Source organism: Lathyrus oleraceus, chromosome 3 (genome assembly GCF_024323335.1).
Source record: "Lathyrus oleraceus cultivar Zhongwan6 chromosome 3, CAAS_Psat_ZW6_1.0, whole genome shotgun sequence".
Classification (NCBI taxonomy): Eukaryota; Viridiplantae; Streptophyta; class Magnoliopsida; order Fabales; family Fabaceae; genus Lathyrus; species Lathyrus oleraceus.
In genome coordinates, this window is record NC_066581.1 from 150,072,054 (window position 1) to 150,144,142 (window position 72,089).

Consider the following 72,089-nt stretch of genomic DNA (forward strand, 5'->3'; position numbering starts at 1 on the left):
AACTCCTTCCCACTTCTCGTTGTGATCACCTTACAATGCTCCTTAGGATTTGTTTGCGTGTTTGCCGAAAAGGAAGGACCGGTTTGTTGTTCCGCGAGTTGCTTCGCAAGTTGCCCAACTTGAGTCTCGAGATTTTTTATAGCCGCGTCATTGCTTTTTTGATTTGCCATTGACATTTGCATGAATTGCGTCAATGTCTCTTCCAACTTAAAAGTTACGACCGACGGTTGTTGAGATTGATAAGGATTTTGGGGAGGGTTTTGACGGCTAGAAGAACCACCTCCATAACCTTGGTTATGGTAATAGTTACTCCTAGGTTGGAACCCTTGGTTCCCTTGGAAATGTGGTTGTTGATTTTGAGGGTTTGGTTGATAAGGTTGTTGTTGTTGTTGTCTCGGTTGGTAGTCCCTTTGGTTTGCCATGTAGTTTACATCTTCGAACCCCGGAGGCGGACAGAATCCGGTGTCATGCTCACCTTTGCAAAGCTCACAACAAGCTATTTGTTTAGCTTTAGAAGGTTCTCTCAACTCTTTTATTTGTTGCGTTAAGAGTTCCACTTGTTGTGAGATGAGCTTGTTTTGGGCAAGGATGGCATCGTTCGTCCCTAGTTCAAGCACTCCCGGCTTTTTCAAAGAGTTGCCTCGACTTTGACTCTGAAGATCATTTAGAGCCATTTGATTTATGATATTTGTAGCTTCTTCGGCACTTTTAGACAATAAAGAGCCACCCGAGGTAGCATCCAACAACGTCTTGCAATTTGGTTGAAGTCCATTTTTGAAAATATGGATTTGAGTCATCTCATCAAATCCATGCCCTTTACATTTCCGAAGCATGGATTTGAATCTTTCCCACGCTTCATTTAAGGATTCATTGATTCCTTGTGCAAACACAGAGATGGCCGTCTTGGATTCCATGAACCGATTATGGGAGAAGAATCTTTCGATGAACTTCTCTTCTAACACGTTCCAGTCTGTCATGACGGCTGGTGTTTGATCTAGGTACCAATCTTTTGCTTTGCCGAGCAAAGCGTGGGGAAATAATCTTCTGAATAACGGTAGCTCCTGAGCTTGATCCACTCCGGCCGCCAATGCTATCTCATAAAATTTTGTGAGGAAAACAAAGGGATCTTCATGGTCCATTCCAGTGAATGGACTTCCATATAATAAATTGAGAGTTCCCGTTTTCATCTCAGCTTGCCTTCCCGTGTGGTTGGCAAACTGAGCAGTGTTTCTTGGACTGTTTATGCATGGAGTAGAAATAGGCGGTGGTGGTGGCTCCATGTTACGTATGAATGGTGGTGGATTTGTGGTAGAAGAACTTTCTCCTTGCTCTTGACGTTGTCTAGCCTGTTGCCTCCTACGTCTCGTTTTGCTATTGAGCCTCCTTGCGGTTCTCTCGATCTCAGGATCAAAAAGAAGTTCGTCCACAGGGATTTGCCCTCGCATAAAACGTAAGCTGCACACTAAACCAAACAAATTACAAGCACAAGTCAAAAATCCGAAAGCTAAAATTTAAACAACTATTGCAATGCTCGCAATATCAATTCACAATCCCCGGCAACGACGCCATTTTGTTGAATGTAATTTTAAGTGTCGGGTTTTTGTTATCGTATCCACAGGGATTGTGAGATATCACCGCCTTTCGACAGTTGTATTAATTCTTAGCTTAAGGTAACAATGGGGTTTTGGTATTTGTCCCGGTATCTTGCATAAAAGTATAATAAAATGCGGTAAAAGTTTTGGTTTGAATATTTGAGAAATATTGCCAAAGTTAGGGTTCGACGATCACTTTGCATGTATATGTCCGATCAACAAAACTTATAAACTCCTTTAGATGATAAACTATTTCACAAAGTCCTCCCAATGTGTTTATCTCTAACACACATTGTGAGTTTTCCCATTTTGATCCATTGTTTATCTCTAACACAATCTATCGAAATGATAACTTTTTGGTTCAACCTTATGGTGAACAAAATCATTCATTACTATCTCTAGCTAACAAACAAGATTGGATGAAAACCTAGGTTAAGAGTTGGTAAACATCTCTCGATCATAAACCAACACAAAGAGTTTTTAATAAGAACAAAGTTTTCACCATATATTCACTATTAAAGAGTTTACAAATGAAGATCCTTACATTTACACACAAAGCTAATGATCATCTACATCTAACCTTGACAAAATGAAGGACTTAGCTACTCATTTTCATGGTAGCTTGGTCAACAAGTTTCGGAAGAAGGTTGATCAACATCCGGGTCGAATAATCGAGATTGGATGGGAATCCACATTCTTTTTGTGAAAGATGGTTAAGAGATGAAGAGAAAATGGTTTTTTAGGTCACAAAAGATCCTTGGAACAATGCTGTAAAATATCTAGAAAAAGTAGAAAAGTATGGAAAAATAAGGTATGGCTCCAAAAAGTGGCACTTGCTACTTATAGAGCTGTTACTGGGCTGTCATGCTCGCTAGGCGAGCGGAATGGCTCGCCTAGCGAGCCCCTAAATGAGGCACCTACGCCCAGAGAAACAGCCTTTCCCAGACTGTCATGTTCGCTTAGCGAACAAAACCTTCGCCTAGCGAAGGACACGCTTCAACCTTCGCTCCAGCGAGGTTGAGAGGTTTTGCTACTGGAATGCTCGCTGGGAGCTCGTTAATGGCTCGCCTAGCGAGTGAGTGCTGGCTGCGCTTTTCACCAAGTCTGGACGTGTTCGCCACACTCCTCGCTGGAAGCTCGCCTAGCGAGTGTGGTGATGTTTGCCTCTGTTAAATACTGGAGCTTTTCGCTGGACGCTCGCCTAGCGAGTCCTTCGCCACAGCCCTCGCCTAGCGAGGAAGCTGATGAATGCTTGTTTTATTTGATTCCTTTGCCACATTTCTTGTGTCTTCATTTTCTATTATTTCATGCCTACTTCCTGCATAATAACACACAAATCAAAGGTACCAAGATAGATTATCATTGTATTGCATTTCATCTGAAACAAAGGTGGTTTCGACATTTTAGCAAGGAAATGGAGTGAAAGATGCCCACATATGATAGCTCAAATAAGCACTTTTGGGCATCTAACAATATGTGATGCGGCCCCTCTAAGTTGGGCAACAACTTTCCCTACTATATAGGTAGGAACACTTTCCTTAAGACCAGGTATCCCTCTTCCATATCCCTTGGCATAATTTTGGTGTTGTATCTTCTTGAGGCTGAATGCTTGGCGGCAAATCCTCGAATGTGGGTGACTTCTCTTAATTCATCGACCAGGTCTACAACACATTCCAAATCTACTTCTTTTACCTCCTGGTTGAATTGGGAGTGTCTCCATGAGGGTGAGTTAATCTCTACAGGAAGCATAGTGTATGTCATGTATACCATGGTGAATAGAGTTTACTTGGTAGTGGAATGAGGATGGTATAATATGGCCATAATATCTCATGGAGAATCTCCATCCACAAAACTTTAGGGTCGTCGAGCTTATTCTTCAACCCCTTCAGGATCACCTTGTTCGCCGACTCCGCTTGGACATTGTCCTGTAGGTGGGTAATATATAGGAAATTTGTTTGAACTTCTAATTCCTGACAAAAGTTGGTGAGTGCTGGAGAACTCAGTTTCATCGACATAGATGATGAATATGGGTAGCCTGAACCTACACATAATCTCGACTAGTAGAAATGGCATACCCTTTCAGCTATGATTTTGGAGACAGTTTCCTCCTCAATCCACTTTGTGAAGTAATCTACTCTCACAATCAAGAATTTTAGTTGACCCGATACCAAGGGGAACAGACATAAGATGTCCACCCATGTACTGGTAGAAAGGCCATGTCGGCGTCATGGAATAAATAAGTTATGGTGAGGCGTGATTGAGGTCATTGTGTCTCTAACACTGGCCACACTTCTTTACAAAGGCGATGATATCCTTCAGCAAGGTAAACCAATATTATCCCGCCCTAAGTAGTTTGTAGGCGAGAGACCTACCCCCAATATGACTACCGCATGCCTCTTTATGGACTTCTACGAGGACCATTGCAGTTTCATGTTGCCATACACGATTTTCCCCCTAAATCAATAATTTGATACATTCGTCATGACATTTGCATCATTTTCATATCATAACATGCATTTCTTTCCGCATAATGCTTAAATCCACTAGAATAAAATTTTGGTTATAGACAGATCAGTTGAATTGTTTCTCAATTGCGTGTAAGAGTAGCGGCAAAAACAATTCGAGATCAGACTTGCAACTATCAATTTTATTGACCTACAATTCACGTAGTTCAATCAGGCATGTTCGTTAAATTTTTTCGATCCCGTTTGCAATCGTATTTTGATCAACCCGGGCCTTTTCAATCGGGTATTTTTATTACAAAATTTGATCCAAATCTATCTGTTTTACGGAAATATATTTCACGTGGATCATTTTAGCGCGTTCATTTTATTTTTTCGTGCATTTTGGTGCTTGATTTTTGTTCATTTTATTTTTGTTTTTTAGTTAAAATATCAAGAAAAATAAATAGAGGCAAATAATTAATCAATTTGATTTTTTTTTAATAAAAAAATTGATTTTAATTTTGATTTTATCTTCATTCCCACTAAATATCTAGAGGGTATTTTGGGAATTTTGTTAAAATTGCAATCCTAACTTTCACTATGTAATAGTCATTGGCCAATGGGAATGAGAAGAAACCAACACCATTCAAAAAGCGGTGCACTCCCTATCCAAAACACCTCCTATTTATCCCGTTTTCAGTTCGGAAAAAAGGAAGAAATGGATTAGAGAATAGGGAAAAGCACTGATAACCCCTCATTATCTTCCATAACTTGTAACAAAGCTTCCTCACCCATACTCACCATTGTCGCATCCGTGAAAAACAACCGGCGGGCTAAAACAAAACAAACAGAGCCGCCACCGTGCGTTATTTATCCCAAAGAGGGAAAGGAAACGCTCGAAGTAAACCTGGAAAAGACATGGTCTCGCGACCAAAGAGAGATGGGATCGGGAGTAGGTTATGCGAAGGGAAGGTATTAGCACCCCTACGCATCCGTCGTACTCAATGGGATCCACGCTCAGAAAGATAGAAGAAAGGTTGCTAAACACTGCTCAAAAGAATGCACACACACACTGGAAAGAAACACAGATGGAATAAGAGGGGAAAGGGCTCGCTAGGATATCGCATCCTATGCCTATGTATCTCATCTGGAATGAGAATCAGAGCTACCGTAGTTCGGCTAACGCACGCCGAAACAAAAACACACAGGAAACCGACTGCCAATCGCTGGACTTACGTCAGACTCCACACAAACAGGCAAACATGGAAACCGAATGCCAATCGCTGGACTTACATCAGACTCCGAACCAACAAACACACACTGGAAACCAACTGCCAATCGCTGGACTTACGTCAAACTCCACACCAACAAACACCAATAGGATACAGACTGCCAATCGCTGGTCTTACATCCATATCCTAACACACAAGAGGGTTAACAAACAAACAAGTTACTAAGGAGTCAGGCACTCGAGCCTAGTAATTGTCAAGCAAACACACACAAAAAGAAAAAAAGGGTGCCCGGAGAGATCTCGTACGACCTCCTGCCTACGTACCTCATCTGGTATGAGGATCAGGGCAACGTAGTTCCCCTTAATAGGGGAAAAACTTTCTCCTAACCAGAGACTGGGAAATGACAAACTAAAAGGGAGACTGACTCGAGCCTAATAGTTATCATGCAATCCACAATGGTCCTAGGTTGAGGTTTCTATCTAACTTGCACAGGCAGCAAGCTATCCTAAACAGCACAAGCAAAGCAAACATACACACAATTAGCACACACTATATACAAACAAAGTGGGCTCACACAAGGTTAGGCTGCAAAAGCAAGCCAACTGGAATCGGGTGTAGTTAGCTCTTAACCCTAACATTGAGAGTTAGGGTGAAGCAGATGAAATGGGAAGTGAGGGTAAGACCTCACAGCTCTTATCCCTGGCCTGGGAGAGCTTCAGACAAATGAAAGTGGGAGTTCATAAAGTGGGAACTCTTTTATCCACATGTGACTGACTTAACAAAGATCTTGGGTTAATATCCACAATGTATCAACACAAGGTGTGAGCAAAGTGGATGACACACTGACTAGCAGGAGATGGACTACACATCTCTTTTATCTACCAATTGCCTTATCAAAGGACTTTTCCTGCTTGGCACAAAAATAAACAAACACAAGCATTGCCTCTTAAGGAGGACTTCAAACAGGTGCCTGCCCAAGTAACAGGACAGGTCTTCCAGACAACATGAAGTCAGAGAAATTATACCTCAATGCTTAAGCAACCAAGCAAAGCAAAAGCAAGTTCAAAAGAACTTAAGCAACTAATGTACCTGAAAAAATCCAACTCAATCAGTATACAACTCAAATAAACCAAACAGACAACCAATAGTCAACAGTCAACTGTACACAGTCAAACAAGCAATGCAACAAGATGCAAGGCACAAGCTCAACTCAAATGAGCTAAAATCCACCTACAAAACAACTCAATGTTAGTCAACATTAACCAATTAGTCAACTCAAGCAAGTGAATCAATCCCATTATGGCCATGTGCTTCTTAACCTGAAAACAAAGCTCAAACATGAGAGGCAAACCACTAGGGCAAGGCCTAGGGTCAAAGAGGGAGAAAAAAATTCAAAACAGAACATGAAATTCAACATGAATCAACCTCAATCAATCAATAACATAATCCAAAAGATCCCACATCAATATCATTCACCAATTTCATTTCATAAACCAATCATGGCAAGGTATGCAAATTGAAAGCACATTGTGATAACAGAATGAACAAATTCACAATAAATCAAAAATGATTAAATTAATTCCAACAAAGTTCATGGTTAAACAGAACACACAACATGATCATCACACAAAAAATTAGAGCATTTGGACATGATTAGGCATGCCAATCAAATTCATCAAGTCAAGGCAACCAAAACAAGCTCAAATGGGACACAATTTGATACATCAACTTAGCACAAGCCTAAAATAGAATTGGCAAATGATAAATACCTAAAACCAAAGCCACAACAGTCTCTAACATGTCTAGAAAGAGTGTGCAAAATTTCACATCCATATGATAAAGCACAAGCATTTCACAAATGATTGAAATTCAAGACTATCCAAAAGTGCACAAATGACCATCCAGAATGAAAAATCTCAATCAAATCATAAATCAATCCAAAAATTCCACAAAAAATCATGAGCATTAACAACATTCATATCAAGCACCATACAAAAAATCAGAGCAATTGGAATTCATTTGATAAGGAAAATTGATCAATCAAGTTGGACATCTCAAGGTGTGACACAAATTGTCACACCTAACTTAGAAAAATCATAACTCAGCAATGGAAATTGATAAAAATGCAAACTCAACACCAAAATGTCCAGCAAGATGTCTAGTTTCTACATGTAAAATTTCATGAGTATTGGATAGAAATTGAGCATTTCACAAATGAAGAACCAAGGCAAGGTCAAGAAAGGTCATGTATACACAAACCCTAGCACAAAATATTATACAGCCACGCACAATTTCTGGAAAAATAATAAAAAAAAACTAGACAAAAAATGTGACATAAGAAAAAAACCACATATTTTTTGGATCAATTTTCTATTTATTATGAATTTATGAAGGTGAAGAAAAAAATAAAAATGCATGAGGAAGCATGTGTATGATCATGGTATGGAATAAAGGAAAATCAAAGAAGCATTTGGAAAATCACATAGCCAAGGTTCGAACTCGGTGCACTTTTGAACTGGATTTGGCGCACCAGGCCTGGCCAATCAGGACACATGCATGAGCGTCCCATGCAGACGTTAGCGCTCTAAACCTAACAGACCTAAGGCAACGCTTTGAAACATAAAAAACCGTTGCCAAAAGCTTGTGTTCTTCTTCTTCATGCGCGCAGGTTTTTGAACAGTAACCACACCAAGCATTCAAGAACAAATTTCTCATATCTTAAAATTGAACACAATAATGGATAGATCTTGCATTGTACATCACAAATCCACTAATAACTAAGCTCAAAACATCCTAAATCATGAGAATCGATCAACTTAAGTTTTGCACATGAAACTTTAAATCAACATAACTTGTTCAATAATGCATGGAATTCAGTGGTTCAAAGCTCAGAATCACAAGCATTGCAAGATCTACAAGATTCACATAACAATTTCAAGAAATAAGAGACACGAATTTTTGACCTCTTGAAGTGCAGCTTTGTAATTCATGTTTTCTTGGCCTTGCAATGCTTCAATCTTCCTCTAGCAAGCTTGTCAAGTGTTTGGATGAATGCTTGATGTTTAATTGAGCACGATTCCACAGAATTTGGATTTCACCATTGTTGAGCTTCAAGCTTTGAGATGCTTCAAGGTGCACGAATTCACTTGGATCTTGGTTCAATCTTGCTCCCTAATGATACTAGATGATGAATTGATCAAGAAAAATGCATGAGATGTGAAGAAATTTGGAGAAAAAATGAGAGAGAATTTTGAGAGACTATGAGAATTTCTAGATCTAGAATTGGAAAATGTGAAAATTCTGTTATGATTTGTGTTATATATGCTTCACTAATCATGATTAATTAAGTTCTAATCAAATGCTAATGAAAGTTAATTAATTTTGGAGGTGTTTTGGCAAAATTGGGATTTCACCCTTATGCATGGGATGCATGTAAATAGTGCACGAATTTGCAATGTATTTTCACTCAAAATGATATTTTAAGGCCAATGGAAGCAATGCCATGTTCAAAAAATGCACACATTTCAAATTCTATTTTTCCCTCCAAAAATGCATTGAATTTTCAAATATTTATGTGAATGGAATGCATGTCATGTAATGCCAATTTTGGAAACTAGAGGTCATAACAAGAATTTAGCAAAAAGAGCCACTTGATTTGGAATTATTGTTTGAAAGTTATGCTCCTTTGAAGTTCAATGTTCATTTGACCAAGATTGATCCATATCTCTTCAACCATACATGAGAAATTCATGATCTTGGACTTTTTGGAAATGGGAGAACAAGATCTACAACTTTCATGTTCAACAAAATTTCATTTGAAGCTTTCTTGATGATGTAATCTTGAGGAGAAAACCTTTCCATTTTTGGCAATTTCAAATTACAAGTCACTTTCTATTTTTGGAAAGTTTTGTCCTGACTTTATTTTCTTCAATGTTGATGTTTGAAATGTCAAATGAGACTTGTTTGAACATGAATGAAGTATTTCTAATCACTTCCCATCTCCAAATCCAACAGTTGACCATGCAGTTGACTTTTGCAGACTGATAGATGACTTGGTCATGCACAAATGAATTTGAGCCTCAATCTCTTGATGAAATGGCTCCAAAATGAACCCCTAGCTTATACAAGCTCAATAAAACCATGTGGTGATCCCCATCTCAATAAAGACCTCATCTCCTTGAAAAACCCTGATTAGCATAATACAACTGATTAGGGTTAACCAGAGGTCAAAACCCTAATCCTAAAGAAACTTGTCAGGAATAATGAACTTCTTGGTGATGATAAGACCATGATGATGGTGATGCACCACCTCAACCAAGATAATGATCAATCTCCTTGAGGAACCAAGAAACCCTAATTGAAGCACAAAACCCTCAGATGGCTAGTGATCAATTCATGAGACCCTCAGGCTTGAATCTTTTAACCCCTCTATCTTCTGAGAAGGACCTAGGAGGATGACTTGCTTATTATTTCCATATGATATGAAAAGATGTAATGCCTAATGTCCTACAAAATGAGACGCAATATGCTAAGCTAGTTCCCAAGAGAGGAGGGCAAATTTTGAGGTGTTACAACCATCACACCAAATACAAACTCATCTCCCTTCTATAAAACTACAAGAAAAACAATGACTTATCTTTATACTCCCCCATTGTCACTGTTCATATGCCTCTTATATGATCTTCTCCATCCTTTCTAACCATCCTCTTTTCTTTCAACTTACAATACTTCATAAAGCAACATACAACATCTTTTCTTCATTCCCAACACACCCACGTAACTCACATCATATTCACAAACCTGCAAAAAAAAGTCCACAACCTTCACACTTTTTTTCAAAACCATCTTCATATCACATACTCCCTCTCAACATCATCTTCACTCAACTAACATGCTCTCCTCACACAAGCCAAAGACAAACCATACAAACCTTGCTCCCCAGTTTGTTTTCTTCTCTCAACATATCCATACACACTAATAACATCACAAAACCATGTTTCTATTCTTCCATACACACCAACTCAGTAGCACAACAAAACCACATAACTTTCACCTCATATTCTTCATACTTCCATCATAACACAACAATTCCTTCTTCCACCTTGTTTCACGTTACACACAACTTTCGACATGACCAAACACAAACATCTTTTCTTCTTTTATGAATAAGAAGCCACCGTGGAAAGAGAGGTTGATAATGGAATCGATACTATCTCGTTGAACTTACAAACTGAACAACCATTATAAAAAATAGGTTCCAACCATCGAGCAAGAGCCACCGTGACAACATCACCTTGCCGCTCCTTCAACGCCTCCATCCAAAACTCGCATTAATGTTGCTGTATGTTATCGTTTCTATTTGCGAAGTGGGAAGGAGATGCGATGTTGAGAAGAAAAAAAGGAAAACATGTTTTTCATGTGTACGATACCATTTCTTTTACGTTTATCAGTTGCTCTTTATTTTTTATTTTTAACTTGTTTCCTTTTTCATTTTAATATTTGAAATGTTAGGTGTCTTATGTTAATTGGTTACTATTTTCATTTGAATTTTTCTTATTTTGAAAAGTTAAGTTTTATTAATCATACAAAAATGGGGCGGTACTCCCCGAAAATGTTGATTGCTTGCTTTTTTTTTATAAATTTATTTCAGTATCATTTATTTTATTCTTGTAAAAAATGAATATATATTTAGTTATAGGGTTTTAGTTGGATTAGGCCCAATTGGATTTTGATGTTTGCACCCCATTTACTCCATGCACCCCCTCCCATTGTGTTATTTATTATTATTTATTATTATTTTCTTGATTATTTAATTTAGTATTTAGTTAATTGATTAAATTTTTATTTAATTAGTTAATTAGATCTTAATTAATTAATTAATTATTTTAATTATTAAGTTGATTATTTGATTTTTTTTAATTCGATTAATTAGGTAATTCATGTCTATATCTTCGCACATGTAAATAATCATACTAATAATTCCTTCACCATCGCTTCAAAACAATCATTTTCAAATCATTAATTCATTTCAAATCATTCCACAATGTCAATCAAATCTCGACCAACATCGAGTGTATTTTACCAAATAAAAACCAAAAACACTTAGTCATTATCAAACATCTTTTCGCAATTAAGGATGAAAAAGGAACATGGTATAGGTCACAAGGTCATAAGGGTTAGGATACGAGATGGATATCTCGACCATCGGAAAACTCGTCATCCCTCTTAAAAAAACTCCCAACGCAATTGATGCAAATCATTTACTCAATAAAATTGAACGAAAAATGAACGTGGTGTATACCACGAGCTCCCGAGGGTTAGTATACAAGATGGATATCTCGACCATCCGAGTGTTTGTAATCCAACCAAATTACCTACAAATATCAAACTCTTTTGCAAATAAGATGAAAAAGGAATGTGGTGTAGGTCACGAGCTCCCGAGGGTTAGGATACGAGATGATATCTCGACAATCTGAATGCTCGTCATCACCCAAAAATGTATCCAACATATTCAAACTATTTTTCTTTTTGGCTTTCACCTTTAAACTCTTTTTTAAACTAAAGACGTTTCGTCTCAAGACGATGCAAAACAACGCCTCGTCGATATAAGTGTGAGTGAGATGACTGACGTTTCCCCATAAATGTTTGTTAGAACAAGGTTTTGGTTCTTCTATTTATCTCTAAGTTTTGATGATAACAAAGAGTGAAACAATTTGGTATCCTAATAAACTTTCTAAGTGTGCAGGACTCTAACAAAAAATGAATCTGATAAAACAACATCTGACATCACACAAAGTTCAGAACAACTAACTCAGAGTTAAAGAAATCCTATCTGACGCTGAACACAAGCATATCCAAGAAAATCACATACAAAATATAAGTACTATGAAGAAACTAAAGACCCTGATGAATGTACATCTGTAGACTCTGAAGATGCTCTATCTAAAGATCAGTAAAAAAACTATCTGAAGAAAACACAACAAAGAACTATCTAAAGAAAACACAACAAAGAACTATCTGAAGAAAACACAACAAAGAACTATTTAAAGAATACAAGATCTGAGAAAAGACTATGATCTCCGCTCACTCTGATTCGCGCTCAACAGATCATCTAACCAATCAAGATCAGTTACTTAATAAAGAAGTATTCCAAGTATGGTATGAATCTTTATATGGATAATATTGAATACACTATAAGACTGCTATGGAAAGGACAAGAAAATTAATGTCATGAAGTACCATTATTGGCAAGATATCACCATCAATATTCTTTCCAATGGTATCATCTCCAAGCACTATAAAAAGGCCCAACTATCATCATACCAAGACACGAAGCTATCACACAAGAATTTTGCATATCCAATTTAAACCATATACTAAATTCTTGTTACTTTATATCTCAGTTATCACACACGAGTTTTTGCTCTAAGTGTGATCATTGATCATTCGTTTTTAATTGTGTTCATATTGCTTATCTAGAGGCACCAAACACATTCTTGAAATTTTCAATAGTTGTTGTAAATCTGTAAGACCCCAATTTTGACCCTAAGATCCCTCATGCATTTCCATCATAAGCATTAGCATGGGTATCATATCTTGGTACCTTCCTTACCCCTCCTTCATTGGGTTTATTTTTGGAGAGATCACCAAGCACTTTGTGATTATATCATACTTGTATTTTTATCATTTCACTAACTAAAATATCAAAAATATGTCTTTTGCATTTGCCTAACTCTTTTGTAGGTAGGGCATGATCTCATTGATTCATTGATCACATCTAGGGTTTGAGACCCTCATGAACAAAGAGCACAACCAAGAATTGATTCAAGGGTTTCCAACAAAAACAACAAAAGCAAACAGCTCATATGGATTCTCCCTTTCAAACCCTAGCTCTTGCTTCCAATTTTCTTGTTTCTTTAAACTCTTTGTTTTCATGTACTGACCAAAGGTTCTCCACTAAACCTAAGTTTATCTAATTTCTTAATATACAATATTCTCTTTATCTTTTCACAATTATAATTTTTCCCCAACTAACTTTCAGCTTTTCTCCTCTTACCACACACTTCCCTCAAATTACATAATTGGTTAAACTCCTCATATATTACCAATTTAATATTTTATTTCTAATATTAATTAAAAATACTAATTATTCTAATTTCTAGCTATGGTTAATTATTCTATCAAACATTTGTGCTCTCACCACGCCCTACCAATACCATTACACACCATCAACACATATGATCACATAATTTCTTTAAAGGCACATCAAACACCCAATAATTAAATAAAACAATTTAAATAATTCAAATAAATCAACTAATCAAATTTGGGGTATTACACTCACCTTCATGGTTTACCACATCATCTTATGTTATCACACATTTCTGCAACCTTGCAGACCTGTTTATTGTCCTTTAAGATCTGGTTGTGCCTGCTTAAACTCCACCATCCTCTAGTCGAATTCCACCATCAACTTCACTAGTTGGTCCATCACATAAAATTCTCATTGAATCCTTTTTGACATTGTCATTCCAATGTCACTCCTTTAGCTCATCTATGATCACATCTCTGCTGATTACAACTTGTTTGTTCATGGGATCAAACAATTTGTATCCACCAGTCTAGTGATATCTTATTAGGATCATTTGGCTCGACTTGTCATCAACTTTCATTCTCAACTGATCAAACACATATTTATGTGTTATGGATCTAAAGACTTTTAGATGACATAACAATAACGTAGTTCCCCCTTTGAAACTACCACCACAATAAACAACGATTATGTACTCTCCACATAATTAATCATCAATCATCATAACAATTCATTTTGAATCAGTCACACATTCACAATATTTCACCTAAAGAAAACATTATGTTCATATCATTAATTCATATTCAGCTCCCTAAAATAATACTAGGAAAAAAGTGTTACACGTTAGCTTTCCAACGCTTTAAACAGTGTCTCAAACCTCAAGTTATGATCAAAATAATATTTGACTAATATTACACAGGTGCAATCAATTGAAAGGGACCATCAATCGATTGTTGTCACTCTCAAGCCTATTTTTCACGTTTTTTAACAACATCAAGCCATTGACATCACCCATCAATCGGTTGTTCTCACTTTTCTATACATTTTATTTCTTTTATTTTTCACATATTGGCTTGATACAATCGATTGATTATCACAATTAATCGATTAATTGCTTTCAGTTTTTCAAAAATTTAGAAGGATCAATCGATTGACACCATGGTGCAGTCGATTGACATAAGCTATTTCCCCAAAAATACCAGCTTTACAACACGTTCAGCAAAACTAATTATTCTCTAAACACACCCTAACATGCTATAACAACTTATTTTGAAAATCTAACATCTTATATCAATTATCTACTGTTATTATATCATAAATCTACTAATTAACATCTAATTTCACCAATTTAACATCACCAACAATGCATGATGAAAATCACCTTTATGTTCATCATCACCAACACAACACATCAACACTAACAAAGCCAAAATCCGATTTCACATACTAATTTCTGCAATCATTATATCACGAGTACATAGTCACACATCAAGAATCATCATCATCATCAATTTCTCATAATCATACGTCAAGCTTTTCAAAAATACAATAATGGAGAAAACCTAGAGGAGGGTGAAAATCTCTCTCTACCCTTCATAAATTTTAGCAATATACGATGTAGCACCCCCACCCTCCTTCCACCTGAATTTCCATCAAAAGTTTTTCAACAATGGTGGTTTTCTTCTTCCTCCTCAAAGTCCTAGCCTCTCTCAAGCCTTTGCCTCTTTTTCCCCAAAACACAATTTCACGATTAGTGAAAACTCAACTTCCCACCCTTCTCCCTTTTTAATAGAAAACATATTTTTCTCATTTAGGTTGTTCTTATCATATTCTCACTTATCTCTCCAAGCCCTACTTTACCCTTACTACCTTAATTTTCTATTATTTTGTATAATTAAATCTAATTTTCACCAAAATAATATTAATCAATTATTATTTCTAATTTTTTGAATACTTATATTATTTCAATTATTCTCCTAATTTTATAAAATTAATTAAAATTCTAATTAATTCTACCACTCTCACCAACTTAACCACGTGCTACATACTACACACATATTCACCAAAAATCAACCAAAAACATATAATTCACTTAATAATTTAAATAAAATGCAACTAAATTCAATTAAATAAATTAATTGAATATGAGGTGTTACATCCTAAACCAATGATTTATCATATAGATATATACATTAAGCCCTAAAAGACCACAACAAGCACAAAATTTCCCGTTAACGCACGTCGAATTGAGAGCCTACATGAGGTATGTCATTTAGACAATCCCCATGGTTCAAAATTTAAATAAAACTACTCACACGTATTAAACATAAACACATACATATTTTAAAACATATACACAAGCTTAAGATAAGTGCAAGTGAATGATATAGCAATAAGAAAATATAACCTGAATTAAGGAATTGGTTTACAAAAGTGTATGTGCTCTAATGAAGACTTTTTGCAGGAATGTAAACTTGCAAGAATTTGTAAAGATTATGTAGAGAGAGAGAGAGAGAGAGAGAGAGAGAGAGAGAGAGAGAGAGAGAGTTTTAAGGTTTACACATGATTATATATCTCTAGACCCATAAACATGGCAATGATACATACTAAGAGTGACTTTAATTCAGACTGTACAAACTTGAAAGTACAGAAGCAAGAATGAAATAGAAAAACACATAAAATATGATTGTTAGGGCTATTACGCATGTAATGGACATTACGACCAGACCATAGTGCCCTTATCCTCATGTTGTGAAAATGCAAAAAATCCAATTTGTTTATGGGGATATTACGACCCTAATGGCCATTACAGTTAGGCTGTAATTCCCCATGGTTTGTGCTATTGACTCTCCTTTCTTGTATTTTTCCTAGTTCAGCTTTTATCCATTTGATCATGCCTTTGCACCATCAAAAATCCTGAAACATAGAGAAAATAGGAAAATGAGAGTAAAATAGAATGAAAACAGAACAAAAGTATTATAATAAACAATAAAATCAAACCCTTAAAAATGATAAAAAAAAATGCAACTTACTAGAAGTCTTCACAAAGAAGATTAGGGACACAATCAAAATCTACATGGATTACATGGTGATAAAAACTCAAGGTACCAAATCCCATTATGAAGACCTGAAAATAATAATTGAACATGTCAAGAGGTATCACATGACATTGAATCCAAAAAAATTACTTTTAAAGTCCAATGGGCAAAGTTTCTTGGACTAATGATCAAACCTAAAAAATGCAAGGTAGTGAGGTTCCAAAGTCCAACATCCATAAAATAAGTGTAACAACTAGATGGACGAATACCATATTTGCTGGTATTTATAATCGTTTTATCAAGTCCTCTAGAAATTATATATTCCTTAGAACCTTCAATGTGAGTATTCAACAAATTGAAGAATTTTTTTCATCCCCTTTGGTCTTGATCATGCACATTCCACATGCTAATTAACTATCTACTTAACATCCACTGGAGATACCATCAGTTTGGCGTTAGTTGAAGAATGAGAATAAGTCTAGTACCTAGTGTACTTCGTTAGTAAAGTGAGACAAAAATCATGGGTGCGGAGTCTAAAACTATAAGAATTAGTGTTTAACTTAGTGATATCATCTTGAAGGCTTAAGCACTATTTTAATCCGCATTCTATAGTCGTCAAACATACTTTCTTATCAATAAGATTATACTAAAACCCTAGTTGTCAGAAAAGATGGTGGTGTGATCAATAAAATTCTTTGTAATTACAATTAATAAAATAAACCCAGTCACCCTCATTTCACAAGAAGACATATAAGTCATAAAGGAAAATAACAAAAGACTTAATTGTACCCTTGTATAAGCTCACATCATAAGCCTCTATGATCCTCTATTGTACTCGTCAATATCTTACCAAATTTATTTCATAAAGTTTCTTATTAGCTTTATACACAAGCACATAACACCTAATTCTGACATAAAATTCTTTCACACGAGAGGAAGAGGAAACCTTTGTCCAATCATCTACAAACATAGCTACGATCAAAGCATCAGAAGAAATAAGAGTTCCTTCATAATCATCCATTGAAACTAGAGAAGGAAAAAAATGTAAGAGGATGTATTATGTAATAAAGATAAATCTTAAAGAAGGTCAAAGTTGAGAATAAAATCATACTCTTTTCGTCTCATAATAAATGTCTTATTTGAGCTCGGTAAGATACTTAAGAAAATGATTAGATATATTGATTTTAATTAGAAAATTAGTATCATTTAATAAAATACCCTTATTTATTATAGTTATTGGAGTTGTTGAAAATAGTAAAAGTTAATAAATAGAAACATAATAGTAGAAAAATAATAAAAAATATTGTATTGATATTTTAAAATGATATTTATTTTGAGACATAAAAAATATGCAAATAAAACACTTTTTATGAGACCGAGGGAGTAACAAACATGAACATTCACAAGAGAAAAACAAAGACATAAATGATAAGGAAACATGTAAAGGTGTATAATTAAAATGTGGAAATATATATCAAAAGTTGCAAAAAGTAAAAACATATCATTACCACATCTAAAGGAAACAAAAATGAACTTCTCAATGCACAATGCACAATGCAAAAATCACGAGGACATGGACGATGTGACAATCATCTCTTAGACCACCTCCAGTGGTGGTTCCTTCAATGGGTTTGCCAGCATGGCACCCATCTTTTCACTTTTTCTAGTTTCAAACATATGCCAACGTGGAGAACAGTGTAATGTGAAGCAACGGTTCCTTGAATGGATTTTAATTAATATAAAATTTAATTAATATAAATACTAAAATTAAAGTTGTGAGATTATTATTTTAATTAATATAAAATTTAATATGAATAAAATATTAATATATAAAATAAAGTTGTGAGATCCAATCTGAGTTCTTCAGAGTTGCACCATTGGAGTGAAAAAGTAGTTGGGTTGCTTCAAGCTGACGTGACTTTATAGGTCCCACAAAGAACCCAAAAATGGGTTCACGGTTGGAGAGCATCTCCAACCGTGAACCCATTTTTGGGTTCTTTGTGGGACCTATAAAGCCACGTCAGCTTGAAGCAACCCAACTACTTTTTCACTCCAATGGTGCAACTCTGAAGAACTCAGATTGGATCTCACAACTTTATTTTATATATTAATATTTTATTCATATTAAATTTTATATTAATTAAAAGAATAATTTTAGTGTTTTAAATTAAATTTGATATAAAAAAAATAAAATAAAATTAAACTTATAATTTAAAATGATAATTAAAATTAATCTCAAATACATGATATATAATTAAAAACAATAAAAATAAATAACATCACATAATTAATCAAACTTAAATTTTATCATCTTCATGTCCAAAACGTTCCAAAATATATTCGACTAGATCTCCTTGAAGTTTACGATGAACTTGTTTTTCTTGAATACTTGCTCTTCTTTGTAGTCTTGTTTCAAGATTCGGATGAGGACCGCTAAATGTTTCAGTTGTTGAGTTATTGATATCCACATTATCATAAGAGTAATCAAAATTACCTCCATATGTATGTCGTTCGTCTTCCACAATCATGTTGTGCAATATGATGCAGCCATATATGGTATGCTTGAGAGTGTCCATGTGCCAGGCACGCGTTGGGCCACATATATTGCAAATCGAGATTGAAGCACTCCAAATACCCGCTCCACATCTTTTCTAGCCGATTCTTGATGTTGAGCAAATAATTTTTTCTTTTCTCCCTGTGGCATTGAAATAGTCTTGACAAATGTAGCCCACTCGGGATATATACCATTTGCTAAATAATACCCCATATTATATGGTGTCCCATTGATTGTATATTGCACATTGGGAGCACGTCCTTCCAAAATATCGTTAAACACGTTGGATTGGTTTAGCACATTAATGTCATTGTTTGAACCTGCAATACCAAAAAAAGCATGCCAAATCCATAAGTCTTGTGATGCCACTGCTTCAAGCATGATTGTGGGCTTACCATGATCACCTCGACAAAATTGTCCTTTCCATGCAACAGGACAACTTTTCCATACCCAATGCATACAATCGATGGAACCCAACATACCTGGAAAGCCACGTGACTCTCCCATTTGTAAAAGATGTTCAACATCAGTGTTGTTAGGCTTTCTCAAATACTCAGCGCCAAATACAACATTGACACCCTTAACAAATCTTTCTAAGCACTCAATTGAAGTGCTTTCACCGATTCGAACATATTCGTCTACAAGGTCAGCAGGAGACTCATACGCCAGCATACGAATAACAGGTGTACATTTCTGCAATGGTGAAAGACCCATTTACCAGTTGCATCGACCCTCATTTGGAAATATTCATCATGATTTCCAAGGGCATCTACAATTCGAAGAAATACATGCCTATGCATTCTGAACCTTCTTCGGAATTGAACATCTGTGTATACTGGGTTTTCCGAGAAGTAGTCATTGAATAATCGATTGTGCCCTTCTTCACGACCTCGATCTACCGTTGTTCTTCTCTTTGGCCTAGAGGAACTTCCAGATCGATGTTCATTTTGAAGTTGTTGTTCTTCATCATTGTCGTCCATAAATTCTTCTTCAACCAACTCCCAAAATTCTTGATCGTAATTATCTGAATTGTCTGAATCCATTTAGTGAGTAAAGAATGAGAGAAAAATGAGAAGAATAAGATGAGAATGAGAGAACAATGACATAAGTGGTAGTATATATAATGGTTTGAATAACGGCTAGTTTAAATTAAAGTGGTAGTTTGAATAACGGCTAGTTTAAATTAAAGTGGTACGAATGACCATTTTACATAGGTGTTGATAAATTAAAGTGGTACTAATGACCATTTTACATAAGTGATACTAACTACATTCCATATTTTTTTTCATCTTATTATAATATTTTTCATGAATATCTCGTTGACTATCGTTCATAGTAGAAGTGTCTTTCATCATCATTTGTACTATCCTTAATTCTAGCTCGTCCTCCTTAGCTTGCGCAAGTCTGTCCATTGTTATTGCTCTTTTATTCTTTGCATCTTGCGTTGCATTTGGAATTTCTGATGCCTTACCCTTCCTTTTTGTTGCTTTTGTCCCATTGGACGCTCCATTGGTGATGATGAGTTAAACTCATAACTTGAAGTTGTATCTGGGTTCTCCGATGATGCCCCACTAGCATAAGTCTTTGTTATTTTTGCAGAACTTCCAATCGATTCTTCGACGATGCGCCATTTAACTTTATCTTTTAACAATCGCCATGCATACTCAAGATTGAATGTTGTACCTTGATCCTGAGCAAAAATAGCATGTGCATCTGCCATGACATCGGTCTCGGATGTCCCACTTTTCTTTCCTTTGAGCAATTTTGTAACACCCAACAAATTTTTGAACCATGCCATTTATTCTATGCCATCGACATTTTAACTGTCCCCCTAACTTTTCCCGCAATTGCTCACGATATTGGTTATAACTAGCAACAATTCTTAACCAAAAACTCTCAGCCTTTTGATCAACTCCCACAATTGGATCCTTTGAAACATTGAGCCATGACTGGATAAGTAGTATATCCTCTTCCCTTGTAAATTGCTCTCGAGATCTTTTTTTAACGACAACCCTTTCTTCTTTTTCAGTACCAACTTGAGTAGAAAATGGCGGGACTTGAGTAGAAAATGGTGGAACTTGAGTAGAGAATTCCATATTATTAGAATTCATTTGAGGTATAGGATACATATTTGGATTGTTTGGTGACAAAAGAAATATGGCGGGGTTTGTTGGCACCGGTGGAATTTGAGAATTTTGAGGATTAGGATTTTGATAATTTTGCATGTAATTGAAAAAAGCTTGTTGATAATGAAAATGATTAGAATCCATTTGACCTAAACAATTGTAATTTGAAGTAAAAAGATGAAATTTTGAGTTAAATATTTTGTAAAAAAAATGCTAATGAGAAAAAATTGTTGAAAAAAAATTAAAAGTATAGGAATAAAATGATGAAATTGTGAGAGAGAAATTTCAAATTGAAGAGAAAATAAAAGTGAGAGAAATTTGTGTTGGTAAATTTTTGGAAACCAAAATTATATTTATAATAAAAAATAAGTTAAAAAAAAAAAGTAGCCGTTGAACGACTAATTTCTAAATTATAAAATAGAAAAAAAGAAAGGTTACCGTTACTTCACGTTACGCTGCTCCCCACGCTGATATAGGCTTGAAACGAGAAAAAGTGAAAAGATAGGTGCCATGCTGGCAAACCCATTGAAGGAACCACCAATGGAGGTGGTCTTAGAGATACTACATCTAAGTAACACCTCACCTTAGAATTATTTCCATATTATTATTTAAATTTCTTCAAACTTGAAGACTTTTATATGAGTCATGTTTAATGGTATAGACCTAAAAGGATCAATCCAAATACATATAATACATGACCAGCCAAAAAAATTCATGTTTTAAGGAAAATAAAACGCCCAACTATGAGATCTAAATACATAAAATATTTGAGGTGCTCCCTCCGGTATGAGAGTGACTTCAACTCATGTATATTCTGTCAATCATCATCTTGTTTATTCATTATCCTTATAGAGATGGCAAGTATTGACATTTATTTCATCCTCACAACACACATGATTACAAACATCCTTATCCTTATAGAGCTAGCAATTTTATTGTAAATAAACACGCACCTTACAACAAACATACAACTTACATCATTACATGATATTACACATAACCACGAGTTGAGATGATCAAGTAGTGAACCAAACATCAAGTGTGCTCCATCAAGCTTTTGAGATTGAGTTGATCAAATTGTTGCTGAAATCCCAAAGCTTCTTTGCTAGTCGTTTATTTCTAGCAAATGCACTTGGCTTGAATTCATTGCAATCCACAAAGTACTTCCCAATCACATCTTTCACATTTGGGTGAAGTGCATCATAGCATGTTGTAACTGCTCCCTACCAAATAAACAAAAATAATAATTGATTAATTACATATTTATATAGGCTTTTGAAGTTATTAAATGTGGACATTTTTAATAAGTATTGAAAATACTAAAAGGATTAAATTTAATTAAATGCCTATGAGACGTTCTTCCATATGTAGAAGCTGAAGATCTTCAAGAAAACTGCATAAACAATGGAGTATACCAATTAATTTGGTCAATATAAATTAAAAAGGTAGAACAAACACTAAAAACATGTAAGATTATTTAATTATTTTTTAACATACTCATAAGGTAAGAAGAATATCTCATACGAGGAGTCATTATTATTTCTGGATGAACATAGTTGGCTGTAATGTTCACACCCTCTTGCTGTTCACAAATTTGAGACACCAAATTAAAACATGCTCTATGAACTAATCAAAAAATAAAATTAATTATGGGCCTGTTTGTTTTAATATTTTTTCAAAATTATTTTTATAGTGTTATATATTTTTTGTGTAAATGTTTTTATAAAAAAATTAGAATAATTATTCTTAAAATTTTATTTAGATATTTTATTATTTTATTAAAAAATATATGGATATCAAAATTTCAAAAAAAAAAAATTAATTTTAAAACTATTTCAAATAATTTTTTTATAAAATTCATTTTTGAGATACAATTGTTTTAAAAAATTGCGTTTTTGCTATATTTTGATCTTCAATAATATATATTTATATGATAGAATATCAAAATTAATTTTTCAATTAAAAAAATTATTTTATAAAATTATTTTTGAAAAGATAAAAAAAATCTATTTTCTTTATAGTTAAAACAAGTATGCTCTATGTGCTTCTTGAATAATCCTTTAATAATGATATTTTTTATTAGGGTGTCAAGGTTCTACACCATCCTGAAAAAACGAAGTGGGATGAAGATAGTTGAAAATATGAATTTAAAATTTTAATGTCAACAAAAAGGGCGTGAAAGATATATGGATCTGCATCATAAAAGATAAAAATTACGGACAGGTGGACCTTGCACCATAAAAGATAAAAATTAAATTTTTTTTATCAACATACACATCCGACAAAAAATAGAGTGGAACGGGACAAACATAAGATCTAAAACTTTGATCTTCTCCAAAAAAACGCGGATAGAAGAGACATGTCATTTTCCACCCTATATTTGCTATTATCAATAAAATTTGGTTATATTCCCAAAAGTAATACTAATGAAAATATGAAAGAAAATTAAAAATTAAACAAGTTAATCATTTCTCTATCTCTCATTTATATAATAATCATGTTACAACGTAATCTAGATTGCAATTAATTTAAAGGTTCACCTGAAGACAACGGGAGAGTTCATTTGCATGTAATATGTTGGCTAACTTGGACTGTCCAAAAGCTTTTTTATTAGAATAACTTATATTAAAAGTTATAATAACAACACAAAGTAAATAAATTGCAACCATATAAAGTAAGAAACTGACTTTAGTCAATTAGAGTCAAACCAATAGTACCCATTTTGATCATTGATCTTATCATATCTATTTTGTTTCATTTTGTCAAGAAGAAAATTTGTCAACAGAAAATGACCTGAGTAGTAGAAAAAAATTAGACAGGGTAACAAACAATTACTTTTAGAATCTTATTTATAAGAAAAAAAATTATTTGTTAAATTTATAGAATAAACAATATCTGATCTATATTATTTGTTAAATTTAAATACATCAACTATTTTGAAAATTTTGTCATATATTAAATCCAACTATTTAATTGAAATATAAAGAGTATCTAATACTATTTTTTTTAAAATTGTATAATATATTAGCTATTCAATATTTTTTTTTTATAAATAGAATAAAAGGGAGGATTATTTACAATTACATTTTTTTAATCTTTTTATATGTTTTAGATTTTTTAACCTCTACCTTTTCTTTTATTAAAGTGATGGTTAATTATAAATATAAAGATTGTGAAAATATAGATGAATGATTTTTTTATATATTTATTTTATATAGTGTACTCATATTAGATAGATAAATCCATGGTTTAAAATCCTTAAAAAAATTATTATAGTATATAAACACTACATTAAGATATTGAGAGCAATGAAATTCTCTACAAATGATTTGACAGATTTTGTTGAACACAAGTCAAGTTTCATTATATCAACTCGTCCAAACTTGTTCTCTTGTGTTATTTGCTGCTTAGCTTCCTCTGCAGATTCCATGCTTCTTGCAGCAATGATGACATGCACATTTCTAAGAGCCAACACTCTTGTTGTCTCCAACCCAATACCACTTTCTCCTCCTGCATTATATTTTAAAGAGCTTTCTTAGAGTTTCATTATAAGATGACTGAAAATTCATAATACTATTAACCTGTTATGAATCACAGACATCATAAACAAGACATTGATGTTAATACATTGATATGATAATAATTTTAAAAAACAAATAAATTAAATATAGTCATAATTGTTAGTGTTTGTACTACATTTTTAAGAGATAAGAGATGTCGGTGCTACATATCTAACCTGTGATAATTGCGTTAAGGTTGCTAACATCAATTCCTTCGGTAACCATCTCTGCGGTTGAAGATGATCCAAACCTACTTGGACCAGCCATTCCTGTTATCAACGAAATAACACCCACCATTTTCTCTCTGAGTGACCACTTTATATGAATGAATAAGAGAATAGCTATATATAGAGCCATGTAGAGTAGCATGTTGAGGGATAAAAGTTGAGGTGGGGACGGAGGAAGGTACGATTATAAGACATGATTAGGAAAACAAGAACATAAATGTACTTGATTGAGGTAACCTTAGTCTCATAATATCATATTAAAACAAATGTTTTATTTGACTTCTGCACAATTTTTAAGAAAATAATTAAATATATTAATTCAATTATAAAATTAATATTATTTAATAAAATATTCATATTTTTTATAGTTAGTGAAATTGTTAAAAATAATAAAAATTAATAAATAAGAATATAATAATAATAACATAATAATAAATAAATGTTGTATGGATAGTTTAAAAGGACATTTATATTAAGATATAAAAATATGTAAATAAAACAATTTTTATAAGACGTAGAGAATAACAAACATGAACGTTCGAGAAAAAAACGAAGGGAAATATATAAAGGTGTATAAGTAAAAAATGAAAATAATTATCGATAATTGCAAAAAGAGAAAACATGTCATTACGATATCTAAAAAAAACAAAAATAAATTTACACAAATCACAAGGACATGGACGATATGACAATCCATTAGAAGTATTAAATTTTCGGATCATCTTTTAGAGATACTATCTCTAAATTACATTTCACCTTAGAATTATTTTCACATTATTTTTAATTATATTTTAAATTTCTTCAAACTTGAAGACTTTTATGTGAGTCTTGTTTAATGATATAGACTTAAAAGGAAAATAAAAACACCCAACTATGAGATCTAAATGCATAAAATATTAGAGGTGCTCCCTCTAGTATGAGAATGATTTCATTCCATATATTTTTGTCAATCATCATCTTGTGTATTCATTATCCTTATAGAGATGATAAGTATTGACATTTATTTTATACCTCACAACACACATGCTTACAAACATCCTTATCCTTATAGAGCTAGCAATTTTATTGTAAATAAACACGTACCTTACAACAAACATGCAACTTACACCATTACATAATATTACACATAACAACGAGTTAAGATGATAAAGTGGTGAATCAAACACCATTACATAATATTACACATAACAACAAGTTAAGATGATAAAGTGGTGAATCAAACATCAAGTGTTCTCCATCAAGCTTTTGAGATTGAGTTGATCAAATTGTTGCTGAAATCCCAAAGCTTCTTTGCTAACTGTTTATTTCTAGCAAATGCACTTGACTTGAATTCATTGCAATCCACAAAGTACTTCCCAGTCACACCTTTCACATTTGGGTGAAGTGCAACATAGCATGTTGTAGCTGCTCCCTACCAAATAAACAAAAATAATAATTGATTACATATTTATATAGGATTTTGAGGTTATTAAATGTGAACATTTTTTAATAAGTATTGAAAATACTAAAAAGGTTAAATTAAATTAAATACCTGTGGGACGTTCTTCCATATGTAGAAGCTGAAGATCTTCAAGAAGTCTGCATAAACATTGGAGTATATAAATTAATTTTTTCCAACATAAATTAAAAAGGTAGAACAAAAACTAAAAACATGTAAGATTATTTAATTATTTTTAACATACTCATAAGGTAAGAAGAATATCTCATAAGAGGAGTCATTATTATTCCTGGATGAACAGAGTTGGCTGTAATGTTCACACCCTCTTCCTGTTCACAAATTTGAGACACCAAATTAAAACATGTTCTATGAATAATCCAAAAATAAAATTAATTGTGAGTCCGTTTGTTTTAATATTTTTTTAAAATTATTTTTATAGTATTACATATTTTGTGCTTAAAAGATTTTCTTTTTAAAAATTAGAACAATTATTCTTAAAATGTTATTTTAGATATTTAATATTTTATTAAAAAATATTTGGATATCAAAGTTTCAAAAAATCATTTAATTTTAAAATTATTTTAAATAATTTTTTTTAAAAATTATTTTTGAGATATAATTTTTTTTAAAATTATAAATTCGACTATATTTTGATCTTCAATAATATATATTGATATTACAAAATATCAAAATTAATTTTTCAATTTAAAAAAAAAAAATTTTTATAAAATTATTTTTGAAAATATTAAAAAAATCTATTTTCTTTAAAGTTAAAACACATATGCTCTATGTGTTTCTTTGAGTAATCCTTTAATATGATATTTTTTATTAGGATGACAAAGTTCTACAACATTCCAAAAAAATAAAGTGGGATGAACATATCTGAAGATATGGATTTAAAATTTAAAAAAAAAATAAGGGTGGTACATACATATGGACCTTGCACCATAAAAGATAAAAATTACAATTCTTTTATAAATATGCCAGTCAGCCCATTTTTCACCCTATATGTGTTATTATCAATAAAATTTGGTTCTATTCCCAAAAATAATACTAATAAGAATAGGAAAGAAAATTAAAAGTTAAACAAGTTAATCATATTTCTATCTCTCATTTATAGAATAATTAATTATGTTATGATGTAATCTAGATTGCAATTAATTTAAAGGTTCACCTGTAAACGACGGGAGAGTTCATTTGCATGTAATATGTTGGCTAACTTGGACTGTCCATAAGCTTTTTTATTAGAATAACTGAAATTAAAAGTTATAATAACACAAAATAAATAAATTGCAACCATATAAAGTAAGAAATTGACTTTAATCAATTAGAGTCAAACCAATAGTACCCATTTTGATCATTAATCTTATCAAATCTAATTCCTTTTCTGCAGTAAGTGTATCTATGAGCAATTGATGATAGATTTATGATTCTTCCCTCTATTCCAGTTGCTTTTGCAGTTTGTTTCATTTTATCAAGAAGAAGATTTGTCAACAGAAAATGACCTGAGAAGTGGAAAAAGGTTAGATAGGATAACAAACAATTACTTTCAGAATCTTATTTATAAGAAAAAAATTATTTGTTAAATTTATAGAATAAATAATATCTAATTTATATTATTTAAGTATATTAATTATTTAATATATTTATTTATTTATTTTTCAAATATGATAAGAATAATAAGATAAAAAGTAATAATTTTATGAATGATTAATAAGACATTACCAAGATGATTTGTTGCAAACTGCATCTCAATTCCTTCTTCTGAAAGCTTGAATGGACAAAACATGATTCCAGCATTGTTTCTGCCATTTTAAAAATCAAGTACAAAATATAAATATTTAATTGTGATGTCACATCAACTATTTTGAAATTTTTATCATATACTAAATCCAACAATTTAATTGAAATAGAAGGAGTATCTAATACTATTTTTTAAAAAATTGTATAGATTCATTAAATAATAAAAAAATATATTATTTATTCAATAAATTCTTTTTATAAATAGAATAAAAGGAAGGATTACTTACGATTACATTTTTTAAAATCTTTTTATATGTTTTGTATTTTTTATCCTCTACCTTTTCTTTAATTAAAGTGATAGTTAATTATAAATATAAAGATTGTGAAAATATAGATGAATGATTTTTTATCTATTTATTTTATATATTGTACTCATATTAAATAGATAAATCCATGGTTTAAAATCCTTAAAAAATTATTATAGTATATGAACACTACATTAAGATGTTGAGAGGAAGATCAAGAGCAATGAAATTCTCCACAAATGTTTTGACAGACTTTGTTGAACACAAGTCAAGTTTCATTATATCCACTCTTGCAAACTTGTTCTCTTGTGTTATATGCTGCTTAGCTTTCTCAGCAGATTCCATGCTTCTTGCAGCAATGATAACATGCACATTTCTAAGAGCCAACACTCTTGTTGTCTCCAACCCAATTCCACTTGCTCCTCCTGCATTATATTTTAAAGAGCTTTCTTAGAGTTTCATTATAAGAAGATTGAAAATTCATAATACTATTATTAACCTGCCATGTGTTTGTGCTACATATCTAACCTGTGATAATTGCGGTAAGGTTGCTGGCATCAATTCCTTCGGTAACCATCTCTGCAGTTGAAGATGATCCAAACCCACTTGGACCAGACATTCCTGTTATCAACGAAATAACACCCACCATTTTCTCTATGAGTGACCACTTTATATGAATGAATAAGAGAATAGCTATAGCTATATATATAGAGCCATGTAGAGTAGCATGTTGAGGAATAAAAGTTGAGGTGGGGACGGAGGAAGGTATGGTTATAAGCGGTAGAGAATGTGGGCCCAAAGTCCTTGATTAGAAAAACAAGAACATAAATGTACTTGATTGAGGTAAGTAAAATGAAAGAAAAATAAATAAATTTTGGAGGTTGAAGGTTGTCAGCTTTAAATTTTCTTTTGATGATTTTTAGATCAGGCATTTAATTCTCATGGGCTGCAACAGTCTCTTATTACCATTTATTATTAAATCTGTGCTCTGTTATCTAATATCAATCACAACTGAACCAATTAAAAATTGATTGTTTTTTTTTTCTATAAATAAAAATAATAAGGTTTAATGACCAAAAGATAATGAATGAATTTGTTATGAATAAAAATAAAATAGAGACAGATAAACGGACTTAGAAAAACAAGAAGAGAGGAGAAGTTATTAAGAAAATTTTGGAGAATAACATTTTGATAAAGTATGATATTAGATAAAATGTTATGGTTGGAATTGATTCATATAATCAAACTTATTTAATAATATAATGTTTATTGTTGTTGTTAAGTATATATATTTAAGATTTAATTACACTTATTTTAGATGATTCTCAAAAACATTTTTTTTTGTTAATGAGCAAGAGATTGTATATAAGTGAGTACAAGATGTACTAAATCCTTATGCAAAAGAGATACAACTATTTAGCATGAAAGCAAATTAACAGATCGTGTAATCAATTATGTCTATCAAACCTTAATGTCCTCCTAAATCTTGTCCTAAACCATTCTCAAGAGAGATTTTTAGCTAAAGCAACCATCTCAAGAGTTTCTTTGTGATCTCCTTTAAAAAGAGTATCACATATAAGGTTGCTTGCTGCTTTTGTTAGATTTACAAGATAAGGAAAATTATCTTAATCATGAAAGGGTATAAGAGTTTCCTTAACCTCCAATATGATTCTCTTTTCTCTATTGTTTGATGTTAATATGATAAATGATGACTGTGATTCTCTTTTTATGCAATAAATTGATTGAAATTTGTGCTTGATGTTGTATGGATTGTTGTTCATGTTAACTTGCTCATGAGTGAAGTATTTGTGTTGAAATTGAGGGATTTTGTGTGTTATCATAAATCTGATTTTTGGTGATTAATCGATGGAATAACATGTTAAATCGATGAGAAACAACATGATAATATGTGGTAAATGTGTATGTATTAGTTCTGGACGTTTAGGCAATGTTAGGATATGTTTGGATGGGGTTTGGAAATGATAACTATTGCTGAAACGTGATTTAAAACTATAATTTTTGAGGAAAAAAAATAGCAGTGTCAATCGATTGACACCTTAGGACAATCAATTGATGTCAATCGATTGATTCTCCAAATTAATCGATTGACACAGTGCCGAAACCAAAAATTGACATTTTAGTATTCTTGTCATAACTTTAGTTCCGTAAATCCAAATGATATGCGGTTTAAAGCGTTGGAAAGCTAACATGCAGATCTATCTCATGATAGTGTCTTGTGACATAAATTAATATGCTTGACTGATGTGTTGATGTATTTTCAATGTGTGAATATATGTTGTGAAATGCAAGTATAATTATGTGAATTATTGCATTTGCTTGCTGATGATTTATGAGCTGAGTAGTTTGAAGTGAGAACTACTGGTGATGCATTGAATGCATGATTATTTATAGTCAAGAGTGGGGATATCATTTTTGTTGTGTTGTTGTTATTACATGATTGTTTACAGTCAGAATGGGGCTATAATCATTATTATTTTATTGTTATTACGTGATTGTTTACAGTCAGAGTTGGGTTATATTCATTGTTATATTGTTGTTGTTACATGATTGTCTATAGTCATAATGGGTTGTATTCATTGTTGTATTGTTTTCATTGCATTGTTATATGACATGCATCATATGTTGTCATTGTTATGAAAGAGGCGAGTCGTGAGTTCAAAGAGGGGACTATGACTTGTCTTAAGCTCAGATGTTGGGGCTTGGACCTCAAATGTTGGATCATGGGGTTTAGATGTTGGGACCTGGTTCCTATGAAGAACCAAATGCTAAGTCATTACTGAATGCATGAGTTGTTAGTTCGGTTTAGAGAGGGGACCGTGACGAGCGTGAGTCGAGTCGATGTTGCATTGCATTGCATAAAGGTTGTACAGATGATATGTTTGAGTGTTGTTGAATACTCTTGTATGGAATTGTCTGATTTAGAATATAAGGAATAATATTGTGATTGGTGATTGATCGTGATGTGGGTAAAATATGAATACGCGATATTGTGGTGCATGTTTGATATGCGTATGATTTGTGATTATGAATCTACCCTAATTGTTTTGTACACCGATTATTATTTAAACATATTCTCGCCTCCTTTTTGTGTTGTTGCATCTGTGCTCCTCTAGAGTACAGACAATCAGGTACCTGAATAGGAGCTTGATGTAGAGGATGACATTGTGCCTATTTACTTGCTTGTCGATCAATTTTATAGTTGCAGCCGCTCTGATATGTAACATGAAGGGAACATGTTGTTCTTTTATTTACTTTATGTTGCATAATTTTTCCTTTTATTTTGATGTCGAACCAATTTTCAAACTTATTATTGTTGAGGCTTTTTATGCCCAACTATTTTATAATTTCTGCTGCTTAGCAAATGATACATTTTTCAATTATGTGGTTCATAAATGTTTTGTTGATGTGTGAGTAGCATCCTACTTGAAGGATTTATGTGTTATACATGTTTTATTTAATTATTTATCGAGTAGGGAAGTAGGGTGTTACATTAGTGGTATCAGAGCAGGTCGGTCTTGTTGGTGTAAGCCCTAGAGGCCAATACTTTTGGTAATTGTATCGAATTATTTATTAATAATAAAAAAGTTTTTTCTTTATTATGTTTGTTTAATAAAGTCCCTAGAATAGCTAGTCCGTTTAATGTATCAAGTGTGACTTAATCATGAGATCCGATTAAACATAAGGACACTATTCTTTAAGTATCCGTAGTCGAGCTTTGTTGTGAAGTGGGATAACATTAAAGCATTAAGACTACTATGTATATAGACTGATGATCGCATCTCATGGATCATGGATAAGGAGTTATCAAGTCTTAAACATAGGTATAAATATTAGGAGTAATATTTATACTGGATTAACCCGCTATGAGAATACTATATAAAATGTTATCCAAAGTGTCATAAGTTATTCTCATGGTGATAGTGGTGTATACCACCCTTCGACCTGAAACCACTATGGACCCTAGATCTAGAGTCGAGTGCCTTATTATTAATCAAACATTGTCCGTAATTGGATGACCATAAAGACAGTTGATGGATACTCAACGAAGCATAATGAGGGACATGAGTGACCTAGATGGAATTTGCCCATCCTGCATAACCGGATAAATGTATAAGGACCCAATATTGAACTGGACAAGGATGACACTGTCTATGCCTTGTGTTCAATATAGACACAAGGGTAAAAGGGTAATTGTACACACAAGTATTATCACAAACAAATTTGTCATATCACATGAAATTTTCGTGTCTTGGGTAACAATGATGTGTTACTAGATACCGTTCACTGTTTATTATGTTAAATACGTGATTTAATATAATTGCCAATGCCGCGAAAACCTACAAGGTCACACACAAAAGGACGGACTGATGAGAGATAGAGTAAATAAGGAACACCGTAAGGTATGGTGCACTTAAGTGAATTATAGAACATCATAAGGTACAGTGCACTTAAGTAGAATACAAAATATGGTAAGGTACCACGCGCTTAAGTGATTTTGGTATATCATAAGATATGGGCCACATACACTTAAGTGGGCTTTTTAGCTTGCAGCCCACACAAGTGGTTCTATAAATAGAACTCTTGTGTAGAAGCATTTGATTAGATAAAAATTCCTTTTCTCTCTCTCTCTCTCTCTCTCTATCTCTCTCTCACACGCACTCAAAGCCTTCATTCGTAGCAGCTAACACTAAGACTGGAGGAATTCGTTCGTGTGGACTGAGTAGAGGCGTTGTCACCATTCAACGTTCGTGATCACTCCCTAGATCTGCATCAAAGGTTTCAATTGCCACAAGAGGTAACAATTCTATCACTGATCATGCCCATTTGTAAGGATCACTAAAGGAGAAATTTTTTAATTTCGCTGCGTTTTGGATCGCTATTCTCCATCAGTGGTATCAGAGCCAATTACGAAGCCATGCATCTGATAGTTGTTTATTTTTTGTATTATCTGTATTAATACGATTAAAAGACGGAATGAATTCAATAATAAACGAGTAATTAATTTTGGCATCATATGTGTACGATTTGGATGATTGATGTTGACTATGCTTCGGAATCCGACGTTAGTATGGTGAAGCAGCAATACATTGATCGTCCATAGGTTACACAATTGAGATCGATCAAGTTATATATATGATATAAGTAATTATGATGCAAAATACGGTATATATGATATATTGTTTCTGTTTCAGTCATTCAAACACTTAATGGTTGTTTTCCTTTGAGCGATCAATGGTCATTTGCTTCTTGATCTGACACTAGTATGGTGAAGCAATGACGTGTTGATCAATCATACTGAATTAACAATCAAGGTGTGTTTGACGGTATGAAATTATTGTATTAGGGTTCATGACGGTACAAGGGTTGTGCTGTCAGAGAGTTATGCGATTAGGGTTGTGATTGCGCAAGAGTTGTGCTTTAAAGTATCAAGTGTTGATGCGAAAAACAACGTCGATTTCAAATGAATTGTTCATTAAAATTTTGCATCCTGCTGACCGGGCAGCGGAACCCCCGGCTAACTCTGCGTAGTGTGATTAGTCGCCGAAATTTAATTTGGTTTATTTAATTAACAGAATTTAAATTAATAATAATGATAACGTGTTTATTATTATTCTGTTGTGGTGATCAGTTATGGCCTTAGTTTTCCTTTATTTTGTTTTTGGGATTTTAAAATACGACATGCGTGTCGTGCCTCTCTTTTAATCGCTTAATGTAACTTCTTTTCTCATCTCATTCCCTCGTATGTAAAACGAGTTTCTTTTGTGTCATGTAATGATATGTTATGAAGAAAGAGAAGAATACAATATCAAAGGAGTAAAACCTTGAAGATCTTGCTTGGAGAAGCTTAGATTGTTATTTGGTTAGCTTGGGTTCTCTCATTGGCTTTGGAGAACAATTGCGCTAGGGGCCATAATTGTTTCATTTTGTATGTATGTTGATGCATGTGAGAGACGATTTATATGATAAATAAGCTGGTGAGATCAGAATAATTGCAAATTCTCTCAAAATTAAATATTAAGTTTATGCTTTCCAAGTTTTAGCACTCATTAAGACTAGTATCAAATAATGTAGGTTTTGCCTACGCAAGGTGCATGTTCTATATTAGTAAGGTGCGATGGGATAATTGTAATATCCAATTGCTAAAATAATGGGTCACACTTAACTAAACAAATTATAATAAGATTATATACGTTTAGAAGCAAGAGTTGGAAATGATCCATGTGATGGATTGGAATAAGGAGTTATTCACCCAACTAAAATATTCGAGAGTTGTATTAGATACAATTGGAAGGAGTTCCTACCTAAATAACCTAGTTTGGTGTAATCCGCCTACGCGGACTTAAAAGAACGTGAAATGTGGATCTCGGCCCACTAAAAAATCTTCCAACAGGATTTTCCGAATCAAATGGTGAGGGTCATTTGTTTTGAGTAAAATAGTGGGAGCATATTTAATTAAAGGCCTAATTAAATATGTTATTTTAGTGATACTTATATTTTCATTATTTTTCATGTAGATTATCATGATAACAAACACCTCTAACAACATTTTGCGATCAATCCTTGATAAGAAAAAATTGTCTCGGACAAATTTTATGGATTGGCACCGAAATCTGAGGACTATCCTCAAACATGATAGAAAGTTGTATGTCTTGGAGAAACCTCTTCCTGAAGAGGAACCTTCTAGTTATGCACCTAAGGCAGAAGGAGATGCTTATAAGAAGCATGTCGATGATGCTAACGAAACTGCTTGCCTCATGCTAGCTACCATGAAATAAGAGTTGCAAAAGCAACATGAGAATATGGCAGCGTTCGATATGATCGAACACCTAAAGATGCTCTATCAAGAGCAGGCAAGGCATGAAAGGTTTGAAGTTTCAAAAGACCTTTTTCAAGGCAAGTTAGCTGAGGGAGCCTCCGTAGGTCCTCATGTACTCAAGATAATTGGGTATGTGGAGAACCTTGAGAGGTTGGGTTTTCCCCTCGGAAAGGAACTTGCGACTGATTTGATCTTGCAATCGTTGCCAGATAGCTTCAGTTAATTTGTCCTTAATTTCAATATGAATGATATGGAAAAATCTCTTCCTGAACTGCTAGCCATGTTAAGAACGGATGAGAAGAATCTGAAGTTAAAAGGGAAGTCCATTATGATGATCGGAAATGGAAAGAGACAGAACAAAAGACCCACCAAGCAGGCTGGTAAAGGGAAAGGCAAGGAAGTTGCCAAACCCAAACCCACTGCTCCTACTTTGAAGCCTAGTGGATGCATAACAAAGGAAGGCACCTGCTTCCATTGCAGTAAGACAGGACACTGGAAGAGAAACTGCCTAAAGTACCTGGAAGATAAGAAGAATGGAGTAGAGACTTCAACTTCAGGTATTTTTGTTATTGAAATTAATTTATCTACTTCTACATCATGGGTATTAGATACTGGATGCGGTTCTCACATTTGTAGCAATGTGTAGGGGCTAAAAATGAGTAGAGATTTGGCAAAAGGTGAAGTTAACCTACGAGTTGGAAATGGAGAAAAGATTGCTGTTTTGGCCGTAGAAACGTATGTATTGACTTTAAATAGTGGTTTAATAATTCAGTTAGAGAACTGTTATTATGTACCTGCAATTAGCAGGAATTATTTTTGTTTCTTGTTTGGACAAGTTTGGTTTTTCATTTATAATAAAGAACAATTGTTGCTCCATTTATTTGAATGATATATTCTATGTTACTGCACAAATGAACAATGGACTATATGTCCTTGATCTTGAAATGCCTATTTATAACATTAATACTAAAAGGATGAAACCTAATGAGTTAAATCCAACTTACCTTTGGCATTGTCGATTATGCCACATAAATGAGAAACACATTTCCAAACTCCATAAAGATGGACTCTTAGACTCTTTTGATTATGAATCATATGAGACATGCAGATCTTGTTTAATTGGATAGATGACAAAGTCTCCATTCACAGGAAAAGGTGAAAGAGCTAATGATCTTTTGGCCCTCATGCATACTGATGTATGTGGACCATTGAACATACCAGCCAGAGGAGGTTTTCAGTACTTCATCACATTTACTGATGATTTCAGTAGATATGGTTATGTGTATTTAATGAAACACAAATTAGAGTCCTTTGAAAAGTTCAAGGAATTCAAGAATTAAGTACAAAACCAACTAGGTAAGAATATTAAAACTCTTCGATCAGATCGAGGTGGTGAGTATTTAAGCCTAGAGTTTGAGTGACCGTATGAAAGATTGTGGGATTCCACCCCAACTTACTCCTCCTAGAACACCCCAATGGAAAGGTGTATTTGAGAGAAGAAATCGAACCTTGTTAGACATGGTCCGATCCATGATGAGTCACGTCGATCTTCCAAACTCCTTTTGGGGATATGCACTATTGACAACAGCTTACACATTTAGCCGTATTCCATCCAAAAAGGTTGAGAATATACCATATGAGATATGGAGTGGTAAGAAACCACATATGTTTTACATGAAGATTTGGGGTTACGAAGTTTTTGTGAAATGATAAATTTCAACTAAGCTTGAGCCCAAATATGACAAATGCTTATTTGTGGGATATCCTAAAGAAACAAGAGGGTAATACTTCTACAATACGTCACCTACCTGAGAGATATGGATATCTCATAACTGATCAAGGTGATGTATTACTCATGGATCAAGATGAGTCTGTGACCTACTAAGAGGCCATAATTGGTCATGAGTCTGAGAAGTGGCTAGAAGCCCTAAAATCTGAAATGGATTCCATGTACACAAACCAGGTTTGGACCTTGGTAGAGCCTCCTGTAGGAGTTAACCCTATAGGATGCAAGTCGATCTTCAAAAAGAAGACTGACATGGATGGTAAGGTACATACCTATAAGGCAAGACTGGTTGAAAAAGGATATAAACAAATTCATGGGGTTGACTATGACGAAACCTTTTCACCAGTTGTAATGTCTAAATATGTTTAGATTTTACTTGCTATCGTTGCATATCATGATTATGAAATATGGCAGATGGATGTCAAAATTGCTTTCCTTAATAGGAATTTTCTTGAGGATGTGTACATGACACAACCTGAAGGATTTGACATACTAGAAGAAGCCCAAAAGATATGTAAGTTACAAAGATCAATCTATAGATTGAAGCAAGCTTCCAGAAGCTGGAATCTTCGTTTTAATGAAATAGTAAAACAATATGGATTCATCAAGAATGAAGATGAGCCTTGTGTCTACAAGAAGGTTAGTGGGAGCATGATCATCTTCCTGGTATTATATATAGATGACATATTACTGATTGGAAACGATATCCCTACCCTGCAATAAGTAAAGTCTTAGTTGGGGAAATGCTTTTCTATGAAGGACCTAGGTGAAGCAGCCTATATATTAGGAATCAGGATCTATAGAGATAGATCATAAAAACTGCTTGGTCTAAGTCAGAGTACATACATAGACATAGTGCTGAGACACTTTAATATGTATGATTCCAAGAAAGGATTCATACCTATGCAACATGGCATATGTCTGTCAAAAAAACAATCCCCTTCAACTAAGGAAGAAAGGGATTGCATGAATAAGATTCCATATGCATCTGCAATAGGATCTATCATGTATTCCATGTTATGTATTCGACCAAATGTCTCGTATGCTTTAAGTGCAACGAATAGGTACCAATCTGATCCCGGTGATGCTCATTGGGTAGCTGTCAAGAATATTCTTAAGTATTTGAGAAGGACTAAGGACACATTCTTGATATATGGAGGTCAGGAAGAGCTTGCTGTAATTGGATACACCGATGCTAGCTTCTAGACAGATAAGGATGACTTTAGATCACAATATGGTTATGTGTTCTGCTTAAATGGTGGCGCTGTGAGATGGAAAAGTTCAAAGCAAGATACAATTGCTGATTCTAAAACCGAGGCCGAGTATATTGCTGCCTCAAGTGCAGCAAAGGAAGTTGTTTGGATCAAAAAGTTCATTAGTGAACTTGGCATAGTTCCTAGAATTGTGGATCCCATTTATCTCTATTGTGATAACAATGGTGCTATCGCACAAGCTAAGGAGCCTAGATTTCACAAAAGATCCAAACACATACTTAGGCATTATCACCTCATTCGAGAGATAATAGATGGAGATGTGAAAATATGAAGTGTACCTACACTTAAAATATTTTAGACCCACTGAAAAAGCCTCTAGTACAGCAGAAGCATGATGGTCATACTAGATCTATGGCATTAGGGGTATGCCTGATTGACTCTAGTGCTAGTGGGAGATTGTTGGTGTAAGCCCTAGAGGCCAATACTTTTGGTACTTGTATCGAATTATTTATTAATAATAAAAATGATTTTTCTTTATTATGTTTGTTTAATAAGGTCCCTAGAATAGCTAGTCCGTTTAATGTATCAAGTGTGACTTAATCATGAGATCCCATTAAACATAAGGACATTATTCTTAAAGTATCCGTAGTCGAGCTTTGTTGTGAAGTGGGATAACATTAAAGCATTAAGACTACTATGTATATAGACTGATGATCGCATCTCATGGATCATGGATAAGGAGTTATCAAGTCTTAAACATAGGTATGAATATCAGGAGTAATATTTATACTGGATTGACCTGCTATGAGAATACTATATAGAATGTTATGCAAAGTGTCATAAGTTATTCTCATGGTGATAGTGGTGTATACCACCCTTCGACCTGAAACCACTATGGACCCTAGATGTAGAGTCAAGTGCCTTATTGCTGATCAAACATTGTCTGTAACTGGATGACCATAAAGACAGTTGATGGGTACTCCACGAAGCATGCTGAGGGACATGAGTGACCTAGATGGAATTTGCCCATCCTGCGTAACAAGATAAATGTATAAGGGCCCAATATTGAACTGGACAAGGATGACACAGTCTATGCCTTGTGTTCAATATAGACATAAGGGCAAAAGGGTAATTATACACACAAGTATTATCACAAAAGGATTTGTCAGATCACATGACATTTTTGTGTCTTGGGTAGCAGTGATGTGTTGCTAGATACCGCTCACTGTTTATCATGTTAAATACGTGATTTAATATAATTGCCAATGCCGCGAAAACCTACAAGGTCACACATAAAAGGAAGGATTGATGAGAGATAGAGTAAAGAAGGAACATCATACGATACAATGCACTTAAGTGAATTGTAGAGCATCGTAAGGTATGTTGCACTTAAGTAGAATACAAAATATGGTAAGGTACCACACGCTTAAGTGATTTTGGTATATCATAATATATGGGCCATATACATTTAAGTGGTCTTTTTAGCTTGCAGCCCACACAAGTGGTTCTATAAATAGAATTCTTGTGCAAAAGCATTTGATCAGATGAAAATTTCATTTCTGTCTGTCTGTCTGTCTGTCTGTCTGTCTCTCTCTCTCACACACACACACACACACACACACACACACACACACACACGCACACACACACACACACACACACACTCAAAGCCTCCATTCGTAGCAGCTAGCACTGAGACTGAAGGAATCCGTTCGCGTGGACTGAGTAGAGGCGTTGTCACCATTCAACATTCGTGATCACTCCCTAGATCTGCATTAAAGGTTTCAATCACCACAAGAGGTAACGATTCTATCGCTGATCATGCCCATTCGTAAGGATCATTAAAGGAGAAAAAATTTAAATTCCGCTGCGTTTTGGATCGCTATTCTCCTTTAGGTCTATCCGTCCAGGTTTTTGTAATTTTGTATGTTCCCTGGTATGCAACATGTGTGTGAAACATTGTCGGTACTCGTTTCTTTTTCTAACCGCCTACTAGCAGGAGCGGAATTCAAACAAGTGGGAGAGAAGCTTCTGCTTCTCTGAGAGGTTTAAGGTGTGGAAGATTGCTTCAGCGTGCCACTAATTGAAAGAGAGTAGGTTGTTGGATGTGTCAGTGTTGTTTCCCGAGTTTGTTAAAGAGGAAAATTTGAAGGTTTTATATTCTAAGTGTGTGAAAAGATTGAATATAGAAGTGTCTTCTATGAATGGTGGCATGGTCATTAATACCCCAACTAATGGTTCTGTGATTACTTTTTTGGTGTGTTTGAATTGTTCTTTGACAATTTATGATAGATATTTTGGGATTGACTTTGTATGTTTGCCTCTAAGTCAACTTAATGTTATTCTGAGAATAAATTGGTTAGAGTTCAACCGTGTGTTTATCATTTGTTTTGATAAATCAGTGAAGTTTCTTGAATTCGAGGAGAGTATAGAGTCGGATTTCATAACCGTGAGGCAGGTAGGGATATCCTTAAGAGAGAGTTCCCAAGTGTTCATGGTGTGCGCATCCTTGAAAGGGGGAATCGAGAGAATGATTATCGATCTTCCTATTGCGTGTGAGTTTCTTGAGGTGTTTCGATATGACATTAACGATTTGCCGCCAGAGCGTGAATTTGAGTTTGCCATAGACTTAGTACCTGCTACTAGTCCTGTGTCAATGATTTCGTATAGGATGTATGCTTTAGAGCTGAGTGAGATGAAGAAATATGTAAAGGATCTAATTCAGAAAAAGTTTGTTCGACCAAGTGTTTCGCCGTGGGGAGCGTCGGTGTTGTTAGTTAATAAGAAAGATGGTAGCATAAGGTTATGTTTTGACTATCAACACCTGAACAAAGTTACTATCGAAAACAAGTATCCTCTTCCGAGAATTAACAATTTGATAGATCAGTTGGTTGGTGCTTGTGTGTTCAGTAAGATTGATTTGCTTCGGGTTATCATCAGATTCAAGTGAAAACAGAAGATATTCTGAAGACTGCATTCATAACGAGATATAGTCAATATGAGTATTCAGTAATTTCGTTTGGTGTGCCTAATGCGCCTTGAGTGTTTATGGAGTACATGAATAGAATATTTCATCCATACTTAGATTAGTTTGTGGTTGTGTTCATCGATGATATATTCTAGGTATGATGAAGAACATGCAGAGTGATAACTTCTCGGTAAGTGTACTGATATTATCAAAGTAATAAAAAGATCGAATCCATAGGGACTGTCTTCAAGCAAGACAAAATATGTGCAATGTATAAAAAAATAGTAAAAGGAAGGCTTCGAGTTTTAGTGCGAAAAGTAAATAAACGATTGAAACATATCACGAAAGCAACTAGGTTGTGTTATAGAATCCCATATTCCTCTATTGTTGATGTTTGATGCCTTGTATGAATGGTCAGGGTAAGCAGGGTTAGGTGATATATAGAATGTTAAATCTCTATGCCACTACTCGGGGTCTCATATTCCTATTCAACCAGCGTAAGTACAACAGTTTCCCTAGGTCCAACACATAAACTAATGACAAATATTCCCTATATGCCCAAGATCAAATTAAAAGAGTATCTCACATAAAAAGCATTAAGAACAATAAGCAATTGAATGGCATTATAGATCAAATGGTTCATACAATAGTTAAATCAACATAGAATACAACAATATAGAAATAGGTTCATCATAACACAACCTAACCTAGAGGAGCTTAGTTACTCTAAATGCAATTAAAAATACCAAAATTGTTAGATAAAGATAACATGTAAAATCCCTTGAAGTAATGGCCTATAAAGGCTTCAAATGCTCTAAAAATCACCACTTGTGGTCTCAAAATCATGCCTTGGTCTCCCAATTTCTTAACCTTTGTGAAAGTATAGAAAATCCCCTTTTAAAGGCGTCAGAATGGACCATAACGTGTTAGAAAAGTGCAGAAAAAGTACTCTATCGCGTGCATGATACCTAGCATCATGCATGCGATGCAACTTTAATGACCCTATCGCGTGTACGATGCTACACGATGGTGCATGTGATTATTATCGAAGGTGCATCCTTTTTTACTCATTTTCACTCAAATTTTCACTAAGTCCAATATTTTCACACTTAGCTATTTTCCCCTTATTCTTTGGTCATTCTTCTTCATTTTGACTCAACTTTCACTTGTTTTGCTCCGATTCTTCGACTAAATATATACAATGATGAACTGTCATCACAACCCCAAACTTGAATCATTGCTTGTCCTTAAGTAACTCTCCTGTAACTACATATTTTGACAAACAACAAGTCACACGATAAAATTCGAGAAACACCAAATTAAATATTTCTTTTACCTGACCATTGTTCTAGCTCCTAACCTCTATCCGACGAATTCAGAAAACTTCCTCAACATTGACGAGGATTGAACCTGTCTCTCATGTCACTATTGTCACAGAAGTAAAACTTTGAGATTAAGCTATTGATTAACTTAACTCAGAAAAGAAAGAGTCACCACCGAACTTTATTGTTTCCAAAGGGAATGGGAAAAAGTTCGAACAAAACCCACAAAAAGGTAAAACAAAAGAGAAATCTGGATATGGGGGTTGGTTATGCAAGGGGAAGGTATTAGCATCCGTCACGTCTATGGTACTCCATAGGAACCACCTGCAAATTCGTGTTTATGAAAAAGCCGGGTTGTTTATTGATTGATTTTTATGTGAAAAGACATTTTGTCGTATTCAAGTGGAAAACTCAGCCTACTACCCACAAGTATGAAGAAATGAGCATTTGAACCATCTTGATATGGAGGATTTTTACTTGGACTTTCTCATAAGCACATCTTAACATTCAAGTGGAAAATGTCAATCATTTCTCAAAATATTATAGAAGTATAGTGGTTTGTGTCACTTCAAGAATAAGTTAATATCCAATCTTTTTTAAAAAAAGGACTCTTAAAAGAAAGTGCACCAGGACACAAAAATAAGTTTGATGAGATTTGTTTTTTAGAAGTTTGAAAAAAAAAGGTTTAAGTATGCTTAGATATTTTATCATTTATTGAGAAAAAGATTTTCTGGATCACTTGACAAAGTCAATGTTTGTTAAGAAAAGAGTGAAGTTTGAAAACAAGAGGTTTTTGAAATAGGGAGAGGTTTTTAAAATTTAAGAAGTGAGAGGGAGAAGAAGAGACTACCCTAAAGTATAAAGTAAATGACATGAAATAAAATGTCTCATTGTAAGGTAGTCCAAGAGAAAGTCTTTGTGTGTGCAAGTGTACTAAGTACAATATGGAGCAAGCATTTAACATTGGTCAAAACAAGCATTCCTTTCCCTTTGGATTAAGCCACAAGATGAAAAAAAGCATATAAGCAAATGAATATCAAAAGATCCAAATGAACAACAAAGCCACAAAGCAACATCCAAGTCTTAAATTGAAGATCAAAGGGTCCAAAGGGATCAAAAGGTATCAGATGAGCTCCAAGCAAGGGGAAAGCATTCAGCATAAGGTCCAAAGTCTAAAATACTCCTCAAGGAAGGGATAGTAACACAAAGTCCATAAGATCAGATTAAAGTTTTTTAGGGTTTTAGCCATTTTATCATGTTTTTGTTCTTTTGAAATAAGAGGGCAATGAAAGCATAAAGAGTAGAAGGCAAGAATGCCAATTACATAAATATAAATTACATAAATGTAAGGAGCATAAATGTACATTTAAGATATTAGATGTAACAAGTTAGTGATCATGAGGCAAGTAATGTATATGTCAATCATGTTAGAGTGTTGATACAAAGTCAAACTCTCAAGGCATGAAGCACAATTGTTCAGAACTCAAAGAGGAAAGAAGAGAACAAGAGGCAAGATGAAAGCAAGCTCAAGTGTTTGACTTAGGATCCACTATAAAACTAGTCAAAGGTCTCAAACATATGGCACATCCTAGGGATAATCTATCACTAACTCAAAGTGTCAAAAATGTGATCAAATGATCATCTATCAACATATTGGATTAGAGAAGATTGAATCAACCTAAGATACCATCTATAGATGACTTGAAATGTAGAAGCATTGATCAACCAAGTCAACAACTCTAGCTCAAACATCAAGTTGCATAGAAATCAATCAAGAAAAGATTTAAAATTGATTAAAATGGAAATTAAAGAGAAAATTCAAATCAAGTACCAAAACATAAAAGAAATGGTTGAGAAAATTAGAGAAAGTCAAGAAAAATACAACTAAATAGATCTCAAAAGTTGAATGTAAAATATTTGAAAATGGTTGAAAAATAAAATGGAAAATGAAAATTAAATGAAAAATAAAAAAAAAATATTAATAAATGCTAAAATGATTTTAAAAATTATGAAAAAAACAAAGAGATGCAAAATATTTTTATGTATTTTCTATAAAAAAAATTGAGAAAAAATGAATTAGGGATCATTAAAAGTTAAATCTGAAAAGTAAAAGTAAAAGAAAATGAAAATAAAATAGAAAAAATAAATCAAATGCCAACGGCTAGCATGCATGTCAAGCAATGATTTGAGGGATTCAAATTTTGGCACCAAAGCGCGCGTATCTGAACTTCACCTTCAACCTCCTTTTGATTTTTCAAACTTCATGAACTCGGAGTTTTCAGCTCAAACAACACACATTTAAGCATCAGTATCCATCACCGTTCTTGTCTTTTTGCTTCAGAGCCATTGATTGGCTCTGAGCAAAGATAATTTGCTCAAGAACACGAAGAACCCTAGTTCTTCAAAGTAAAATTAAACCATGAATATGTAATATAAATTCAAGGCAGTTAAGGGCTTTTGATCAGTGAATCACGACGAACACACTAGTAACTTGCTTGCTCATAAGGGTTACTCATATCTACCTTTTTCGTTGAAGCTTTAGAGGTCAACAATGGTGGATTTGAGAGTCTGGCTCCAAGGAGTTTCAAGTCAAGGCAATGCTTCAGTTAGCTTTAGAAGGTGCAAACGAGTGATTCTGGGTGAAGATTCGAAGCTAAAAGATCTTGAATCGAAGAAATGATTAACTGGTTTTTGGGGGTATTTTGTCTAAATGGCTTCAGAGTTTTATTGGCTATCCAAGCTTGCAAATGAAGGCAAAATCTTCCTCTATTTATAGGAAAAATGTTGATGATCTCACACATGTGAAATAGATTTGAATTCATGTGAATGGAATTGGAATTTGGTTGATTTATAATTCGTGAAATGAGACATGAAATGCGTGAGTTGTTGATGAAACCAAGTTATTTTGCACTTTTTCAGATGCATTTTGCTTTGTCAAATGGGTTGCACATGTGCAGGTGGTCCCATTTTGAGATTGGCATGAATTTCATGACCTAAAACTTGCGCAAGAAGTAGAGTTTGAGGTACCATATTTGATCTTAGGCAAAATGAGATTCATTCGTGAATTTTGAGATGTTCTTTATGCCAAACGATCTCCTCATGATGAAGAATCGGATGCAAAAAGAATCACATCAAAAAGATGCTTTAGTTGAAAATGGCATGGATGGAAAGATGGGGTCGTGACCTGAAATTCTAGGCCAGGCATTAGGTCGACCAGGTCTTGGACCTACTTTTGTGCACACATGGACATCTTGGCACATTCCAAAATTGATAGACTTAGAGGCAAAACTAATGTTTGACCCTTCAAACAAAGTTGTAGAGGAGTTCAAATGTGACATTTGGCTCAAGTAGATTCCAAAAATGTTATGAAATGAGAGAGTTATGGTGTTTGGACCAAGTGACATGCCATACTTGATTTTAGGTCAACCAAACATGTGCCAACTTGTGATTTCTAGCCATTTTCTTGCATCTAAAGGCCCAATGATGACCATTTGAGTACCAAATGGGGGAATCTTGATTTTCCTTTGAATAATCTTGATAATTTCTTGAAAATTGGATGGAGATGGCATGGAAATAAACACATGAACCATATTTGAATCAACTTTGAAATTAGGAACCAAACTTGAACTTCTCTTGATCAAATGATGTTGAATGGAGCTTGATATGAATGTCACCTAAGATTATAGGTCAAGCCTTGAAGTATAAGCTCTTGTGGACCACTTGTTGACCAAACTTTGACCTTGGGAATCCAAACCCTAATTTAGAAACCAATCTTGATCCTTTGATTGCAAGTCCCTACCTTGTATAATAAGAAAAAGGAAACAACACATATTTTTATTTTATTTTGAATAAGATTAGAAAAGTTAGAATGCAAGTAAACAAAAAGGTAAAAAGAAAACACAAAAGGGTGCTTGATGATCTCCCACAAATGCAAACCCAAATAGGTGAAGGTTAGAAGGATGGCATGTTTGTGATCTTGGTTGAAATGAAAATGATATGATAGATGAGATCTTAGGGGTAAAATTAGGGTATGACAATTGCCCATATTTAAGGTTCTTCTATCTAGAGATATGAAGATTAGAAATCTCCATATCAACAGGATTGAAGAGACTTAAATACAGAAGACCTGATTTTTGGCCCTAAGATGTCGCACAATGCTTATGATATGAATGCAAATGCTCGAACCCTGCGAGGAAGATGCTATGGGAGACATACTCTGTGAAAACGAACTGCAAATACAATATCGATGGAGAAAAACTTGAAGGGAGTCTGACAGGGAGACAAAACTCACTAGGGAACAACATAACACCACAAAGGCTGGGGGGTAGCAAACGACAACGAAAGACTCCACTGAGGAATATACGACAAGGAAAAAACACTGAACTTACTGGGGGGATAAACCCAGAGTAAATAGTCGAAAAAGGAATTATTACCAACTCATAGTTGAAGGCAACAAAAAGGATCTGGACATACTACCCACTCATAGACGAAGGCAATGATAGAATTTGAAATGATAGCAAGCTTCCCATAACTTCCGGTCTTCATTCTGGAATGGGTCTCAGCTTCTTCTTTAACCAAGTCTTCCACCTGGAAAGGGTAACAAACTTCCCATACCTTCTGGTCTTCAACCTGGAATGGGTCTCAATCTCTTCTTTAATCAAGTTGTCCACCTGGAAAGGGTCTCAAACTTCTCGTGACTTCCAGTCTTCAACCTGGAACGAGTCTCGGTTTCTTCTTTAACCAAGTCTTCCACCTGGAAAGGGTAACAAACTTCCCATAACTCCCAGTCTTCAACCTAGAATGGGTCTCAGTTTGTTGGAGATTAAAGTTTTAAATCTGATTGAGGATCACAACAAGCTTCTCAAATAAAGAGACAACCACCTGTTAGAAAGCGAGCCTATGTTAAATTTGATTTGTTGAGTCATAACAGGCTTCTCTGTCGGGGATTGAATGAAGAGATTTCCACTTGGTGCGGAGATAAGGATTGATATTTTAGGAACATACAAGCTTCTCAAATAAAGAGACAACCACTTTCTGTTGAGATAAAGATTAATATTTCAAAATCAGACAAGCTTCTCAAATAAAGAGACTGACATTTTCCGTTGAGAAAAATCTCAAGGAGATTGCCGAAGAGATACTTGTTGAGAAATTAGATTCTTCATTCATTGAACAAGTCTTCTCTACTAATGGAAACATGATCCAAAAGGTGTAAAACACGCTTCCTTCGTCATCTACGTTTCCAACCAGGAGAAGTCAAAAACAATGTTATAGGGGACCAAATTTAAATCCACACACAAACTTGAGAGAAGCGGTCAAACAAGACCCTAACTGATGAGGGATGAACTCTATTGGGGATTTGTTCCATCTGTAGCGGTAAATTCATGACCATCAAGCTATGGATAAGCTAGATGTCAAATAAACAAGAGTCGCCACCGTGCTTCTGTTGTTTCTAAGGGAAACGGGAAAAGTACGAACAAAACCCAAATGGTAAGAAGTTTTCAAATCAAAACTAATAAAATGTCAGAGATTACAAGTAAGGGGGTTGGTTACACAGAGGGAAGGTGTTAGCACCGAAAGTGTCCTAGGTACTCCTAGGGAGCCCTTTCTTGTGTGCATGTGTTTTTTGTACAAATGATGTTTGCAAATAAATATAATGGGGGGGGGGGTGAGAAAAGAATTCATTAATTATATTTTTGTGTTTGGCAAGACCTTCAGACTTGTGCCTACGTACCAACATAAAAATGAGGGATCAAAACCTCGTAGTTCGTGGTATCAATTTCAAAGTTAGTGCATTGCTTTTAACAAAAATTAAGTTTGAAAGACACAAAGGTCTAAAAATGGTTTGAATGAATGTTAGTTATTTTTGGCTTTTGAAATTTCAAGTCAAGTATAGTTAAGTTCATTTACAAGTTTGATTAAGAAAAACGAGTTTGAAAATGCAATGGCCTAAGACCAAAGTTTCTAGTTTGCAAAAGTGGTCAAAGTGTAGAAATCAACAAACACAAGCAAAGAAGATTTTAAAAAGGAGGGAGAGATTTTGAAATTAAAGAAGTGGGGAGGAGATGAAGAGACTAATCCTAAGCATAAATTTAAAAGTTGAGAGTTGAAAAGATATGACCAATGGGCTGCAATCCAATAGACAAGAATGTCATATAGAAACCCAACAATTCCCTTGGACTTTATAATCAAGCAACAAACAATGCACAAAATATCAACTTGAAGAGTAAGGCATCAAATAAAGATAGCCCCATCCAAGCTTAGCAACTCCATGATCTTCTTCAAATTTGCCCATGTAGCAGATGAATTCCAAGATGGCATAAGTCACAGGTTCAAAATAACAGCTTCACAATGATTATGTTGCAGATGAACTCAAATGGATCTTCAATGATGTATCAGATGGAGTTTCTAATTCTCAAGAACTTGGTTACATGAAAGTTGGCATTGGCCAAGTCCTTTGCATAGGGAGTGTTGCCTAAATTCTAAGTCCAATTGTCTCAGATCAAACCAATAGTCCACATAAGGTATTTTTTAGGGTTTTGTTCTTATTATATACATTAATGGTCAAAGACCACACAAACAAACACAATATACACAAACAAAAATATAATACAAAATATGGTCCAAGTGGACAAAGTGAAAATGACATTAACATAAACATTTAGAATGGTATGAATAATGGAAAAATGAATAAAGCTAAAAAAAAATTAAAGTGCATTAAAATAAATGATTTGAAATTAAATGCTAGTTGTTAATGAGTTAGAAGTTAGTATTGCTTTTGCTTTTATTTTAAGTCATCCTTTGGAGAACACTCAACCCACTTATCACAAGCATAGATCCTTGAACCAAGACATCTTCCAAAGGAAGGGAAAAAGGCCAAGTTTCCACACAATACCATGAAAGAGGGGAGATTTACAATCTCACTAACTAGAATGCTATGCCTTTTGTGTCAAAATTTAGCGCTATGTTAAGCAATCGTAATTGGACTTATGTAGAAGTCACAACTATTTGAGGTCGGACAATAGAATTTTGGTGTTAATGCATGTTAGAGACATAGTATAATGAACTATGCTCATGAAACATATCACACACAAAAAGAATATGCAAAGTGGGGGACCTAATCTCATCCATACTTATGTTGATTTTGCAATCAACTAGCCTTAGGATATAGAGATATTATAGGTTCATGTCATGAATGCATAAAGAAGGGGAATGAGATGAAGAGGGAGGGGGAATGAATCAAACACAAATTGGACAAAGGAGGACTTTTACTGAGTTAAGATCATTCATTCATTTTGGGATATGGAATGTACATTCCATCAATCCCCTAAATCTAATGATCTTAACCTAGCAAAGTCAAATCAGCCTTGACCAAGGCCCAACAACACAAGTTAAACTCACAAAGTCAATTAAAATGACTCTACACAATTAATTTGGCATTTAATCAATTAAAATAATAAAAATAATGCATTAAATTAAATATTGGTCAATTTCCTAAAACCTCATCAAAACACCAAAGGAATGGCCATGAGATTTATCATAGGTCAAACAAGGTCAAAGGACCTTGGAGAAAAAATTTCAGAGTTTTTGGAAACTTAAAAGTATTTTTAAACAATTAAAAATATTCACAAAATCATGAAAAATATTAATAATGATCCAAAAAATAATTTTAATTCAGAAAATGAAAGTGGATTTTATTTAAATTTTTTTGTTGAAACTTTCATATTTTTTAGACCAATATTAAAATTAATATGAATTAATGAAAATCAAAGGAATAAAAATAAAAATCAGATAATCAAAAAAACGTGGACCACTTGATCTCCCTCATTAATTGAGGTGGCAGATCAAGTGGTGGAGAACGCGCGTTCCATGATGCGCGCGAGTCAACTGTCCACACACTTGGTAATCACAATGAGCGCTCCATATTAAAACGTTTTAAAACAAATCAATGGCTCTGAACACTTCCAGCTCATCGCCGGAGCCAAAGGCCGGTCATCTTCTCCAATGACCCTGGTCGGACTGGTTTAATCATCACCATATCATAAATGAAAAAGGAGGACATGATCTTAAAGAAAAAATGGCGTAGATCACGAATATCGCCTCAATTTAACCTAACTCCAAATATATAGAGAGATACGTGGAGTTGAATTTTGAGGTGTGTCAACTGAGTTGCTTCGATTTGACCTCAAAGAAACTCAATCTTCTTGACTACATTGGTAGGACTTCAGACAACCAAAGATCCCAGAGAATTATTGAGAATTGAGAGAGAATCGAAGAGAAGAAAAATCTGGAAAAATACCTTCAATGCTGTGCAGAAATGGATCTCTCTTGCTTCAATTCATGCTTCATCTTGCTTACGGAACTTGTGGAAGTGGCTTAAGAGTAATGCAAAGCTTCGGATCCTGGAGTTTTGGAATCTCCAAATAGTGAGATTCAAACTCAAATTTCAATTGAAAATTTTCAGGCTTTCCTTTGAATTATGAGGGTTTGGAGCCAGGGATTCAAAGTTGGCGCGCAAGGTCCTTGAAACTGAAGCATTTGACCTCTATTTATAGAAAAAGATGAATGTTATTTGCACACTTGAAATTACTTCCAAAATTGGCAATTCAATGTACATGCTTGCATGGGCGTGCGCAGGGCCATGAAGCAATGAAGAAAGGTCAGCAATCAACTGAAATAAGGTCTGAATGAAGCTTGGATTACAAGACAAAGTTATTTGAATATTTGAAGCATGAATCTTACCAAATGATACATCCCTGTTTAAGCCATGCGCAAACCCCTCAAACTTTGTCCAAAATGAATGAATTAGGACTCTTTGGAAAGCCTAGATCAAGAGGAACAACTTTTATGTTGAACACTTTTTCATTTGGAACTTGTTTCATGGTGAATTTTGAGGTGGAAGTTTGGAAATTTCAACATATCAAAATATTTTCTAAGTGTCAAGCCACATGTTCAATCATTCCACCTTGCCTAACTTTTTATGTAAGCTCCAAATGAGAAAAGTGTATTCATCAAAGTTGTAAATATTTCAAAAACCTTCAAAATGGTCACAAATTTGACATCATTTGGATTTGGGATGAGTAAGTTATGCATTTTTGAAGTTGAGGAAAATCACTAATTCAATGGTATTGGTCCAAAATGACCTATAATGTATCCTCATATCACATGCTCATAAAATTTGAATTAGCTCTTACTCCAAACATAAAAGTTATGTCCTTGGGAAGTTGACTTTCAAATTAGGGTATAGACAAAATGACCTATAATGTTTCAACATAGAAAATGACTTTTCAAGCAAAATTAGCTCTAGACTTAAACATGAAAGTTGTTTTTAATGTCATTTAGAGTAACTTTTCTCTTGGAATCATTTTCATATGATAAAAATTGTAGGATATGGGGTCTAGGGGGACCCAGTTTTGATCAGATGAATTCATCTGGCCAACCACCATCAACCAACTTGCTAATTTACAATTCTCTTGACTTTTTAGGCTAATGGTAGATCATATATACATAATATGATGAAATTTGAAGTGTACCTTGAGAAATTTGATCAATTGGTGAAGAAGCTTGTTGAAGAAGTTACTCAAGATACCCAGATGAACTAGGGTTTCCAAAGTAAACCAACTCTAAACTCTTGAAGAAATCTTGATCAAAATAACATGTAGAGATCATGGGGACTCATATATGATGCTTATATCCACTGTGGATCATTCCCTGGTTGTGCTCTTAGCAATGAGGGTCTTAAACCCTAGATGTGAACTTGATAGATCAAGGGGGATCATGCCCTACCTACAAAAGAGTTAGACAAATGCAAAGACATATTTTTGGTATTTTGGTTATTAAAAATGATAAAATACAAGTATGATACAATCACATGGTGCTTGGTGATCTCTCCCAAAACAAACCCAATGAAAGAGGGGTAAGGAGGGTGCCAAGGTATGATCCCAATGCTAATGCATATGATGAGATTGTATGAGGGATCTTAGGGTCAAAATTGGGGTCTTACACTATCCAAAAAAATGGGATGGGGAGGAAAACTAAAATTCAATTCTTCCCACAAGGCACAAACTCGGTGGGGAAATAAAAGCTAAACTTTCTTTTAGGGGAAAAGTGCAACCTGGAAAATAGATTAGAGACACCAAGGATATGCAAATGCGTACGAATATGCCTTCATCTATATATGGTAATGATTTATGAATGCAAACATATGTGCAATGTTATTCTTATGCTGACAAAACACACACTAAATAAACTAGCAGACCAAAGCAATCAACAAACTAGATACTCGGCCAAATCTCAACTAGATGAAGACTTTGCCACAAAGCTTGTCTTCTTTCACGTCTTCCAGGACAAAAGCTCTTCCATTGGGGATGCAAAAATCCGCTAGGGAAATAAGATCTACTGGGAAACAAGATCCGCTAGGGAAACTTGAAGCAAAAATCTTAAGGAGTCAAAAGCTCTCTGAGGGCGTAGAAAATTTCACTAGCTTTGTTATGGGAGAAACCCCAAATCAACATTGTAACAACAAAACTTGTTGGAGGAAAACCATTACCTGACAACAAATCCATTGGAGACAATGAGATTATCAAACCAAGGACATGTTGGGGAACTTGAATTCCACACTTCAAGACTCGACCAATTTCGAACAACTGCCGACGTTCCTTTTAGTTTATTCAAAAATCAAAGTAAAATGTTTTGTAATTTTCAAAAGCATATTTAACATTACACCTTTGTTTCAAAAATTATTATCGAAAATAAATGACGTTTTGCAAAAGAAACAAATACATAAGAATTGAAATTAATTGGCAAAAAGTCAGGATTGTATTGATAGAATGGTAGTCCACAAAAGGCGTGACTCCATGGATCATTGCAAAGTTTGGAAAATGGTAAATGGAAAGGTTACAATGACCACTATTCTCCCTAACAACTTTGAATTCCCGTAATTAAGCTTCTACTGAGAGGGATTGAACTGAGACTTCCTGATCAACAATGTTACTACTTCAAGTGATCAAGTATTGCTTGATGCAGTTACTTTCCATAAAATCCCTAACTTTTTCTTAGATTTCCCTTTCGGGTGTTCAATCTATCGGGATGAATTATTTACGTTTATGTCTCTAATTTTTGCCTGGACCTCCCTTTTGGGTTTTCAGCCCATTGAGATGCTCATTTTTCCATAAGTTTCCCTTTCGGGTTTTCAACTTAGCGAGTTGTTCTTTTGATTATTTAGGCAAAGTATTTCTTGACTGCATCGGCATTCACCGGACTGTGGAGCTCCTCATAATCCATAATTGTAAGAACCAATGCACCTCCAAATAAAGATTTCTTGACAACATATGGGCCTTCATAACTGGGAGTCCACTTGCCTCAGAAATCATTGTGGGGAGGCAAGATCTTTTTGAGAACGAGGTCACCTTATCTAAACTCACGAGGATAGACCTTCTTGTCAAATGCATTCTTCATCGTCTTTTGGTACAACTGACCATGATATAAGGCTATCATCTTTTTCTCTTCAATTAAACTTAACTGATCATATATCTTTTGACACCATTCAGCTTCCATCAAGACTCATATTGATGGGACATTAACTTCTGTAGGGAGCACTACTTTCATGCCATAGACTAAGGCCAAAGAGGTTTCCCCTGTTGAAGTATGGACAGACGTTTGATATTCATGAAAAGAAAAAGGAAGCATCTCATACTAATCTTTGTAGGTTACAACCATCTTCTGTAGGATTTTCTTGATATTCTTACTCGTGCTTCAACAACCCTGTTCATCTTGGGTATGTAAGGTGAAGAATTGTGATGCTCAATCTTGAAGTTTTCATAAAGTTCTCTCATCATCTTGTTGTTCAAGTTTGAACCATTGTCAGTGATGATCTTACTTGGAATACCGTATCAGTAGATGATTCGATACTTGATAAATCGAACCACTACTTGTCTAGTCACATTGGTGTATGATGCTTCTTCAACCCATTTGGTGAAGTAATCAATAGCCACCAAAGTGAAACTATGTTCGTTTGAAGCTTTGGGCTCAATCATGTTAATCATGTCAATTCCCCACATAAAGAATGGCCATGGATATAAAATAACATTGAGTAGAGTTGGAGGCACATGCACTTTATCCGCATAAATCTAACATTTATAACACTTCTTGAGAAATTGACAGCAATCATATTCCATTGTCAATCAATAGTAACTCACTCTAAGCATCTTTTTAGCCATAAAATATCCATTGGCATGAGTATCAAACGACCCTTCATCAACTCCTTGCATTAACATGTATGCTTCGTGTCTATCCACACATTTGAGCAAGACCATGTCGTAATTCCTTTTGTATAACACATCCCCATTGAGAAAGAAGTTGTACGCCAATCTGTCCAAGGTTTTCTTATCTTTACCGGATGCCCCAGTTGGGTATTCTTGACTCTAGAGGAAACACTTGGTATCATGATACCATGGTTTATTGTCTACCTCCTCTTTTGCTGCAAACACATAAGCAGGTATATCCATACGTATGATCGTAATTTGAGGTGCCTCATTGTGTAAATTTACCTGGTACATGGAGGACAAGGTGGCCAAAGCATCTGTCATTTGATTTTCCTCTTGAGGTATATGATGGAAATTGACTTTATCAAATAAAGGCAACAACCTCCTAGCGTAATCTTTGAATGGAATCAAACCCGAATGACGAGTTTCCCATTCACCTTTGACCTGATTGATAACCAATGTTGAATCCCCAAAGACATCTAGGATCTTAATCCTGAGATCAATAGCTTCTTCGAGGCTAAGGATACATGCCTCATACTCCGTTATATTATTTGTACAATCAAAATATATCCTTGTAGTAAAAGGAATATGAGAACCTCAAGGAGTGATTATTATTGCTCTGATTCTATGACCATATACATTAGAAGCTCCGTCAAACACCAAAACCCATTGGGATCCAGGCTCTGGTCCTTCTTCTGGCCCAGGTTCATCACAATATTTAGCTCTAATGGCCATAACATATTCATCTAGAAAGTTAAACTAGATAGGATGATAGTATTTAATCGGTTGATGAGCCAAATGATCCGCCAACACATTTTCTTTAATAGCTTTCTGAGTACGATATTCAATGTCATATTCTGATAGCAACATTTTCCAATGGGTAATTCTTCTTGTCAACACAGGCTTCTAAAAAATATACTCGATAGGATCCATTTTGGATATCAACCAAGTAGTATGGCTCACATATACTGCCGAAGACGCCGGGTAGCCCATGCCAAGGAACAACAAGTTTTCTCGAGCAAAGAATATCAAGATTCATAGTCTATGATTTTCTTACTCAGGTGATAAATAGAATGCTCTTTCCTACATGTCTCGTCCTATTGTCCGAGGACACAACCCACCAATCCTTCCAAGACGGTTAAATATATATTAAAGGCTTCCCTTCCATTGGCGGGATCAAAATAAGAGACTCAAGCAATTAACCTTTGATGTTATCAAAAGCCTTTTGACAGTCTTTATTCCACATAATTCTTTGATCTTTAGGAACCAATTTGAATATTGGCTCACAAGTGACAATCAAGTGAGAAATGAACCTGGAAATATAATTCAAACGTTCGAGAAATCCTCTGACTTTCTCTTTCATTCTAGGTGCAAGCATACCTCGAATACCCGTGACCTTGTCTGGATCCACTTCTATACCTTTCTGACTGAGGATGAAACCCAAAAGCTTCCCGAAGCGAACACGAAAAGTGCATTTGTTTGGATTCAAGCAAAGTCTAAATTTTCTCAAACGCTGGAACAACTTCAATAGGTATTCTACATGGTCTTCTTCAGTCTTAGACTTGGCGATCATGTCATTAACATATACCTCGATTTCCTTATGCATCATGTCATGGAGTAGGGTAGTCATAACCCTCTGGTACGTAGCACCAACATTCTTCAAGCCTAAGAGCATCACTCTGTAGCAAAACGTTCCCCAAGGGGTGATAAATGTTGTTTTTTCCATGTCCTCGGGTGCCATTTTAATCTGATTATACCCGGAAAGTCCATCCATAAAGGAGAAAAAATATTACTTAGCTGTATTGTCTACCAACATGTCAATATGTGATAGAGGAAAATCATCTTTTGGACTTGCCTTATTCATATATCTATAATCTACACACATTCTGACTTTTCCGTCTTTCTTTGGAACTAACACAATATTGGCCACCCATTGAGGAGAAATAGATGTGACAAGGAAGCCGACGTCAATCTGTTTCTGCACTTCTTATCTAATCTTGACAGCCATATCAGGATGAGTTCTTCTTAATTTCTACTTCACTTGCGGGCATTCTGGTTTAAGCATCAACTGGTGCTCTACAATATTTATATCCAATCCTGGCATATCTCGATACGACCAAGAAAATACATCAACATACTATTTCAACGGATCTACCAACCTCTTCTTGACATCTACACCAAGCAGTGCCCCGATCTTGACTTCTCTCTTGTTCTCTTGAGAACCCAAGTTGATCAGTTCGGCAAGCTCTTTATACGGCTGAATAGTCTTCTCCTCGTGCTCAAGCAACCAAGTAATTTCTTCTAGATTATCACCGCCTTCCTCAGTCTCTTATTCCGCTTCATATACAGGGAATTCAAAGTTGGGAGAGGGCATAAGGTAATTATTTTCAATGGGTTTATTGTTCATTAATCTACACATGATTTATGCTTTGCTTTAGAAAACATATAAATTTGAAAATGATATGCAAGAACTGAAATTGTTTTTTAACATAATTTTCCAGAAAAAAAGAAAAAAGAAAAAACACATTGGATAACAAAACGTCTTTTATTAATTATCTTAAAATTTGAAACAAAGACTCCCAAACAATGTTACTTTCACCTTGGGTAGAGTGAAAGGAATTATTTGGAAAAAAACAAAACAAATTACTTTAACAAATGAACGACTCTAGGAACATCCATAACAATCCAATTTTGACTAGTCTCTCCATGCGTCACAAAGCAAGGCAATTATGGATATGAATCTCCTTCACTAATAACAGTAACGACTTGATCTCTAGAGTGAATGAAACAAGCACCGTGGAACACATCTTGGATAGGTCTAATAACAGCTTTGTGCTTCAATGCTCTTCTAGTTGTATAGGGTGAGAACCCTAAACCAACTCTATTATTATTCTCGAGAAGCTCAACAATATGCCCCTAACCTTCTGCTTGATCGCTCTTCACAACCTGATATGCATCTTTCAACGAAGCAATAAATGCCCCATTCTTCTAAACAAAATTGGTTATATCAAGGGCTTGGAACTAGGTTCCAACAGGTTCCTTATCGACATCTATATAGCGGAAAGAATAAAGTTGATTGAATTGCAAGGCCTGCTCACAATAAACGATTACCAGCATATCATCTTTAACAAACTTGAGTTTCTGATTAAGAGTTAACATTATTTCCCCAACTTCATTTATCCATGGTCTTCCCAATAAACGACAGTACACCGGGTAGATGTTCGTCACCTGAAAAGTGACTTGAAAAACTTGTAGACATATCATCATTGGGAGATCTACTTCACCAATTGCCATCCTCTTAGAACCATCAAAAGCTTGGACTACCACCCCACTGTGCTTCATAGAAGTACCTTGATAAGCCAACTTAGACAATGTTTCTTTTGGAATAACATTGAGCGAAGAACCTGTATCAACTAAGACATTGGATAGGGAGTCCTCTCGGCACCTCATAAGTATATGCAAAGCATAATTGTGTTTCCTACCCCCGGGAAACAGTTCTTTATCACTGAAACTCAAGACATTAAATGTCATGATATTTCCCATTACACCATTAAATTGATCCACTATCACATCATGATCCACATACGCTTGCTCTAGCACCTTCATCAAAGATTTCCGATGAGCCTCAGAGTTCAGCAACAAAGACAAAACCTATATTTTTGACGGAGTCTGAAGGAGTTGATCTACCACCTTGTAATCACTTCCTCTTATTAACCTTAGTAATTCTCCGACTTCATCATTCTTCTTAGGTTCATTAGACGGGCCAACGACCACAGGTTCTTGACTAACTGCAACAGGATCTTTACCATGCACTTTCTTACTTGCTGTCATATAATCAACCTTTAAGAGAGATGTTGGAGCAAACATACGTCCACTTCTAGTCATCCCACTGACATATGTATATTCTCGACAGATCAAGTTGCTTCAATCATTACCTCCTTACCATTTTCCAATGCAGTAGCATTATACCTCCAAGGAACGACTTTGTTGGATTCATACGAAATCAGTCTAGGAAAACAAATTATCAAGAGAGTCACAACACTTTCCTTGCTCTGATAATTGATTTCCAATGGCTTTGGAATATTAAACTAAGGAACAACAACAACTACTTCATCCTCTTTACGCTTAGTATTGACCTGTGAAATACTTTAGTTCATCCATCCCTAGATATCTTTCTTCACTAACGCGCACCCTTCAGGATTCTATTTACATAATTGGAAATCTGTATGGTCATCTCCGAACAAACCAAACTTGCATAACTTGGCATGTATATCACCTAAAGGAGTCTTTGCCAAATTAGCATAAAAAATCAAGCACTCTCCCGGAAAAACTTCTACTATGTTGACAAAAGGTCCACCATGTTTTGGTAGAGGATTAACTTGCACCCTAGGTACGGAATCTCAGAACTTCAACAAACCATTCTTGATGAACTTATTAACTTCTCCTTTCAACGAGAAATGGGTTTCAAGATCATGCCTCGATGCTCCCTGATGAAAAGCACAACGAGCTTCAGGTTTATACCACCATGGAAGTAGGTTTGGAATAGCTGGCGGAGGTCGAGTTTTAATCAACCCATTCTACAACAAAGTTGGATACAATCCCATATAAGTAAAAAGGATAGGATTAAACTAATTCTTCCTGGGACAACAGGCTTGATGATTCTTATTAGACTGATGATTCTGTTAAAACTGTGGTTGATAAGTCTACACAGCAGGAGTTGGACTAAGCACTGGAGTTACTACGACAATATGAGGTTTCTGATAATACTATTGTTGATATTGGTTCTAATGATTTATTCCATTTCTGGGTTTTCTTTGGCTTCCCCTTGAGAAATAGAATTAGTATCCCCTTCTTTCTTTTTTTGGAAACTGTTGCCATACTTCTTCGTTCCACTTCACGGACCTACTTCTTTTGTCAAACGACCCTCTCTAACACCTTCTTCCAATCTGACTCTCATACCAACCATTTTAGTGAAATCATTTGTAGCTCTAGAAACCATCCTCTCATAATAGAAAGAACTCAAAGTTTTGAGACACATATTTGTCATCTCCTTTTCCTCCATCAGAGGGTTAATCTGAGCAGCAACTTCGCACCATCACTGAGCGTACTCTTTGAATGATTCCTTATCCTTCTGTGACATGGCACAAAGTTGGTCACAACTAGGAGCCATGTCCAAATTATACTTATACTGATGCACAAAAGCCTCTACAAGGTCATTGAAATAACTTATATGAGCATTGTCCAACACCATATACCACTTCAAAGTGGCACCAGTCAAACTGTCTTAGAAATAATGGATCAACAACTTATCATCATCAATGTGAGTGGCCATCTTCCAGTAATACATAGTCAAGTGACTATGAGGACAGGAATTACCCTTGTACTTTTCAAATTAAGGGACCTTGAATTTAATAGGGATCTTGACATTGGGCACCAAGCACAAATCATAAGCATTTTTTTTGAACAAGTCTTTATCCTTCATAGCTTCCAACTATTTTTTCAATTCTTGAAATTGATCCTGGAATTCATCCATTCTCTCATAAACGTCTAGGTTCTCACTAGGAGGAGTATGATAGATAGGATCCTCTACTTGTGGCACATCATTCACAACCAAAGAAGTGGTGACCATTACAAGTTGAACCGGAGGAACCTGATTCACCAAAGGAGTTTCAATAGTAGGGCTTAAATTCTATAGCATATAATTGGGAGGCATACCCAAGGATAACCGACAGACATTTGATTCTCACATGGAGGTCCAGTAGGTACAACAGATACAACATAAGTTGTTGCAAGATAACATTCACTTGAGGCTGAGACGGAGGTGGAGGCTAATTCTGATTTGCCACCAAATTTTTCAATAGAGCGGTCATTTTGTCCATTCATGCCTTCAATGAATTCACGTCCTCACAGAGTTCTCTTTTCTCTTTCTCAATTGTCTCCATCTTTCGTCTTGAGTTGGCACGAGAATTGTACCGATGGATCAGCTTGTCTTCTACGAAGACGAAGGAAAATGAATGAGACTCTGAAAAACACTTGCACAAAGCAAGACAAAATGATGCATGAAATGCAATATGCAAATGATTTTTTTCAAGGAACTAAGGAATTAAAAATAGTTTGCACACATCATAAGTAATAACACATTAAAAGAAAAGCTCGAACTTTTATTTCATTAAAATATCTGAAAGGATTACAATTTTAGTACATGATTTCAAAGAAATCCTAAACAAAAGACATAAATTAAAGTCGAGGATCTGGGGGAACCACAACTAAAGAAGATCCTCCTTAATGTTGCAACTTCCTCTTGAGCTTCTTGACCTGAGCTTCAAAAGCAGTCTTCATACCAGCCTTTTCTTTCAAGATCTTGTCAACAACACCTTTCTAAGCACTAAACCTAGTCTCTTGATCCTTCTTCCTTTTCTTTCCATGTTGTTCAATCAATTCGTCCTTCTGGTGAAACAGATCATCTTTCTCCTTCAATTGCCTTTGCAGTTCTAACCTATCCGCATTTAAAACATGAAACTTGCTTTCCCAAGCATCTCTTTCTTGCTTCATCCGAGCTAAAGAAACTTGGAGCTCTTTAAGATCTTTAACTGGAACATGAATATGTCTTATGACTTTTAGGAACATAGATTCTTCATGAGGATAAGGCGTCATGATCTTAGCAGCTCTTGCTTGCATCCACTGAGTGTAAGGCTCCAAGGCAATGCAATCTTTGTTTCCTAATTCATCTTTTCCTTTTCTGTGAATCTTATTCCAGGCGCAAAATATATTCTCCTTCAATCCCTTGCTATCAAAAACTTCTTGAATGAAGAACCCTTCCAAAAAAAATATTACTTGGCTTATCCTTCATAACACACCCAAGCTGACGTCAAGCCAAAATCGGATTATAGTTGATACCTCATTTTGTACCAAGAAGAGGTACATTAGGGAATTCACCACCACTGTCAATAATCTTCATGTCATCATAGTTCTAGAATACCAAGTCACATCTGCATAGGTGAGAGACATAGTCCTCTGAGACCACCTCAAACACTTCTTATAATCCTTGAATAAGCCGGACTGCTGCAAGTGCGGAATAAACCACTTATACAATTGATCGGAAAAATAGCAAGTGTATTATTATGCCTGTTATAGTAATAAAAGGGAAATTCCCCAAATGTCGATCTCAAGGATTGCAAGTTAATATTTAGTTCAGTTCATCGTTCAATCAAACAAAAATTATAATTAGGGTTTTAAATTCAAAATTATAAAAATAAAGGCAAAGGAAAATAAAAATAAAAAAAGGGTTTGCAAGGTATGAGGAACAATGCTAAGGAAGATGTATGATTTATCCCTGTAACAACTCTGAGTCACTGCTGCATCAACAAATATCAATTACTACCAGTTCTCAAGGGTATTTTCTCCCAAGTCCTTGGTGAGAAAACCTTTAATCAATCTACCCTAATTTCTATGTCCATAGGCAATTAGGATGAAGTTAAGCTTTATTATATCAAGAATGCTCTGATTCATATAGGGTATCCCTAGTCCTAGGTGATATCTACTGTAGAGTAACCTTATGAAAACCTTACCGATGGCGGTCCAGCCTAATTGATAACGACAAAACAATCTTGATTGGCCCGAAAGAGAAAGCATTAAGCACATCAAAAGGTTACCATAAGAATAATATTATAAATGCAATCGTAAACTCATAGTCATTACAATTCTAAATCAGGGACACCCCCTAGCATTAGGGGGTTTAGCTACTCATATTGCTCAAAACAAATGCAAGATAAAAATTACACATTACAAGTAATTGGATGACTTGGATCTTCAATCGCTTCCGCTCATGAAAACCTTCCGCTCTCCGAATTCCTTGATCTCTGTAATACTTGATTGCTTGACAATTTTGGTGTTTGCCTCGTTCCAGGATGATCTTTTCTTTGGTAGAAGGTTCTCTTATATAGTGAAAATTCCAAGCAATAGGTGGACATATCCAAAAATATCTCCGCAAGCCCGATAATCAAAAGCCCGATGAAAAAGGAAAATTTTGGGCTTGGGTTGACACGGTCGTGGGGGCTTAAACGGTTGAGGATAAGGCCTGATATGGGTCGTGTCATCTGACACGGCCGATCATGTCAGGCTACTGTTTTGGCTCTCATTCTCCTTCTTCCTAACACGACCCTTGTCAGGTGACACGGGTGGCCGTGTCAGGCCTCCTGTACCGGGTGTTTTTCATTCCTTTGCTTGCCGGAATTCCTCACTGTCTCGCTCTGAGTTCCTCCATTCTTCCACCTGGACCTGTTGGACGAAAACACCGACATCCTACGTGTAAAATCACGAAAATATAACGTAAAACATGAAAATGAATAAAATTGCTTAAATAACTTACGGGAATGAAAATTAACTTTAAAGGTACCATAATGCGTACACCGTGTCTCAAAATCCTTAGTTTCTTGTCGGATAAGCAACGAAAATATATTGAAAATGGTGACTGATCACAACCCGAAACTTAGCTCATTGCTTGTCCTCAAGTAATGTCCTATACGACAAAGTGTCACTTCCAAAAATTTGTATTCTTACCATGATACTGCTGAGATCTTTCGCCAATGCCTTCACTCTCCCTTTTATAGTTCCTGCTTTTCCTAATGAGTTTTCTGCCGCACTTCCTCATTGAGGTACCATTTCACCTGTAAGCTTATATCACACTCTCACCAAGTCTCTTGGGGTTAAAGTGTTTTCACTCCCAATTCAGAATATGCAATATCAACTCATAAGTTTGAATAGTTTCTCCTTTCATATCAACCACACACAACACACACTTTTTGAGGTCTTTCGGGTTGTAACGGGGCTTGGGTTGTGGTGTGGATATTCAAACAAAATGGGAAACAAGTGGTTTTTGGTTCAGAGTCAATGTTACCATTATTTTCACTATGTCTTATTCTTTTCTTTTTCAATTGCTCAATTTTTCTCTGATATTCTCTCTCTTTTTTTTTCAACTGAGTGCTCTTCGTTCGGTGAGTGCTTCTTTCGAACCATCGACTATATTTCGTTTTCTCAAATTTTTGATGGTCGCTTTTCTTCTTATTATTTATTTATTTATTTTTTAGTATTCACCTTAGTTTTTGATGCTTATGGGGTTTACCCAAAATTTAGAATTTAACACAGCTTAATGACATCACATTGACTCTAAACAGGGTAAGGAAGTGTTTTGGGCCGTAAGTTACATTTATATGGTTAGAAAAACAAAGGGTACAAGCTCAAATGGGGTTAACACAGGATAACATTAATGGGATGGCTAGAAAGGCTCAGGGATATAATCAAACAACGTGCCTCAGTGTGTGTATACATGAAGTAAAACTCCCAGAGAACCTATGCATAGTCATAGTGATAAAGACATACCTGAATATCACTCATGATAACAAATGTGTTTGGCTATTTATGCACTCACCATTTTAGGTAAAGCTTGACAACATCCACAATACTTCGAGTATGGTGCAGCTTCTTACTCAACTCAGAATGCACATGGAACCTACGTTAGTTGAGCTTTAGAAATTGCATTCGATCTTTTCTTCAGCAGTATCAATTTTCTGGGAAGATCCTTCACAACAAGCAATATTAAGTGGAGTGATCATTTCATCCACTAACGTTATTGATCATTACCTCATCCAACTATAATACCAAGAACCTGAAATACATGCAACACATGATACATAAACCAAATGTGAATGGTAAAAATTGGGAACTAATCAAATAAAACATAAAACAAAACAAAAATAAAGGCAAAAAGCATAGAAAAACCTCCCCCACACTTCAACTAAACATTGACCTCAATGTTTTAGAACATGATAGAAGGAGGGTGACTCACAGTGCTCCATTGAGGGGGCTGGGGCGGAAAGTGCAACATGCCCATACGAAATTCAAATTTTCCAAACAAATTTCCAATCTGCAGGCCTAACACAGGCCATGTCAGCCTGTTGTTCTGCTCATTTTTCCAACTTTTTCCATGTGAGTACCTTCTCCCTTTTATGCAAGGCACTATGCAAACCTAAAATAACAAACAAACACAAACAATAATTAAAATAGTAATGTATGGGTTGCCTCCCAAAAAGCGCTTCGTTTAACGTCGCATGGCTCGACGGTTCATTGCCCTTGTTATGGGGGGTACTTCAGCCTCCAAACCTTGTTGCATCTCTTGTCCAAAACTAGGAAGTTGTCTCTTTCATCAGTATGGATTCCTTTGTGCCACAAGTATTTTTTAACCTCCACCTCCTTACCTTGTTTTCGTTTTCTTTTCTTTGTCTTGGTTTTTGGAATGGAGATGGGAGTCTTTCCCTTCAGGGTGGCTAATGGCAGTGGTGAGAGTCGAGAGGGCCTTCCTGTATCTTTCTCTGATGTTGGTATGTTGCTTTGCCTTCTCACCTCTGTCTTGATTAAGCCTACTTGATAGTGAGATTATGTATCTTCCTATAGCTCCTGGTCTTTAATAGCATTCAATGTTATCTCCTTGTCGTGAACTTTCAAGGTTAACGTACCTTGATCCATGTCGAGATTGCATCGACTAGTATGCATGAAAGGTCGACCCAGAATGATGGGTGCCTCATCATCTCCAGGTATATCTAGGATTACAAAATCAACAGGAAAAATAAAGCCTTCTATTGTTACTAGTATGTCTTCTGCTATACCATATGCATCCTTTCTTGAGTGATCCGCAAACTTCAGATTGGTCTTTGTATCACTGACATTTTTAATACCCAACCAGTGATAGACTGATAATGGCATCAGACTCACACTAGCTCCAAAATCTATTAGTACCTTTTTGAAAGTTCTTTCTTTAGTTATGCATGGTACTGTTACCGTTCCTGGATCCTTTTGTTTGTTAGGAATTTTCTGCCCCAGTGAGTTTGCACTATACTTTTCCTTCCAGGCTACCTGTTCTTCTGATGTTGGTTTCTTTTCAGCCATTACCTCTTCCATGAATTTCTTGTACATGGGCATTTTTTTGAGTGCTTCAAACAAAGACATATGACCCTCAACCTTTTTAAACATTGTCATAAATTTCTACAAGTCTGACTCGCTTGGTTCCTTCTTTGTCACTCTCTAAGGGTATGGCAACTTAATCACCGGTTTAGTCTCCTTTGTACTTTCCTCTTCAGTCGGCTCGCCCGGTGATATAATTTTTTTTCTTTTTAGCATCCTTTTTCTTTTTCTTCGTGACAATACTAATATTCTCTTGACCCCTTAGATTTTGAACTGTTTCACTTGGTAAGGAACTTGGTGTTCGAGAACTTGCTAGTTGTTGTGCTATCTGCCCTAGCGGAACTTCAAGATTCTTTAGAGAGGCGGTGGGGTTTTTCTGATTGTTTCTCGTCTCTTCTTCAAATTGCCTATTTTGAGCTGCCATGTTTTCAATGGAAATCTCCCAGTCTACTTTCTGTGGAGCTTGTTATTGTTGATATTGAGTCTGATATTGACCTTGACCCTGTTGTGGAACATTCCCTTTCTGATCTTTCCAGGAGAAGTTTGGATGATTCTTCCAACCTGGATTGTAAGTCTTAGAGTAGGGATTATTCTGCTTTAAGAATTTTATCTCTTCAATTTGTTGAGGAGTTGTAAAGCAATACACAGTGTGGTGAGGTCCATTACAAATTTCACAAGTGATGGTATGAGCAGGTTGAATTTAAGCTACATGTTGAGTACCTATATTCACCGTTTTCAATTTCTTCTCCACTTCAGCAGTGATTGTATCTTCCAAACAGATTTTATTTGCTTCTACTTTCAGGTCAATGACTCCTTCAGGTTTGCTTGTACACCAATCATATAATTCCAGATGCTCATTTGTGACTATCGCTTCAATGATCCTTTTAATACTGGTGGTTGTTGAGAAATTTGTTGAGCCAGCGGCTGCTCTATCAATGAACTAATTAGAAATAGTAACGCGTGGGTTGCCTCCCATGAAGCACTTCGTTTAACATCGCATGGCTCGACGGTTCATTCCCCTTGTTATGGGGGGTACTTCAGCCTCCAAACCTTGTTGCATATCTTGTCCAAAACTAGGAAGTTTTCTCTTTCATCAGTATAGATTCCTTTGTGCCACAAGTCCTTTTTAACCTCCATATCCTTACCTTGTTTTCATTTTCTTTTCTTTGTCTTGGTTTTTGAAATGGAGATAGGAGTCTTTCCCTTCAGGGTGGCTAATGGCAGTGGTGAGAGTCGAGAGGGCCTTCCTATATCTTTCTCTGATGTTGGTATGTTACTTTGCCTTCTCACCTCTATCTTGATTAAGCCTACTTGATAGTGAGATTTTGTATCTTCCTCTAGCTCTTGGTCTTCAATAGCATTCAATTTTATCTCCTTGTCATGAACTTTCAAGGTTAACGTACTCTGATCCAAGTCGTGATTGCATCGACTTGTCTACATGAAAGGTCGACCCAAAATGATGGGTGCCTCATCATCTTCAGGTATGTCTAGGATTACAAAATCAACAGGAAAAATCAAGCCCTCTATTTTTACCAGTACGTCTTCTGTTATACCATATGCATCCTTTCTTGAATGATCTGCAAACTTCAGATTGGTCTTTGTATCACTGACATTTTTAATACCCAACCTATGATAGATTGATAATGGCATCAGACTCACACTAGCTCTAGAATCTATTAGTACCTTTTTGAAGTTTCTTTCTTTAATTGTGCATGGTACTGTTACCATTCCTGGATCCTTTTGTTTATTAGGAATTTTCTGCCCCTGTGAGTTTGCACTATACTTTTCCTTCTAGGCTACCTGTTCTTCTGATGTTGGTTTCTTTTCAGCCATTACTTCTTCCATGAATTTCTTGTACATGGGCATTTTTTCGATGCTTCAAACAAAGACATATGACCCTCAACCTTTTTAAACATTGTCATAAATTTCTCCAAGTCTGGCTCGCTTGGTTCCTTCTTTGTCACTCTCTGAGGGTAGGGCAACTTAATCACCAATTTAGTCTCCTTTGTACTTTCCTCTTTAGTCGGCTCGCCCGGTGATATAATTTTTTCTTTTTAGCAGCCTTTTTCTTTTTCTTCGTGACAGTACTAATATTCTCTTGACCCCTCGGATTTTGAACTGTTTCACTTGGTAAGGAACCTGGTGTTCAAGAACTTGCTAGTTGTTGTGCTATCTTCCCCAGCTGAACTTCAAGATTCTTTAGAAAGGCGGTGGTGTTTCTCTGATTGTTTCTCGTCTCTTCTTCAAATTGCCTATTTTGAGCTGCCATGTTTTCAATGGAAATCTCCCAGTCTACTTTACTTAGAGCTTGTTGTTGTTGATATTGAGTCTGATATTGACCTTGACCTTGTTGTGGAACATTCCCTTTCTGATCTTTCTAGGAGAAGTTTGGATGATTCTTCCAACTTGGATTGTAAGTCTTAGAGTAGGGATTATTCTGCTTTAAGAATTTTATCTCTTCAATTTGTTGAAGAGTTGCAAAGCAATGCACAGTATGGTGAGGTCCATTACAGATTACAAGTGATGGTCTGAGCAGGTTGAATTTGAGCTACCTGTTGAGTACCTATATTCATCGCTTTCAATTTCTTCTCCACTTCAACAGCGATTGTATCTTCCAAACAAATTTTATTTGCTTCTACTTTCAGGTCAATGACTCCTTCAGGTTTGCTTATACACCTATCATATAATTCCATATGCTCATTTGCGGCTATCGCTTCAATGGTCCTTTTAATACCGGTGGCTGTTGAGAAATTTGTTGAGCCATCGGCTGCTGTATCAATTAACTATTTTGTCTTTATTTTCAGCCCATTCACAAACATCTGCATTTGTTCAGCCTGATCCATATTATGAGTTGGGAACGCTACCAGGACCCTTTTGAATCTTTTGTAGGTATCTCCCAAAGACTCACCATCTTTCTGTTTGAAGTTCAAGATTTCATACTTTTTTCTCAGAAATACTGATGCGGGAAAATACTTATTTAAGAAAGTTGTTTCCATCTCTTCCCATGATGTAATACTGCCAGCTGGAAGAGAGTAGAACCACTCTTCTGCCTCTTCAAATAAAGTGAACGGGAGCATTCTTAACTTCTTTGCTTCATCAGTATGACCATCTATTTTCAAAATAGTACTCATGGTCAGGAATCTCTGCAGGTGCTTGTTGGCATCTTCATTAACCTTTGCGGTGAAAGATTTTCTCTTAAGTTGATTGATTGTGCTAGGATGCAGTTGAAAGTTCGTCACATTTCACCAGTTGGTTGACAATGATCAATCTACCACCCGGCGCATTTGCACCTCCATAGTCACCTATGAGTCTTTCCGGAGGTGGAAGCGGTGGAACTGGAGGAATTTCAGTCATAGTTTTTTTCTGAATCTGAGTGATCAAACGAAACTTCTTCTTTGGAATCCAATCTAGCATTTCTACGTCTCCGGTGAAGGGTTCTCTCGATTTCTGCATCAAGAAGAAATTCTGCTGAGGGCTTTTCTCGCATACACAGATTAGTGAATTAAATTATATAAGTGACAGAAAAATAATTTTACTGCAGAGCAACAAAATTTTAATTGAATTAAAATTTAAACTCTATATTTTGGCAGTCCCCGACAACGACGCCAAAAACTTGATCGAAAAAATAACAAGTGTACTATTTTTCCTTTTTTAGTAATAAAGGGGAAATTCCCTAAATGTTGATCTCAAGGACTACAAGTTAATATTGAGTTCAGTTCATCATTCAATTAAACAAAAATTATAATTAGGGTTTTAAATTAAAAATTATAAAAATAAAGGCAAAGGAAAATAATAATAAAAATAAGGGTTTGTAAGGTATGGGGAACAATGCCAGGGAAGGTGTATGATTTATCCCTGTAACAACTCTGAATCACTGCTGCATCAACAAAACCTTTCCAAGCACTAAACCTAGTCTCTTGATCCTTCTTCCTTTTCTTTCCATGTTGTTCAATAAATTCATCCTTCTGGTGAAGCAAATTATCTTTCTCCTTCAATTGCCTTTGCAGTTCTAACCTATCCGCATTTGAAACATGAAACTTGCTTTCCCAAGCATCTCTTTCTTACTTCATCCGAGCTAAAGAAACTTGGAGCTCTTTAATATCTTTAACTGGAACATGAATATGTCCTATGAATTTTAGGAACATAGGTTCTTCATGAGGATAAGGCGTCGTGATCTTATCAGCTCTTGCTTGCACCCACTGAGTGTGAGGCTCCAAGGCAATGCAATCTTTGTTTCCTAATTCATCTTTTCCTTTTCTGTGAATCTTATGCCAGGCGCGAAATATCTTCTCCTTCAATCCCTTGCTATCAAAACCTTCTTGAATGAAGAACCCTTCCAAAAAAATATTGTTTGGCTTATCCTTCATAGCATACCCAAGTTGACGTCGAGCCAAAATCGGATTGTAGTTGATACCTCCTTTTGTACCAAGAAGAGGTACATTAGGGAATTCACCACCACTGTCAATAATCTTCATGTTATCATAGTTCTAGAATACCAAGTCACATCTGCATAGGTGAGAGACATAGTCCTCTGAGACCACCTCAAACACTACTTATAATCCTTGAATAAGCTGGACTGCAGCAAGTGCAGAATAGACCACTTGTACAATTGATCAGAGAAATAGCAAGTGTACTATTTTGCCTGTTATAGTAATAAAGGGGAAATTCCCCAAATGTCGATCTCAAGGACTGCAACTTAATATTGAGTTCAGTTCATCGTTCAATTAAGCAAAAATTATAATTAGGGTTTTAAATTCAAAATTATAAAAATAAAGGCAAAGAAAAATAATATTAAAAATAAGGGTTTGCAAGGTACTAGGAACAATGCCAGGGAAGGTGTATGATTTATCCCTGTAACAAGGGTATTTTCTCCCAAGTCCTTGGTGAGAAAACCTTTAATCAATCTACCCTAATTTCTATGTCCATAGGCAATTAGGGTGAAGTTAAGCTTTATTATATCAAGAATGCTCTGATTCATACAGGGTATCCCTAGTCCTAGGTGATATCTACTGCAGAGTAACCTTATGAAAACCTTACCAATGGCGGTCCGTCCTAATTGATAACCACAAAACAAACTCGATTGGTCTGAAAGAGAAAACATTAAACACATCAAAAGGTTACCGTAAGAATAATATTAGAAATACAATTGTAAACTCATAGTCATTACAATTCTAAATCAGGGATACCCCCTAACATTGGGGGCTTTAGCTACTCATATTGTTCTAAACAAATTCAAGATAAAAATTACACATTACAAGTAATTGGATGACTTGGATCTTCAATCGCTTCCGCTCATGAAAACCTTCCGCTCTTCGAATTCCTTGATCTCTGTAATACTTGATTGCTTGACAATTATGGTGTTTGCCCCGTTCCAAGATGATCTTTTCTTTGGGAGAAGGTTCTCTTATATAGTGAAAATTCCAAGCAACAGGTGGACATGTCCTAAAATATCTCCGCAAGCCCGATAATCAAAAGCCCGATGAAAAAGGAAAATTTTGGGCTTGGGATGACACGTTCATGGGGGCTTTACACGATTTAGGATAAGGCCTGACACGGGTCGTGTCAGGCTATTGTTTCGGCTCTCATTCTCCTTCTTCCTGACACGGCCCGTGTCAGGCTTCCTGTACCGGGGTTTTTTCATTCCTTTGCTTGCCAGAAATCCGCACTGTCTCACTCTGAGTTCTTCAATTCTTCCACCTAGACCTGTTGGACAAAAACACCGACATCCTACGCGTAAAATCACGAAAATGTAAAGTAAAACATGATAATGAATAAAATTTCTTAAATAACTTACGGGAATGAAAATTAACTTTAAAGGTACCATAATGCGTACACAGTGTCTTAAAATCCTTGGTTTCTTATCGGATAAGCAACGAAAATATAGTGAAAATGGTGACTGATCAACAGTAAATGTGCATAACACATAACAGTTCCTCTATTCTTTTCTGTTCTTTGATGGATAGAATAGTATGTGTCTGTGAGCAAAGTAGGAACTAGATTCCGAATCAGAAAGATATGGATAACATTGATGTCCACAAAGTTGTCAACATCAGGGGACAAGACCAAACCATAGATAAGCAAAGCGAGAACAGCTTCGAAAGAAACCATACTCCCAGCACTAGCAAGAGAATCAACCTTCTCTATCAAGAACTTAGTAAGTAGACCAAGAATACGTCATTTAGTCACAAGATTAGCATCAATCTTCCCTTTTCTCAAATGCACAACCTCTCCAATGACATGAGACTTAGGAATCTCCTCTAAACCACTAAACATTATATGATCTGATACAGGTAAGCCTATGTAATAGGAATACTCCTCCAAATTAGGTGCAAGTTGATAATCAGGGAAAGTGAAACACCTATACGCTAAATCATAAAACTGGACCAAGGTGTTC

The 72,089-nt window shown here is 35.2% G+C and overlaps 3 protein-coding genes and 1 pseudogene across 3 annotated transcripts; all 4 read right to left on the reverse strand.

The window, feature by feature from the left end:
* Window positions 1-18,695: 18,695 nt before the first annotated feature.
* Window positions 18,696-19,995, reverse strand: LOC127130134 (uncharacterized; annotated as a pseudogene).
* Window positions 19,996-20,366: 371 nt separating this feature from the next.
* LOC127130135 (glutathione S-transferase T3) lies at window positions 20,367-21,048 on the reverse strand. Its single transcript, XM_051059199.1, has 2 exons — window positions 20,808-21,048; window positions 20,367-20,704 (listed from the first exon to the last, which is right to left on the reverse strand). Exons 1-2 carry the CDS (start codon window positions 21,046-21,048, stop codon window positions 20,367-20,369), a joined length of 579 nt encoding a protein of 192 aa, XP_050915156.1.
* Window positions 21,049-21,779: 731 nt separating this feature from the next.
* LOC127130136 (short-chain dehydrogenase TIC 32 A, chloroplastic) lies at window positions 21,780-24,935 on the reverse strand. Its single transcript, XM_051059200.1, has 7 exons — window positions 24,815-24,935; window positions 24,369-24,588; window positions 23,796-23,822; window positions 23,619-23,697; window positions 22,576-22,660; window positions 22,434-22,471; window positions 21,780-22,301 (listed from the first exon to the last, which is right to left on the reverse strand). Exons 1-7 carry the CDS (start codon window positions 24,933-24,935, stop codon window positions 22,128-22,130), a joined length of 744 nt encoding a protein of 247 aa, XP_050915157.1. The 3' UTR covers window positions 21,780-22,127.
* A 954-nt stretch (window positions 24,936-25,889) lies between these two features.
* On the reverse strand, window positions 25,890-29,041 carry LOC127125909 (short-chain dehydrogenase TIC 32 B, chloroplastic). The gene is made up of 8 exons (XM_051054769.1): window positions 28,880-29,041; window positions 28,545-28,776; window positions 28,029-28,108; window positions 27,652-27,808; window positions 27,478-27,556; window positions 26,548-26,632; window positions 26,397-26,443; window positions 25,890-26,276 (listed from the first exon to the last, which is right to left on the reverse strand). Exons 1-8 carry the CDS (start codon window positions 28,998-29,000, stop codon window positions 26,103-26,105), a joined length of 975 nt encoding a protein of 324 aa, XP_050910726.1. The 5' UTR covers window positions 29,001-29,041; the 3' UTR covers window positions 25,890-26,102.
* Window positions 29,042-72,089: the final 43,048 nt, after the last annotated feature.

Coding starts and splice junctions, on each gene's coding strand:
- LOC127130136 (XM_051059200.1), bottom strand. CDS start 24,935: ATGGTGGGTGTTATTTCGTTGATAACAGGAATGGCTGGTCCAAGTAGG. Junction 23,698..23,795: donor AAGATCAATGATCAAAATGG/GTACTATTGGTT, acceptor TTTTAATATAAG/TTATTCTAATAAAAAAGCTT. Junction 22,661..23,618: donor AACTCTCCCGTTGTCTTCAG/GTGAACCTTTAA, acceptor ATTTGTGAACAG/CAAGAGGGTGTGAACATTAC.
- LOC127130135 (XM_051059199.1), bottom strand. CDS start 21,048: ATGGAATTCTCTACTCAAGTTCCACCATTTTCTACTCAAGTCCCGCCA. Junction 20,705..20,807: donor TGCTAGTTATAACCAATATC/GTGAGCAATTGC, acceptor AATTGCTCAAAG/GAAAGAAAAGTGGGACATCC.
- LOC127125909 (XM_051054769.1), bottom strand. CDS start 29,000: ATGGTGGGTGTTATTTCGTTGATAACAGGAATGTCTGGTCCAAGTGGG. Junction 28,109..28,544: donor CTTCCTCTCAACATCTTAAT/GTAGTGTTCATA, acceptor TTAAAATGGCAG/AAACAATGCTGGAATCATGT. Junction 26,444..26,547: donor ATATTCTTCTTACCTTATGA/GTATGTTAAAAA, acceptor ATGTTTATGCAG/ACTTCTTGAAGATCTTCAGC.